This window comes from Impatiens glandulifera, chromosome 4 (assembly GCF_907164915.1).
Source record: "Impatiens glandulifera chromosome 4, dImpGla2.1, whole genome shotgun sequence".
In the NCBI taxonomy this organism is placed as follows: domain Eukaryota; kingdom Viridiplantae; phylum Streptophyta; class Magnoliopsida; order Ericales; family Balsaminaceae; genus Impatiens; species Impatiens glandulifera.
Window position 1 is genome coordinate 23,927,083 of NC_061865.1, and position 72,089 is coordinate 23,999,171.

Below are 72,089 nucleotides of genomic sequence, written 5' to 3' on the forward strand. Positions count from 1 at the left end.
GCAGGTAAAACTCAAGAAGCACTGACAGTAGTGAAGGAATTGTGTCCTTTAATTTAATGTGCAATGACTAAACTTGGATAGGACAAATTAACAGATATAATTTAATCCGATTATTTTATGAGTCGTAGTGCTTTGCTAGAAGCCAACTACGATTAATGGGGTTAAACCTATAACTATTATAATCGGGTCCTATGAGGTCACACACTTAGAGTTGACCGACTAGATAAACGAGAAAGATAGTTAATTATTAATACATATTAGATATTATTAATAATAAGAAATATTATTTATTTGTGAAATAAAATAATATATAATTAATACATATTAGATATTATTAATAATAAGAAATATTATTTATTTGTGAAATAAAATAATATATAATTAATGGTTAATTATGGAGTTAAGATTGTGAAATAAAATAATATATAATTAATGGTTAATTATGGAGTTAAGATTGTGAAATAAAATAATATATAATTAATACATATTAGATATTATTAATAATAAAAAATATTATTTATTTGTGAAATAAAATAATATATAATTAATGATTAATTATGGAATTTTATTTAATACAAAAGGATTCACTTATTTGCAAAAAAACAGAAGTGAATAGAGAGAGAATTGTTCCTCTTTTAAAAACGGATTTTGCTATATTACAGTGAGAACACCAAGAGGAAGAAATCATCTTTTAATCTAGCAATTGGATTGCTTCCCCTTTGTCTTTTTCGTCCTAGCAGTCGAAAGTAAAAAGATCTAGTCGGGCTCGTGTGGACCAAGTAGAGGAGCAACACGTGGGGCTCTCGACTATTCATTACTACCAGATCTGATCCGGTTCACGCATCAAAGGTATATTTCTATAAACTATATATCATGATTCTATTAATTATGCATGATCATATGATTAGATGTTTATATTAGTTCTATAAATTATTCCGTTGCGAATATCTAATTAACCAACAGTGGTATCAGAGCGCAAGGTTGCATATATTGAAAGGATCAATAAATTAACTGTTAATTTTGATGCGGATATATATCGATGATATAATTTTACATAGATTAAGATGTAAAACTATCTTTAAGAAAATAAAAGAAATATTTATTTTAATTTGATTATATAAATATTTGGATCAAATAAATATGATATATTTGTTTTCTAAAAGTTAGGAAATCCCACTTATTAAAGATTAATATTTTTCTAGTATGGCCCAGAAATACGATCTGAGCATCGTTATGTTTTCTTATAACACGATCTACGTATCGTTATGTATTTTGTAATTTATTTTGATAATTAGATTATTATAAATAATTATGTAATACAAATAAGAACCATGAAGTTCAAGGATGGAGATCCATGAAGGGTGCAAGCATGGAGACCAAAGAAGTTTAGTTCTTTATATATATTTTTTTGCATCTTAGGGGCCATACTAGGATCACAATTTTCATTACATTGTTTTTATTTATAATAATTTTCACTAATAAATAAAAGAAAATCAAAACTTAAGTTTCTAAAGAAAATTGGGGCAATGCCTTTCCGTGTCATGACCCATGAAGTTTATGGTTTTGGTTGAATAGGTTTCGCAAAAGCGAGGGTGTCTTTCCTCAACCTTAGACTCCTGAGAATGAATCTATACGGGGATTCATAAACCTTGATACGGTTGTACCCAACAAGAGACCAAAAGGCAAAGTTTTGAATCTTGAGGTATGGGGATGAATCCTACATTGGATGTGGATCATCAACCAAGAATTATAAGAAGTTATAATTAGTAATTGTTACTTACCTTGAACACACAAGACCTAAGGCAGTGCAAAAGTACGTTGGGGATTGTCTGTAATGGGATCTTGGAATCATTTTATTCATAAGGGACTATAAAAACTTGAATAAAATGTGCATTCACTTATTTTAAATTGTTCAATTATAAGTACTTTGCAAATTTCAAAACATAAACTGATTTGTATGTCATTTATATTCTATAGAATATGTCGAACGATAATTTGAAATTCTCTCTACGCTCAATTGTTGAGAAAAAAAGCTCAATAAAACGAACTTCCTTGATTGGGAAATGAATCTGAGAATTATTCTCAGGTCTGAGGGACGTGAGGACGTCCTAACTACCCCTATCCCTACTGTGACTGGAACCTCATCAGATGAGGAGAAGGCAACATCAACTCGGATGAAAACTAAAGCATTACCTATTACTTGCCTCATGCTAGCTGCAATGGAGCCTGAATTGCAAAAGAGGTTTTTGCATTCTAATGCTTATACTATCATAACTGAACTGAAAACGCTGTTTCAGGATCAAGCAAGGATAGAGCGATATGAGACTCACAAGGCTATACTTGATAGCAAGCTTGTAAAGGGAAAACCAGTGAGTCCTCATGTGATTAGCCTGACTGGGCTTTTCAAGAGGATGGAAAATCTGGGGACCCCATATGACCAAGAGTTGGCCATTGATATTGTTCTTAGATCCTTACATGATGGTTTTGCACCATTTAGAATGCAATACCATATGAATGGTCTAAAGCATGATCTGAATGAGCTCCATAACATGCTTAAAAATGCTGAAGGCAATATTATTGATGACAAGAAGAATGAAGTTCTAAATGTCAACAATGGGAAGGGGTTTAAGAAGGTGACTAAGAAAAAGAACAATAACCAAGGGAAAGGCAATCAAGTTGCCAAACCCAAGGGTGGTGAGAAGCCAAAGATGGCTACTGATCATGATTGTTTTTACTGTAAGGCCAAGGGACACTGGAAAAGAAATTGTCCCATGTACCTAGAAGACAAGAAGAACGGGACTGTGAGTTCCACTTCAGGTATTTATGTTATTGAGATTATGACAACCGATGTTCTCACATTAAATAACGGTCCTACTTGGGTATTAGATACTGCATGTGGTGCTCACATTATTTTATATGTGCAGGGACTTAGAAATAAAAGACAAGTGAAGAAAGGAGAGATAGACCTGCGCGTTGGAAATGGAGCAAGTGTTGTTACACTTACCGTAGGAGATTTAAGTCTATCTTTACCTTCTGGTTTAATATTAGAACTGAATAATTGTTATTATGTTCCTTGCATTACTAAGAACCTTGTTTCGGTTGCTGTATTACATTCTGAAGGTTTTGAATTTAGCATTAAAAATGGAAATATTTCTGTTTTTAAGAATGATATTTTCTATGTGACTGCTCCAATGAGTAATGGACTCTTTGTATTGGATCTCAAATCAGAATTGTATAACATAAATAACAAAAGACAAAAATTAAATAGTTTGAGTGAGGCCTACCTATGGCATTGTCGATTGGGTCACATTAGTGCGAATCGCATGAAGAAGATCCACAAAGATGGGCTTCTAAAAGACATGGATTTTGAATCCATTGATACATGTGAATCATGTCTGATGGGCAAGATGATAAGGTCACCTTTCAAAGGAATGTTTGAAAGGGCTATTGAACTACTGGGCGTAATACATACTGATGTATGTGGTCCAATGAGCACTGAAGCTAGAGGTGGCTATAGATACTTCATCACATTTACTGATGACATGAGTAGATATGGGTATATTTACCTTATGTCACATAAATCAGAGTCCTTTGAAAAGTTCAAGGAATTTCAAAACGAAGCAGAGACTGAAAGTGGCAAGAAAATAAAAGCACTTCGATCTGATCGTGGTGGTGAGTACTTGAGCCACGAATTTGATCATCATTTGAAAAACTGTGCGATAGTCACACAATTGTCTACCCCAGGAACACCTCAGCTAAATGGTGTGTCTGAAAGGAGAAACAGGACTTTGTTAGACATGGTCCGATCAATGATGAGTTTTGTTAATCTTCCAGTATCCTTTTAGGGATATGCCCTCACTACCGCTGTACTTACACTAAATAGGACTCCGTCAAGAACTGTAAACAAAACTCCATATGAGATATGGACTGGAAAGGTTCCAAAGTTGTCTTTTCTGAAAATATGGGGGTGTGAAGCTTATGTAAAGCGTTTACAAACAGAGAAGCTTGCCCCAAAATCAGATAAATTCTTTTTTATAGGGTATCCAAAAGGAAGTTTTGGATATTACTTCTATAATCCAACTCAATAAAAGGTGTTTGTTGCAAGGGATAATGTCTTTTTGGAAAAAGAGTTCCTTTCCAACAAGTCAAGTGAGAGAAATATTCATCTTGAAACAGTTCAAGATGATGAAGAGCAACAAACTCAACAACAAAATGACATGGATGATGTCGATGCAGAGATGATTACTTTTGAAGGCTTAGGGCCTCAGAACATCCAAGAACCAGAACAAGAGGATCTACAAACAGTTGTAGATCATGTTCCGGATTTAGTTGTTGAACAAGTTGAACCCACTCGTAGATCGGAAAGGCCAAGGGTACAACCAAGATGTTATGATGATTTCATCTTAAATGTAAGCCTTGATGTTCTTATGCTAGAACATAGTGAGCCTTCGACCTATAAACAAGCAGTGACGGGTCCAGACTCCAATAAATGGCTTGACGCTATGAGGTCTGAAATGAATTCGATGTTTGAAAATCAAGTATGGGACTTGATAGATTTGCCAGATGGGGTAAAACCCATAGGAAGCAAATGGATTTTCAAACTCAAAAATGACAAGGATGGAAATGTATTTGTTTACAATGCAAGACTAGTTGCCAAAGGTTTTAGACAAATTCATGGTATAGACTATGACAAGACATTTTCACCAGTTGTCATGATTAGATCCATTAGGATAATCCTATCTATTGCTGCATATTATGACTACGAGATATGGCAAATGGATGTCAAAACCGCTTTTCTAAATGATTTTTTGGAAGAGGATGTGTACATGACACAACCTGAAGGTTTTGAAGATCCAAATCATGCTGGGAAGGTATGCAAGCTTAAGAAGTCCATTTATGGACTTAAGCAAGCATCCAAGAGTTGGAACTTTCGATTTGATGAAAAGATCAAAGAGTTTGAATTCATTAGACGCGAAGAGGATCCTTGTGTTTACAAGAAGTTTAGTGGGAGTAAGGCAGCCTTCTTAGTCTTGTATGTGGATGACATACTACTTTTTGAGAATGACATTCCGATGCTAGAGTCCGTAAAAGAATGGCTGAAGAAATGTTTCTCAATGAAAGACTTAGGAAAGGTCGAGTACATACTTGGAATTAAGATCTATAGAGATAGATCTAAGAGGCTTCTTGGATTAAGTCAAAGAACTTATATTATATTGATAAGATTCTTAATAGATTCAAGATGCAAGATTCCAAGAAGGAATTTTTTACCCATTCAACAAGGTGTATATCTCAGCAAGACGTAGTGTCCTAAAACACCTACTGAGTTTGAGAAGATGAACAAGATCCCATATGCTTCTGCTATAGGATCTATCATGTATGCCATGGTATGTACACGTCCAGATGTTGCATATGCTTTGAGCATGTGTAGCAGATACCAATCAAGTCCTGGAGAAGCACACTGGAGTGCAGCTAAGAATATCCTGAAGTACTTAAGAAGAACAAAGGATGATTTCTTAGTATATAGGGGAGATGAAAAATTGATCGTACAAGGCTATACTGATACAAGCTTTCAGACTGACCGAGATGACTTTGAGTCTCAATCGGGTTATGTCTTTATCCTTAACGAAGGAGCTGTGAGCTGGAAGAGCTCCAAGCAAGGTACTATAGCAGATTCTACAACAGAGGCTGAGTACATTGCTGCTAGTGAAGCAGCAAAGGAGGCTGTTTGGATGAGGAAGTTCCTAGATGAACTCAGTGTTGTTCCTAGCATTTCAATGCCTATCGACATCTATTGTGACAACAATGGTGCCATAGCTCAGGCAAAGGAACCGAGTTCGAGCTCTAAATCCAGACACGTTATGAGAAAGTATCACCTTATTCGACACATCATCACTATGGGTGATATTAGGATGTGTAAGGTGCATTTTGATGACAACATTGCAGATCCATTAATTAAACCTATGCTTAGGCCCAAGCATGAGAGTCACACTAGGGCTAAGGGTCTCAAGCACATTGGAGAATGGCTTTGAGTTTGCTTTTGTATTACATTATGTATTTATGAGTGTTAGACACCAGTTTTATGTTTGACTTGATGATTTTATGATATATGATATTTCATCCTTATTTATATTGTTTTTATCGATATTGAATAATATGTCCAAATAATTCATTATTAACAAATGGGATCACCTTAAGTGTTCTGGTGAATGAAACCCCATTAAGTGAAATGGAGTTTTGAATTATTAAAAGTCTATAGTTTGAAATCATCAAATGGACATAGATGGTTTTATAAGTTACTATATTGTAAGCTGACTGATAGCGTCGGGTTTCATGGGCTATAAGGACATGGAGATGTCTAGTCAATTACATATATGTGTATGGATGATATATGTAAGACTGACTCACCTTAAGACTCTCCAAAAGAGATTGTAGAGTTTTAAGTTAAACCATGTTTAGTAGATTCCTCAGACATGAGTATGTTGTGGCCTCACTTGATGATTGGTATTTCTTTGACACTGTTAAACGCTTTCCGTAAAATGGAGTTATAAAGGCAGTAGTTGGGATTTCTAAAAATTGAGTGGGAGCCATAGTCATACAAGAATGGTGAAGTCCTCCTACTTCATGTATACTGTGATACATTGAACAGGAATGATGTCTCGGCCACTTGAAGAGCGAGAACTGAAAATGCATGGCCATGCTCAGATGGATTAATATGAATCATCCGTTTAATTGACAGTTCAAACTCAAAGTTCAAGAAACATATTTGATAGAAATGTATGAATGTTACCATATCATCAAATAAGACATTAAGAGACAAAGATATCTTATATTGCACACTTGTTTAAGGACAAGTGGGAGATTGAAGGAATTGTGTCCTTTAATTTAATGTGCAATGACTAAACTTGGATAGGACAAATTAACAGATATAATTTAATCCGATTATTTTAGGAGTCGTAGTGCTTTGCTAGAAGCCAACTACGATTAATGAGGTTAAACATATAACTATTATAATCGGGTCCTATGAGGTCACACACTTAGAGTTGACCGACTAGATAAACGAGAAAGATGGTTAATTATTAATACATATCAGATATTATTATTAATAAAAAATATTATTTATTTGTGAAATAAAATAATATATAATTAATACATATTAGATATTATTAATAATAAGAAATATTATTTATTTGTGAAATAAAATAATATATAATTAATGGTTAATTATGGAGTTAATATTGTAAAATAAAATAATATATAATTAATGGTTAATTATGGAGTTAAGATTGTGAAATAAAATAATATATAATTAATACATATTAGATATTATTAATAATAAGAAATATTATTTATTTGTGAAATAAAATAATATATAATTAATGGTTAATTATGTAATTTTATTTAATACAAAAGGATTCACTTATTTGCAAGAAAACGGAAGTGAATAGAGAGAGAATTGTTCCTTTTTAAAAACGTCTTTTGCTATATTACGGTGAGAACTCCAAGAGGAAGAAATCATCTTTTAATCTAGCAATTGGATTGCTTCCCCTTTGTCTTTTTCGTCCTAGCAGTCGAAAGTAAAGAGATCTAGTCGGGCTCGTGTGGACCAAGTAGAGGAGCAACACGTGGGGCTCTCGACTATTCATTACTATCAGATCTGATCCGGTTCACGCATCAAAGGTATATTTCTATAAACTATATATCATAATTCTATCAATTATGCATGATCATATGATTAGATGTTTAGATTAGATCTATAAATTATTCCGCTGCGAACATCTAATTAACCAACAGGTAGAGCTGAGGAAGCGTTGACAACAGACTTGCTTCAACAGCGGAGCTGAGGAAGCGCTGATAACAGACTTGCTTCAATAGCAGTGCTGAGAAGCGCTGATAGTAGAGCTAAGGAAGCACTGGCAGCAGACTTGCTTCAACAGCAGAATTGAGGAAGCGCTAACAACAGACTTGCTTCAACAGCAGAGTCGGGGAAGCGCTGGCAGTAGACTTGCTTCAACAACAGACCTGAGAAAGCGCTGATATCAGACTTGCTTCAACAGTAGACCTAAGGAATCGCTGGCAGTAGTCTTACTACAACAACATAGTTGAAGAAGCGCTGGCAGTAGTCTTGCTTCAGTAGAAGTCTGAAGAAGCGCTAACATCAGCCTTGCTTCAACAATAGTCTGAAGAGCATCGAACAACAACGTTCACTATCAGCAAACTCAAGTCATCTTAATATAACTGCCACGTTCAACCATTAGAAAGCTGACACGTATCCAAGAATCAGATTTGACCGTTGTTACATTTCAATATAAAAGGACATCAAAGTACAACGTCGAATCCCCGAATTTCTGAACGACCAATCCCTAGATTTCTGGAGGGCGGATCCCTGAATATCTGGATTCATGGTACAGAGAATCTTTCTGGTCAATTCACAATCTCTGAATATCTAGATTCACGGTACGGCGAATCCTTCCGGTCAATTCACGTATCCAAGTATCAGATTCGACCGTTGCTACGCTTCAATATAAAAGAGCTCTAGAGTACAACGACGAACAAGTTAGAAAACCAACTTCGAACACACGAGTCAGTGAATCAACAAGTTAACAGTTCGAACAAGCTTCGACTCTCAATCAATTTACTCTCTCTCTAGCTCATCTTCATAGGTACATTATATATTTCATTTACGCTAAGCTGGGAGATAAGTTACTGTAATATTTGAGAGTATATTCAGCATTGTAAGTTGAACAAAAAATTGTATGTTCAACAGAGTGATAACTAGGAGTTCAGAACAGACAAATGTTAAGTCCTGAGTTCTAACTGGGTTTGTGTAGACACTATACAAACCAAAGTCTTTTTGTGGAATCCTTCTGAAACAGAAGAAGGGGTAACGTAGGAATTTTATTTCCAAATATCCATAAAACTCTATGTTAATTACTTATTGCTTCTCACTATCCGTAATTTGTCACTACAAATCTAGCAAGCATTTCCGCACTTGCAACCGTTCAAGAGTTTGCGACGATTTTTCGAAGAATAGAAACAGATTTTAATCTCTAACAGGATTAAAATCGCATTGAAAGTGAAAATTATCTCTAACAGGATTAAAATCGCATTGAAAATGAAAATTATCTCTAACAAGATTAAAATCGCATTAAAAGTAAAAATTAGCTCAACAATATTCAACCCCTTTTATTGTTGAAGTCGATCTTAACCGCCTGTTTTAGTTTGTCTTTGGTCGTAACGTAAATCACTTTCTTGAGTTCTAAAAGATATAATTTCCTATTTCCCCTCAATTTGAAGGTAGAATGTTGCCTACAAGAGTCAATGAGTTGTGGAGGCACCTATAGAGAGAATTACAACTCGAAGAATTACTTTCTTAAAAGTCCAATCTTCCTCTAGTAATAAAAACCTCATATTCATCTATTCAAATAAATCATTTATAATAGAAACTATATTAATAATGTTTTAATTTCAGTTGTTAAATTTTTATTATATATATATATTAGTATTACGAGCTATAACACTACTATATTATAGAAATAATAATAATAATAATAATAATGTTTTAATATTGTGTTGGTTAGATTTGTAATATTATTATAAATTTATACACATATACAATTTATACTTTATATTTATGTTTGGTATAAAATTGAAACGAATCTTCGAGATATAACACTTTACTTATACCACTTAATTTTCAATTTCTTGTTATATCCATATAATATTAATGTAATATATTAAATATATTTTATTTTAATAATATTATTATTATATATAATAATTTTTGTATTATATTTTTTTTAAATATTCCAATATTATAATTTTATAATTAAAAAATATATTTTATTTTTATAATGATAATTCTATTAATTATTAGTGTTATAATTTTTTTATATTAATTAGAATATAAATAATAGTGTTTATTATATATATTATTTTTGTTTTATTACAATTATTAATAATATTTAAATTATATAAATATAATTTACAGTTTATGTTTTAATTAAAATTACAATATTTGAATAATAATAATTATATATTAATTATATAAAAAAATTTAAATTTATATTTTTACTTAATTAATTTAAAGGATAAAATTATCTTTTTATTCATATACTATATTATATACCCTATATCAAACACAAAATTAAAAAACCATATATAACTATATATCATTTTTTATAATTTAAACCAAACAATAATAACTTATATTTACATATACTACTTGTACCTCCTAATTTATACTTCAGTATAACTTTTATATATATATATATATATATATATATATATATATATATATATATATATTACCATATACTATTTATACTTATTTCTATATAACTTATATTCCTTACTATTTATACTTTTCCATCTTTAATTAATATTATACTAACTAATTAATATTGTTAGTTAATATATATATTATAGTGTAATTATTAATTTTTCTGTGTTTTTTTTTTTTTTGAGAATCTAGCTATTAAATTTGTTAATGACCATGTAGGTAGTTATAAAGTGAGTTAATTTTGTTTCAACGTTAACATATTTTATATATATATATATATATATATATATATATATATATATATATATATATATATATATATATATATATATATATATATATTAAAGTGTTAGAAATAATTAAAAAAAATAAAAATTGAGCAGGGCCAACGATGCCCATGCTAGCTTAGTCTGATTTGATGATGATCACATGCGTTTCAGAACTACTGTATAAATGGATGACCAATTGTCTAATATATTGAATAGTGGTAAAAAAGAGAGATATCTTTATCCTTCCCGGTTTGAACCGGTTATTTGGCTGAATGTATTTACTGATTAGGTGCAAAATTCATTGTTTTCAAGAAAAATAAGTGTGCCCTAAAGGTCCATCAAAATACAATGTTTACTATATACTATATGAGATACATTTCAACATATATCTTGATTCAAGATATGGAGAATCAAGTGTGTATAATGTTGGAAAAATATATTCCAATTCGTTAATAAATAATATACTATAGTTCAGAATTATAAGGTAAATGAATACAAGAAGATCGAAGGATATTAGGTCAACAATGGAGGAAATGGTCAACAATGGAGGAAATTGATGGCAACGGGTATCCTACCCGTCGGGTAGTGAAGTATTCATCTCCAAACTCAATTTTTATTTTATTACCAGACTCCGAACCCGTCGAATATCAGTGTTTATATTCTCATTCCCGACCCGTCGGGTACCCGATCTCCGACGGGTATCCAATACCCCAATTAAAGTGTGAATTTATATTTATTATTTTTTAAATATACTAAATATTAAATAAATATATATATATATTATTAATACATTTAAATTAAAATAACATAAAATTATTATAAATTAAAACTAATATGTTACTACAAAATATAAATGAGAAATACTAATAAATATTTTATCCTTAAACAAGAGACTAAGACAGCTAATCATCCATTCTACCTAATATAAATTCATTCATACTACTAAAATATAAATAAACTTTAAACTGACAGAACATAAAACAAAAGGTTTAAAAATATTCAAAACAGTTTTCTAAAAAAACATCATTATTAAAAAGTTAATAATTATAAGATTATAAAAGTTGAAGTAAAACTTAACTTTATTAAATAATAAATAACATTAAAATTAGTAATGTCAAAATTTTAAAAACATAAATTAAAAAACATTATTACTTTTATAGTTATAGTGTAGAGATTGAAAAAAAAAAAATTTTAAATTAGATAGAAGTCGAAAGAAATGAAAAATTAAAATTATGAGTCACGATAGGAAAGAAACACTTATTAGATGTTGATGGTTTTATGGTTTTGGGTAAAGAATAAATAAATAATATATTTATTGTAACAATGATTAAGATGATGCGGAATTTGAAAAATAATTTAAATTATAATTATACCGTAAAACTGATCAAATTAGAAGAAAAAAAGTTAATAATATTGACTAATCCGAATTGTAAAAAACTGTTAATATATATTAACTAATTGGGGTTGGCATTTATTCTTCAATTAGAAATTAGTAGGTATATTTCTAAGTCTGTCAATTGTATTATTTTATTGTTTATTTTGTTAAAACTATAGTTGATTTATTGGTTGTTGGTGATAGTTTGGTTCTTTTTTAACACTTATAAATTTTGTCTATTTGTTTGATTAAATATTGAAAAAATTGTGTAATGTTTAATTTTTTATTTTAATTTTTAACTGAGGGGATTAAACTCGATTATTCCGTGGTGATTTTTGATTTGAAACAACCAGCTATTTTTTTATTTGTATGTTTTAAATTCGAGTAATGTCAACCGATATGTGAATCGGTTAGTATTACTAATATTAACCGAAAACCAATATGTGAATCGGTGAGTATTGCTGGGTAACGACCAGATAGGTGTTGTCCATTTTACCAAAACTTACTCAAATTATACCAACCATTTTGTGCTCGTTACCAATTAAATATTTTGTTGGTTTAGACCTTATTTTTTATCCCACTAAATATTACAAATTTTATCAAACCAAAACCTAGCAAGTATCTTATACACTAACTCCACTTAATGATATACATAAAATAATAATAAGATCTGTATCTGAAGATTTAATTATCACAAAGTCAATTGGATAATAGTTGTGGATGGCTTAGATGTGTTAATTAACATGTTTTTATAGTTGAAATGTCACAATGTCAATATTTTCCTAAGATTGTAATGACCCTTTTATTTTTTATATTTAGAAACTAATTGTAATGGATTTTGTAGAATTGAGTTGTAAATGGAACTGATGTTTATGGTCCATCCAATTTTCAGTTTGTTAGTCAAACTGATAGAAATTCTGCAATTTGGTGATTAATTTAAATTATGTAATTCTGGTGGAAACTAGTTGTAATAGAGTTAGTGTAAAAATATAATAGTTTTAAAGTTTTAATTTGGAAACTAGTGGTTAAAACATAATAGGTTATAAGTGTTTTTGCTCAAAAACTTATAATTAACATAAATTATATTATTGACTAAATAACAAAAACATTTAGGCCTTGTTTGAATCTAGATTATTCAAATAATCGGGATTATTTAAAAAATAATTATTTGTGGTTATTTTGAAGAGATGTAAATTTTTTTTTTTGGTAAAAATATTTAAATGTATTAATATATAATGATAACATAACAATAATTTAAAATATAAGTTATTTTAATATTTTAGTTAATAAATTAAATGATTGATTAAAGAAAAAAAAAGAGTGAAATGATGTTTTTGGAATTGAGATATTTAAATAACACAAATCGAAATCAGACATAAGTATGATTCAATTTTTTAAAAAAAACATTTTAAATTGAATTAACGATTTATGTAACTAGTTTCCTAAATTTAAAAAAAAACATAAATTCATTATTATAGAAAATGTCACCAAATAATATAAGAAGTTGCCTTGAAAATAATTTATTGCTATAAATTACAATTCTCATTTTCAATTCTAGGAAAAATAGCACATCTACATTGGTAATTACCAAACAAATAAGCAATAAACAATGACCACATAAGGGAGACAATAATCAATTTATTACATAAGATTCCAAATTTTGAAACTTTCACTTTCATGGAGAATTGGAAACCCCTTAACAACTTGCCAAAGACAATAATTTAAATGTCTTCCACTTTATTATGAAATGCTAACTAAATGTATTGAAATACTCAATAATCTAAAAAGAAAGATATATAAATTGCTTATTAATTCTAAATAAATAAACAAAAAATATCATAGCAATGATTTCTGAGCAAAGATTGGTTTGTTCCTAATTTAATAATTTTTTGATATGGCTTTTGTGATGAAGAAATTTATATGAATAACATTGTCTTTGGGACATAGGTACATGTAAACATATGTTTGGTCGTCGCATTGGCGCACCACAGTTCAGTTAGGTTCATGGCACAAATGAATAGTGCAAGCTAAACCAACTTAATCTTATATTATAATATCTATAAATCAAGTGTTTTTCAAGTATGGAGGAAGTGATGTTGGCGCATGAAACAACAAATAACAATCTCGCTTAAATTAAGTATTTCAATAAATGTTTCGCGATACAAATAAATGTAAAAATAATATTGCTATCAATCATCTTGATACAATTGAAAATATATAGTGCCAAAACACATAAAATTTGTATGGTGTTTCAATGTATGTTCAAACCCACATCAAAAATGAATTTAATCAAATAAGTAAAATAATTATTTTAAATATTGTGTATTGGTTGAATACAAATGGCAAGACTTTTAATAGTTAAAAAATATGGAAACTTAGGCCAAAAATTGTGGAGATGTGTCTTTTTAAATTGGGCAATATTTGAGGTCTAAATCCTAACATGTTATATAACATGTTATATAAAGCTTGATGTTTAATTCCTAAAAATTTGAGATAAACAAACTTATTGTAAGGTAGGTAAGCAATTAAACACGGACTTAATTTTAATACTTAATCTCAATTATTTAATGTCAATTATTTAAGAGAAATGATTGGGGAGGGAATTTGAGAGAGATAATTGGGAACCATTTTCTGTCCTACCCACCTTTCAAACAATTTTTCCCAAACTACCCACCTTTTTATTCACATTCCCAAACTACCCACCTTTCTCTCTCTAAATCATTAATCAACCCATTAATTAACTCACTCTCTATCTTAACCCACTAATTAACTTCTCCTCTCTCTAAACTCATTAATTAACTCATCTCTCTTTTTCAACTATTAATTAATATCCTCACTTTTAAACTATTAATTAATTCAATTAAAATATATTATATAAATATTAAAATAAAATAACACATATATTTTATTTTTATTTAAATCTATAAATATAATATATATAGTTCAAATTAAATACACTAAATTAAATAATTTAAATAGCTATTATAAATTAAAATAAAATAGAATACCCACATATGTTTCGTTTATGTATTCTATTCTATTTTAATTTATAATATCTATTTAAATTATTTAATTTAGTGTATTTAATTTAAACTATATATATTATATTTATAAATTTAAATAAAAATAAAACATATGTGTTATTTTATTTTAATATTTATATAATATATTTCAATTGAATTAATTAATAATTTAAAAGTGAGGATATTAATTAATAGTTGAAAGAGAGATGAGTTAATTAATGAGTTTAGAGAGAGGGGAAGTTAATTAGTGAGTTAAGATAGAGAGTGAGTTAATTAATGGGTTGATTAATGATTTAGAGAGAGAAAGGTGGGTAGTTTGGGAATGTGAATGAAAAGGTGGGTAGTTTGGGAAAAATTGTTTGAAAGGTGGGTAGGACAGGAAATGGTTCGATAATTGGGGAGGGAATGATGTGGCGCAATTTGATTAGCCAAAAAAATAATAAAATTTCCCTCTCTTCTCTTTCCTCATTTTTCTAACGAATGAGTGATACAGTGACACATCATTCCCTCTCTCATTTCCTCCCTTAAATTCCCTCCCCCTATCACTCCTCATTATTTAATATCAATTATTTAATACTAAATATGAAATTCTAAATTTGGAGTAAAATTAAAATATTAAGTCCACCCAAGGAATTTGGGATTTTTTTTAAAGTAAAACTCTTGTTGGAAAATATTTATTATTTCAACAGGAATTCTTTTGACCAACAATTTAAGATAAGAATCTTTCACATTTTCATTTAATATTTTTAATTTGGTGGAAAATAAATAAAGTAAAAAAATTATTAATATGTATATATAATTTTTTATTTTATTTTTGAATAGAGAATATTAACTATCCCCATTAATTTAAGATGCTATAAATAAAAACTGAATCTTTGACTGCTTATAAAAAAATATTTCTTAGATATTATTTAAATTATAAAAATATTAGTAAGAAAAAAAATCTCAAAATAAAATGGGGGTGGAATTATGAGATCAATAATCTCTATGGTCAGTCTTAATCTCTAATTAATGTCGTATATGGCTTGAACTTCCAAAAATACTTGCCATAGGAAACATCTTCCATATATAAATAAATAATTTATGAAAATGTTGATTCAATATGTCATGTAATGATCACGTTTTATTTATATTTTCTAGTTTTTCTAGGGTATTGACAAAACTGGATTGTTTAATATTTGATTTTTTTTTTATTATGTTTTGTTTTAGTATTAGATAATAATAGTATATATTTAATAGTTTGCTTGAAAACATTCATATTTTGAGGTTGATGAATTAGTTAACAGATTTTTGAGCTGGATCTATGTTTGAGTTTGAATAAAAGAAAATTATAAATTTGTTTCTAAATATATATATATATTTTAAGTATTTTATTATAATATTAATCTAGATAAATTAATATTTTAAAATATATCTTAATTATATATCTTAATAAATATAATAAGTTTTTTTTAATTAAAACATAACTTCACTATAACTTGAAGTGTTCTTTTTCAAACAAAATATTTATGCTCAAATTAAACTTTAACTTGTATCAAACATGAGAAAATAAAACTTAAACAAAATAGATAGATATTTGTTTTGATATATATATTTTTTCATTGAGTTATAAACAGTTATTTGACAAATTATAATAATTAAAAAATAATATGAATAATAATTCAGAAAAAATATTAAATAAAGTTAAAAGTCACACTTAAAATAGATAACTAAGGATTTGGAAATAAATAATTTTTATATTAAACTAAACAAAGCAAAAATACAAATTAAAATATAATATTATTCATGATCTAATTTTTTTAATGAAATTAGGGCCGGTTTGGATTCAATTTTTTAAAATAATCTGGAGAGAAAAAAAGTAATGATGATTATAATTTTGAAAAAAATAATAATATTATTATTTTTTTTTTTATGTAAAAACACTTAAAAAATATTAATATTTAGTAATAATTTAAAATATATAATAATTTAATATTTTTTATTAATAAATTAATTGATTTAATGAATAAAATGAGTTAAAATAATTTTTAATTAATTTAAAGTAACACTAATTTTAAAAATAAATATCTAATACAAATATTCATTTTCTAAGAATCTTGTACTGTTCATTCGCAATTCACACGTCTATCTATGAAATATATATTAAATAAATAAATATATATACTTAGTTTGAGAAGAAAAATAAAATAATATGTTATGTTTTTTTAATTATTTATTATTTATTTTTTGATAAGAAAGAGGGAAATTGGGAGAAAAAAAAGAAAAGAAAGGATGATGTCATATTAATTAATAATTTATTTTTATTTTTAATTTTTTTTAACCAATTAAATTATTTATTTATTTATTTAATATATGGTCATCAGTCAATTTTTTTTAAAATTTAATATATGGTTATCCAGTCAAATAGTTCATTTAATTACCATTCATATTACCATAAAAAGCATGATATAATCAATACCTGTTTTCTCTCAACCTAATATTTTAATATAAATTTTTGCAAAATTCAAAAAAAAAAAAAAAAAAAGTATTAAAGTGTGAAAAGGACGGTTTTGTCACATTGATTATATGTCTGTAATATAGGTTACGTCACAAACCAAGAAGGGATACAATAGTCATTTCCAAAATGAAATGAAGTTTTATTTTTTTTCCTTATAAGAAGTTTGACTCCATTCAAATAGAATTTACCAATCAAAATTGATTCTGACGAGAATCCAAACAAGCCGTTATTATTATATAGGTAACATTTCTTCCTCTTTGGCGCGTAGCACCATAGTAAAACTTCCCAACCACGATTAAAAAAAAAAAAAAAAGTCCTTTGAAAACAAGAATAAGAGAGAGAAAGAAAAGGGCACGCAGAAAATACACTTTTCTTTTAGAGAGAGAAACGAAAACCCAGACCAGACTGATACAGAAGAAGAGTGAAAAGACGAAGAAGAAGGAAGAAAGAAGAAGAAGAAGTCATACTTACTTCTGCGTCGAAGACCATTCTCTCTCTCTCTATCATCATCGTCTTCATTTGATCCAAAACCCTATATCATTCATTCCATCTTTGGTTCATATCCGTCATCGTTATATGCATTCGTATATAGATACATAGTTCAGTATATATAAACCCATTCAATGAAACTGTACGGTCGGACAACGGGAATGGAAGGCGAACAATCCGATCCGGCGATGGAATGGAGTTCGCCGACTAGCGACACAGGGCTCGAAGGTAAAAACTAGCTTCGACTTATAATTCCATTTGTTGCATCCGATGGATAATGTATAACCTGTTTTGATCATTGATTGTGAAAAAATGTAGAGTCTTTTTGGCAATTAGGACTGACCGGTGGTGGAGAAGCATATCCTGAACGACCTGATGATCCAGATTGTATCTATTACTTGAGAACTGGATTCTGTGGATATGGAGAAAGGTGTCGGTTCAATCATCCACGAGACAGGGGTTTGGTAATATGCTTCCAAACTTTTCTTTAGGGTTTTCTTTATTATTATTATTATTATTAAATTGGGAATTGGGGGTTTCACTGTTTAGTAAATTGGGTTGATTCTTGTTAAACCTAAATTTACATTTGATGACGATTTTGTTTTGTCAGATGTAAATTTAATAATCTTGAAAGAATTTTTTTTTGCTTTTTTTGGTTTTTATTCAATAGGTGATGGGAGCCATGAGAGCTGCTGGAGGTGGTGAGTATCCAGAGAGAGTGGGCCAACCTGTTTGTCAGGTATTCTCTTTTGACTTTCTATCTTTCTTCTTGTTCTTGTTCTTGTTCATGGGATTTGAATAATTTGTCGGTGGATACAATTATGTGAAAGATTGTATGGGTTTTGGCTCATAATGGTGGACTGTAATACTTCTATAACTGCAGTATTATATGAGAACTGGAATGTGCAAATATGGAACATCCTGCAAATATCACCATCCAAGACAAGGAAGTGGAACTGTTGGTCCCGTTGCCTTAAACATTTCAGGATACCCTATTCGTCCGGTACTAGTTAGATTTTATTTATTTCTATTTTAATCCAGAATTTCTGTTTTTGTTGTTATCTCCTTTTATTGAAACTTTTTTTTGTCTCAGGGAGAAAAAGAGTGTTCATACTATGTGAAAACAGGGCAATGTAAATTTGGTGTAACCTGTAAATTTGATCATCCTCAACCATCTGGCATTCAAATGCCACAGCCACCACCACCAACAGCTGCTGGTCCATTGCCTTTGCAGACACAAACTATTTATCCAACAATGCAGGCTCCTCCTCCTCCCCATCATCCATCTTCTCAACAGTATGGAGTAGTTTCAGGAAATTGGCCAGTGGCTAGGCCAACTTTGATTCCAGGTTCATATATCCAAGGGGGTTACAGTTCTGTGCTATTTCCTTCAGGGATGGTTTCATTTCCCAGTTTCAATCCCTATCAGGTAGGCTGAGAATCCATTTCTTTAGCTCTTTTCTTCAAAGATAATTCTATGTTTTATTCTAAAGCCTGTGTCTTGTGTTTGGTAACACAGATTAATTGTTTAAATTCAGTTCAAGTTGAACTAAAAAACTTGGCTTAACACCTTTAACTCTAAAAATTAATCATGTGAGAAGATTGCATATAGTTTTGTTCAAACATTCTTTTTTTTATTTGACCATTGTTTGCATGCTTGGAAACTAAATGTGTTTCGGATTGCCTTACAAAAAGAGTTAAAGGACTTTTCCCACATTATTCACACAATTTCAATCATTGATTTCTTAGACTTAACTCATTCAACACTTCAAATTCAGTAGTTTTATGAAACGAACCCTGAGTCTTATAACACATGGAACAGGCACCTGTGAGTCCAGTAGCCTCTGGAAGCAATCAATCCTCTATTGGAGCAGCTCCTCTATATGGTGTAACTCAATTATCTCATTCGACGCCTGCTTATACTGGGCCATATTTATCATTGCCTTCTATTGTGGGTCCCTCAAGCAGTAGCCAGAAGGAACAGCAGTTTCCAGAGAGACCTGGCCAACAGGAATGCCAATATTACATGAAGACAGGAGATTGTAAATTTGGATCATCGTGTAGATACCATCATCCACCAGAATGGAGCATAATGAAAACAAATGTTGTCCTTAGCTCTACGGGACTTCCTCTTCGACCGGTAAGCACATCAAATTGGTGTTAGTTGCTTGCTTACGGGTTCAATTGTTACTTGGACTTATCAATTGATGTTATTATTCCCTGTACTTTCTTGTAATCATAGATACTGTGCTTATGTTTGTGCCGTTTTCGCCTTTTGCTTGCTACATTACCTTTGCCATTATTTAAAAAACACAACTCTTTTCCTTTTGTCTTACTCATTTTCTGAAGTAAATGCTGTCACCATTGTATAGTTTCTTGTGCCGTTTCAGTTATTTTAGTAATGTCATATATTTTGTTAAACCTATCAAAATATTCACTACTAGAGAAAATTGCCAACATAACAGAAAACATTAGGCTGTTTTGTTATCAATTTTTGTTATCGCGGATCATGATCTGAAAAATCTACTTTTGTTTATGTTTTTGATTAATCATTATGATCTAAAAATAACACTTTAACCGTGAAAATAATATCTACCAAAGCAAGCAAAAAAATAACACTTTAATTTGGTTCATGTCTAAACCAGATGAAGTAACAAAATGATGATTTAAAAATTAATCTGATAATGATCAAGATTTATTTTAACCAAACAAAAATATGAGTTTCCAAATTGGCTCATCACTCACCAGAATTCTTGGTAGCTTATATAGACAAACATCATGAGGAGGTTGTCTGGCAATAGGTCATCATAGGTTAAATTGTTATTCTATCAATAACATTAGCATATCTACAGAGATACTTTCCTAGTTAGAGTCTTAGTCCAGATGGAGATGCTTTATGACCATGATGCTAGTGAATGAGATGATTGATTAGTTTCCTGACAAAAGAATATAGCTATTGAGTTTGCTGGATGGATAGTATAAAATATGTGCAATTTTCTTAAGTTACTAGCATATAGCTTTACAAGTTTCTTCATGATAGTTATTATTTCGTCAACGTCTTCAAGGACTATGTTTATGCCTAAGAAAACCTAAGATTATGTCTATAGCATGAAATGTATGCTTATGTTTCTATATTCTTAATCAAAGCCTATTTTTTTCATCCTAGATTGGCTATACCTTTTGGAGCTTGAGGAAGTAAGAGTTGGTTTGGTGTTAGGAATGCAACATGTAGTTTCTTATATAGATATTAGTAACCTGGTTGCTTCATTTAGATGAATGAGCAAAAATAATTTAATAACTCAAGTCTTGGAGAAGGATCTTGTATATCATAGAAGCATTCTTTATTTTGAGTTGGTTTGAGTTTCTTGTTTAGTTATTTAGCCTTTTTAGGAAGCAACACATGCTAGTTTTGGATGTTTATACATGCGAGAGTTTTATGCAGATCAGAAATAGATGCAGTGCTGGGTGCAGTTTCCAAATAGACCTAACTTCTCATTTTACCTAGAATTATTTCATGAGAGATAGGTCCCTTTGAATAACTGGATTTCTTATTTTTTGTTGATTCTAAGGAACTTAAACATTAGCATTTGGTCCCTAACACCCATCTCATATGGAATCTTTGAAATCATAGAGCTGAAATAGAGTGGTGTTGATTATATAGAGTTCATAGTCTTTTCCATTTTTTTGTCTAGTCTATGACTTTTTTCCTTGGAGGAAGCTAGTACAGACCCCACCGCCATGACCTCCCACTTTATCAAGGTGATTTTTAGTGGAATCAAACTTGAGAGCTCATTCTTTCTTGAATGTTATTTGAACTTTTGATGCAATATACTCAATTCATTGATACTAAGAAGTTTGATTCAAATGGACAGAAAAGGAAAATAGTGTCTTATTTGGCTATCAAGAATAATAGTGAAAATGAGTTGATAGGCTGAAATCTTTATAATTGTTTCACTAGTCTAATTTGTTTCCTTTTTATTCTCTACAAGGTTTTATTTTCAGTGTCTTCAAAAATCTTCCAATTTGTTTTTACTCTCTAAGAAGTTCAAGTTTTTGTTTTATTTCCTGCAAAGCTTTATGCAGTTCTATTTCAATAAGACAGTGATTTTGTATTCATATTAAGTAACTTTTTTTGTCATAGAAGTTTGTCAACTTGTTCATTTTTCTCTTCATTTAGTTTTAGTGAAAATTAATCTTGAATCAGTACAATTATCAAATATACAGTGCAACAATATTACTAAAATACTATAGGTGTGTAGATAATGAAGGATAATATAAAATATATTTTTAATAAATGCTTCTACAGAGATAGAATTATTAAGTCTAACATGCACCGATGTAACCTAGAGGTAAATCAAACCCATACATGACAGATGGGTGTGGATTTAGCCGATACAAAAGATCCTATTTGGAAACACTAGTATTCTGTCACAATCACGTTCATAATGAAAAATCACTCCAAAAAATATTTAAGTAATTTCTTTTCGTTTGGTATGAGAAATGTGATTTAGGCAAATTTTTTGGTTCTTATTAAGTTGAATAAAACCTATACTGCAAATATTAAGCTTCCATTTCTCCAGTTTTAGTTAAAATTTTTCAAGACTCGAGATAATTTGCTAATCTCTGTCACCTTTCATGAAGGAATCATATCATATATAACCAAACATGATACAATATGTGCAATTCCTTTTCGAATCCAATATATATGCATTATAGTTCTGTTTTGTTTTGTTGCTTTCATTCTGTTCAGTTAAGGAAGAATTTATGTTTGATTTTGGCTTACCAGAACTGTCTGTACTGTTGTGCTCTTTTTTTCCTCTGATTTTGTGTTTCTGGTCATTGTTATCAGGGTGCACAACTTTGCAATCACTATGCTCAAAATGGGGTATGCAAATTCGGACAATCATGCAAATTCGATCACTCAACCGAAACACTGAGTTACAATACATCTGCATCTTCTCTTGCCGATATGCCTGTTGCACCTTATCCTGTTGGATCATCAGTTGCCACTCTAGCACCATCATCGTCATCATCATCAGAATTGAAGGCAGAAATTGTTTCTGGTTCAAACGAGGCTTTATCAACCCGAATCTCTTCTTCTAAGGGAAATTCAAGTGTTTCTATTGGTTCAATCTCCTCTGCACAAATTTCTAGTTCTGCTCCTTCAAAATCAAGCGAAACCGATGAACCTATTAAATCTGTCTCTTCTTGATCTTCATCAAGATTCACGAATGATGCCTATAATTTTAATTTTTTTTTATCACTTGGGCAAATCTTCTTCTATCTAATTCATGGTCCCCGACGGTTCAGATTAGGAAACCATAGCTTCAACCATCATATCCTTCCTTGTTCATATAATCTTATATATGTCAAACATCATCTTTTCTTCTTGAATAAGCCTTCTTAGATAAAAACATCAAAGTTCATCCATCTGAATAACCCACAAAGGAGAAAAGAAAGAAAGAAAAACTTCATTCTGTGGGTAAACTTTACCTCCTTCGGCTAGGAGCTTGTTGTGTTAAATTCTATACTACTGTACTTTTTTTTCGGATCAGATGGACAGATCTTCGCCAATTACGATTGTGGCGACACAATCTCTATACCACCCTTGTTTTTTTGCAGGGCTTGTATTATAAAGAGCAGCAGAGCTTGGGAAAGGAAGATGATATAATGATATTGAACACTCTCTGCTCTCAGAACTGAATTGGTTGATAAATTTGATTTGGGAGCAAATATTCACAAACATTGAACTCTGTAATGCTGCCCTTTATACAATTATATATATTTATGAAGAACAATTTATGGAAACACAAATTGGTCATTATCCAAGTTACTGCTTATGCATTTATTATTGCTGGATTTTTTCTGTGAAGTTATAATCTCACTAATGCATGTGCCTGATATATCCAAGAAATGTTGGGATATAAGTTAGTGAAGTCTTTTTGAGTAATTAAATTAATGTATCTACTACACTGATTGAGTTGGTTTTTGTTGAATGATTGGTTCAGTTTGTTTGGATGTAGGACAAATTTGACAATTAGAAACTCTTTCTTTAGGGAACCTTGTAAGAGTGACCTAATACCTAAGGGGTAGGTATAAACTTTTTTTTTTTTTTTATCTAATTATGCTTGAAAAAATTTAATAATTGAGTTACTAACTCATTTAAGTTCTTAAATAATGAGTGTTGAAATTGAATAAATCAAACCAATCAAATAAAGTTTATTAAGTATATGAGCACAAATCCATTATATCATTTTTATTCAAATTAAAAATAATTTATTTATTTCACAATTTTTTAAATAAATATTTAAATATATTTTATTATATTATGAGATTAAAATAATATCTTATAATATAACATTAATATATATAATTAAAAAAATATTAATTTGATTGATCTTTTTAATTTATTATATTTATGTACATTAATATGTCTAATAAATTGAAAAATAGCCATCTTCTCTAATATGATACATTTGTCTTCTATTTTCCTTATTTTGGCTCTGTCGGTGACTGTCATAGTCAACGATGAAAAACATTTTGTTATTTACTTATTTTTTGTATTTAATAATTGTACTTTAAATTATAAAAGGTAAGCCTTAAAATATGATCATAACAATAAATTACATATTAATCAAGATAAATATTTTCTCTTTTTATGAAAGAAAAAAAAATATTCTATTATTTTAAACTTTTTAAACGTGAAAACTAACTATGTAAAAGAGAGGTTAAAAGCAACCAAACTAGCTTATATATATATTTTTAATTTTACCTATTTTAGTTGGATGGAGCTAAATTATGCCTATTTTTAAAAATTGTAACTATCTTAATCAGTTTCTTTACCTCCATAATATAAATGAACAAGACATTTATTCAATACCAAATATAGAAAGTTACAAGAATAAACAAAATATTGTAGGATATCAACAAAAATCAAAATATCCGAAAAAAAAAACTTAGATAATTGAGACAATTAGAGGTCAGTAGATAATGGGTTAACCTGAATTCCAATCATAATTCAATCTGGAATTCTTAATTTGGGCTGAACAATTGGGTTTGAGTTAAATTTGGGTATGTGTGGATTTAGATTGGATAAAGGTTTAATTTGTTTTACCCAAACAAACCAAATAGAAACTTTTGTTAGCTCACTTGATTGTAATGTAAAAGGAAAACTTCGTACGGTAAAAATCGAGATTTTACATAAAATTGATAAACGAGGATAAATTCGGAAAATAAATTTAATCGCAAACTCGTAAGAGTTTAATTAAAAAAAGGAGCTAAGTATAAAATTATAATTATTATTTATATATAATTTAAATATTTACTTATAAAAAAAATAATATCAATACTATTTAATATAATAATAAAATTATAAATTAGATTAAATTATTTTTACATATATTTATTGGATCTTAACTCTTCTATATTCATTCTTTTTATTTTTTTTTTATTTCTTTAAAAGTTTGAATAACTTACCATAGTTTATTAAACCGAAGAATGTGAAAAAAAATATAAATACCTGTTTAATAGATCGAAAAACAGAGAATAAGATAAAATTAATCGAATATTATTAATTTTAGCGAGTTTGACAAGTTTATTAAGTTAACTTACGGTTTTCTTTTTATCCGAGTTCTTCAACTCGTGACTCGATCTTGATAAGTTAAATTGCAAACTCGAACGAGTTCACGAGTTGACTCACGATTTTGATTAATTTGATTTAAATATCATTACATTATTATTTTTTAGATGAATTGAAATTAATTTAGTGATATTAAAAATATAATGAATCACGATGAAATAAAAGACAAATGAAATTTGTTATACTTGTAAAAATAAATAAATATGAAAACCTATTTTATATATAGTAATAATTTTACTAAATGTAAATGTTTAAAATTTTATTTTAACGATTGTTGTAGAAGAATGTTGTTTTTCTTTTTTTTTTTTTATAATTTTTAAAATAAACAATACTTTTTAGTTTTTTTTTAACATATTTTCATTTAAATCTAAGTAAATAAATGATTATAAAAATGCGTTATTAAATAAATTTATATTAAATTAATTAATAATATATTAAATTAAATTAAGAGATAATTTTTTTTTATCAAACATTGCCTTGATAAGTTAAACAATAAACCTATCAAAAGCACAATCATTAAGTTAAAAAATTATTATAATTTGTTTTTATATCTATCAAATTTTAGAAGTTACAAATGTTATAATTTGATTTTATTTATATAAACTTTCATTTATAATATATATATATATATATATATATATATATATATATATTAAATATGTGATTTATTCTATAGATAAAGCTATTGTAATTTTATTACTCACTTTTGTTAGTCGCATTTACAGTGATAAATGAATAAAAGACATTTCCTTTATTAAACAAAAAAATTCTTTAATTTGAGCTATAGTACCATTATTTATTTTGTTTTTCAATTTTAAGAACGTAAGATGAGTCGTTATATTTACGACGACATCAATGAAAATTCAAGACTCATTTAACTTAAACGGCCTACTTGATTATTGTAATAAGTTGATTTTTAATTATATATAATACAAATTAGAACTATGCTTTTATACATGGGAATAAATCTCATTAAGACGTTTATACTTGTGTAACTAAAACGTATTAATTATTAAGAGTTTATCTACACATATGTAGCTATTTAAAATTAGTACATTTAGCTTCTCAATTATTAAGTTATTAAAAATATTATAATTTTTTCTTTTATCTTAAATAAATACCATTTTCTTCAAATAAATAACCAAAATTTCATGAATTAAAGTCGGTTCTTTAACGAATATCGATGATATACCACGAAAGCTCTTTTCCTGAATATTATCAAAAATCGAACTTAGAAGAATATTTTATCAAATATATAAATATACAATTTTTTTTTTATCAAATATACGTTTATGTATGCATACAAATATTTTTATTAATTTTAAATTAAAAATTAATCGACAACTCTTCGTTCAAATGAATAATTCTTTAAAATTAATTATTTCTAATTAATTTAAAATAAAGATGGTCTTTAATCACATTGCAGTTTGATTATTTTTAAATTTAAAATTATTAAAATTAGATTAATAATTAATTATTATTATAAATAATTTTAAAAATAAAAATTACTATTTTTATAAAAAATATTTTGTTAAAGATTTTTAAACGCAGAAATCGATGTTAAAATTTTCTAAACTCAACTTTTCCAGGTTAAAAGATTTACTGCTGCTTAGGAAGTGTGAGCTGAGATGGGTTTAAAAAACTATAATATATATATATATATATATATATATATATATATATTAAAAAACTTTGGGATGGCCATGGTCTCATGAGGATTAAGTAAGTATGTGATAGAGAGAGAAGAAATAGATAGAAAAAGACACCCTAACTTTGTATTGCTAATTAATTATCATGTACACATCTATCTCATGTCAAAATATAATTTTTTATTTTTTATTTTACACTTGCTCTAATTTTTTACTTATTTTTTCTAAATATATATTAAGTTTTTTTTAAATTTTAATTTATATATAATTTTTTTAATGAAGTTAAAGTATATCCCAATTGAAAACTTGAAAGTTTATTTAAATAAAATATAAAGTAACTGAATTTTTTTTTTAATTGGTTAAGATGATATTTATGAATAAATAGTGTAAATACTTTTTATTTTTATATAAATGATGTTTTAGGTGGTAATGAAAAGGTAAATATTTTTATTTTGTAAAAATTTTATATATTTGAGAGAAAAAAATTAATTAACTATTACCGTTATAAAATATTTAGCCTACTTATTTATAAATTGAAAAGTGTTAAGTGTTTATTTTATTCTATTATTATCATCTTTTTTTTTTGCAATAATTTATGAGTTAGTTTTATGCCAACTTTATTTATGTGAGGGATACTTTTAAGTATTATCAAAATTTTAGTTGCACAACACTATTTGTGTATCAAATAATTTGATTAAGAAATATGGAATATTAAATTTCACAATTTGCAAAACGTAATAATATTTTGATCGAAACATATCATAGTTGTTGTCATTCAATCGATGCATATTACTTATCACGTATATTTGATGATTTTGATTGATTTAATCTTTATTGTTAAAAATTATTAATTTAGACATTATTATTTGGTGGGTAGAGAACTAAATTTTGGATGGTGTATATAATTTATGAATTTATCTAAAGTTGTTAATTTAATCAAAATGTTGTTTAAATGAGATTTTGTGTATAATTTTTTTTTTTAAGAATAATTCTATCACATTATTTTAATATATATGCTATAGATGAGTAAGTTTTTTTAACACTCATACTCATGAAAAAATGAAAGAGGTCCCTTTGGTTAATTGTTTGACACTTTATATCGAATTGGATTTAATTAAAAAATTTAAATTATTTAAACTTTATAATAATATATATATATATATATATATATATATATATATCATTTTTAGTCCACCCTAAATTTATTTTAGGGATGGATTCGTTCTACAAGTCCCTACAAGTTATGTAGTAGCACCCAACAAGATTCAATCTAAGTCACTGTGTTAATAAAGCTTCTAAAAAAATCTAAACTATATTATTTTTGTTAAAAATTATATAAATTTATTATATTTATTTAATAGAACATAAAATAAAACTACTAAATTAAAAGAATAATTTTTTTTTTGCTTAGGCACCTAATCCTGATTTTATAAGTTTTTTAATTTTAATAAAATAATTAATATTTAAGATAAATTCAATAGAAAATTATCATTTAAGTTATCTTTTATACTTGATTACTAATATGATCCTACATTCATAACTCTTATAAGATTTTTTTTTTTTTGTTAATTGAGTTGCTAAGTTATAGCAAAATAAACTGTCGAATTGTGAGTGCAACAAAAATATTTTAATGCAAGTTTGTAAGAATTATAATCCACATTATAATAATAATAAAAAAAACATTTCAATTCTTCCAACTATATTTTCATCTAAAATATATTTTTACGAAAAATATAATCGAAAAAATATATATTATAAAACATATCACTAGAAATAGAAAAATGTAATATTTTTTAATCTAAATTTATACAAATATATTGTTTCAACTAATCTAGTAACATAAAAGCCAAAGAATGATACTGGTAATATCACTAAGATATATTGACGCCAATGTTTACAAATTCTTTTGTAACAAAATATATCCAAAATTCAATATTGTAACACATATTATATAAACTAGTTATAACTCATAACTAGAGCCAATAACTATAGAAATTGGGTTAACTTTTAAAAATTAACAAGAAAAAAAAAATAGCTACTAATAATCAAATAACAAATCAAACTAAATATATATAATATTTAATACAAAAATTATTTTAAATAATATAAATGATTGATATTAAAATATTAAGTAAATCTATATTTTTTTTTATAGTTTACATGTGAATGTCAAATCTCAATTAGATAGATAACTCACATCTATAGACTATATTAGTATGCATGTATTTATTAATGTTTTAAAATTCAACTAATCAATTTCACAGTTTAATAAAATCTTTTATTTTCTAAGAGGACCTCCTACAATTATGGGATATAAGATTTGAAGTAATGATGTAATTTTGAGATCATGTAATTAACTTCTTCTTTATTATTCATGGTAAATGATTAGATTTGTAGTATCTAATTAATCATACTTGTTTTTTTTTTTTTTTTTTTTAATGAATGTTCTCTTTTCATTAAAAATGTTAAGAGAAGAAAGAAGTTCCCTCCCAAATAATTAATTCTCCTATTTAAAAAGAAAAATAATAAAAAGAATGATAATAAAATCAAAAGATTAGACAAAAAAATAAGAAAGAGATAGAATAAAATGTAACCAAAAACCCTTCATTTAATTCTCGTAAATAAAGAATGAGAGCTAGATTATAAAGTTAAATTACATGATTTATTTGTCGGAAACAATTGATTATTAGGTTCACGCCTTTTGTCGTATATACGTGGTTCTACTAAAAAACAATTTAAAATATTAATACATATTTTAAATTAATTAATGAAGTATATTACCGTTTTTATTATAAAGGCAGTGGGTAATAGATAAATTAAGTGACAAGATAAAATATAATTATAAAGATTAAAATAATCTAACTTAGATAAAACTAGGGTACACAATACTTGTTGATTTAATCTCCAGCACTCTTTATTCATATATATATAAGATGGCATTGGCAAAGATGAGTATAAGTTAAGTGTGTAATAGATAACGGTGAAAACAAAGTTAAGGATTAAAAATGAATAAAGATGGGTTTGAAGGATATATTTGGACAAATTAAAAGAAGTAATTTTTTTTTTCTTGTATACTAGGTTTGGTTTCTATTTTAGGTACAGTATATATAGCTAGATAGATTTACCCTAGTTTTTAGGAGACAACTTTTATCGGCCACGCCACTGCCACTGCGCGAAGAGAGTGAAAGAAAGAGAGAGAGAGAGAGCTAGACTGTGTAATTGTGTTTGCTCAACAGCTAGCAATGGTGAAGGTATATTAATATTTTATAATCTTTTATGTGTATTAATCGGACTAGCTAGCTAGCTAGATCAGTGTTAGCTAGATCTGTATATACATTTGATTGTCTAAATTCGATCTCTTAAGTAATTGTTTTGCTGGATTCTACATGCAGACAGGTTTGTCGAGGATGGACGCTGCCATTGAAGCAATGGGAAGTTTCGGGTTTCCAAAGACTCTCGTCCGTAATAGGGTTAACCGTCTTCTCAATGTGAGTAGTATACTTCTCTTTCACTAGTAGGCTTGGTTGGGATTTAGGGTTTAGGGGTAGGGATCAGGAGTTAAATTTTCAATTATATGCTCTTGATTCAAAATAAAATTACTATCTCTCTCTCCTCTCTTTAGTACTAATTCCTTAAGCTAAACTCTAATCAATTAGCTATCTTAGATAGGGAGTGGAGAATTCTATTTATATATGAAATATCCTCTTCTATATATACAGTTTGATGTTAAGATTGTCATCGATTTGTTGAGTTAATCATGTCTAATCTACCAAATTGTAAATTAATTGGTCCAATTGATCAATCATGAATATTAAATAACTATCATATTGGAATGCTTTTGTACTTCCTACAAACTGTCCTTCATTGTAAGACCTTGAGTAGTACTTTCATGTGATTGAATTAATGTCCAAGCAATAGAGTTAATTCTTTCCACAGAGAAATTTGTCTTTTCACTTGCTGGTGAAATGTAGGCAAAAGGAACTTCATGAAGATAGCCATAGTATAGAACTTGAATAAACTGAATCATACTTTTTAAAGTAAAATGGAAAATAGAGGACATCTTTAAGTAAAAATACTTTTGATAAAACACTAAGGATGTGAATTGTGGGATTGATTCACCCTCGTGGACAATTTGCATAATGAAATAAAGAAAATGAAAGTTTTATAATTCAAGAGTTTGAAAAATTGTTCAAAAACAATTGAAGAAGATGGTGAAATCAAAGGTGGCTATTGTTTTTAAAAAAAGAGAGAATTCTTTTGTTAAGTAAAAAAGAGAGTTAGATTCCTAATACGAGTTTAAGTGAGAAAAAAATACGATATGTTTGGAAACTCTTTTGATTTTTTTTTCATATTTTGACTGGATATACCGTGTGATACTTTTTTACTTGATATTGTTGTGATGATTTATCTTTTGATTAGTCTATTTTTTTTTTCTTTGAGCCTAATTTATTTGAGAATTGTCTTGTTTCTACAATGCATCATTTATATTTCAAAAGCTACATGTGATGCAATTATAAAGAATTACCTAAGTTTTAAATACATAGTTGTATATATAAGATATAACATAAGAAAAGTCAATGACAATCTTAACATGAATTTGTATATTAACTCTTTTTATTTAATTTAATGATAACAATGACATCATTTACAGATTTATGGCGGAAATGAGTATTGGAGGTTCATTGAAGAAGATTACTATAAGGTTCTTCTTGAGAACCTTCTTGATGAACAAGAAGATGCAACTACCAGCAATGAAGATCAGCAGGTAATTAGGAGACCACTCCTTAAATTTCTCAATGCTTCTGTATAAATTAACTTTTTAATATGTATAGTAAGATGTTAATTAGGCAATATATATAGTCATTTGATATTATTTTTGGAAATGTACGTAGTTCTTAAATATTGTCAATTAGCTGCTATTTATATGTTAGTTGATAAATTATTTAGATAGGGTATGGTTGAGATTGAAAAGTATTATAAATCTTTTTTTTATTGTAAGAAATGGTTGTTTGAGGACCCAATTCAAAGCAAACAAGGTCTAAGAGCATGGATTGTGTTTAATTCTAAGAATACTTACTCTTTTTTTAGTCTCAATTAATACAATACATCTTTTTATTTACAATTCCTAATGTTTTTAAATTATTAGCCTATTCTTGCAAATTTAGCAAATTCTTGATTTGATTCTTTATTTCATTTATATTGTGATTCACATACATTTTACTTTATTTTATTTATTTATGGGATCATATAATTGTTTATTTACTTTTTATTTAGATTGTTTCATATATTTTATTGTTTAAAATGTATTATACAAGTTGTAATTATTTCTAAAGTAAATGTAACTTCGAAGTTTGTTGTAGTTAAGTAATTATGATCATGTTCAATGTTACATAAAAAAAAATATGAAATTGTTACTAGAAAAGTTTTAAACTGCATGATTTATTATTTTGTAATGGTTCATTAATCTTACGTAGGATGTCTCGTCTGACGAGGAAGAAAGGGAAGATTTTGATGTAAACCTTGTTGTCCCTATAGAAAACCGTTCAACTTATGGGCAGATACGATGCGAGAGAGATAAAGAAGACGATAGTAATGACGACGAGTACTTGTATTATGCTCGGACTATCCCAAAGTCCAGCATAATAATTCCTAAGGAAGAACCCGCAGAGGAAAATAACATTATTCAAAAGGGGGAAAATAGCGAAGGAGGAAGTAATAGAGGGAAGAGGCTGCGTCACGGGAATGTTACGACTAGTCGCGGCGGTGGTCCAATACTAGAAGGAAATGGAAGCAATAACCAAGGAGCTGAAAACTCAGAAGGTGAAGGTGAAGGTGAAGGTGAAGGTGAAGGTGAAGGTGAAGGTGAAGGTGAAGGTGAAGGTGAAGGTGAAAGGGAAGGAGGAAGGAGAAGACCCAAAAGAAAAGTGACAACATCCCGTCATTTAAGACACCCGTACATTTCTTATTAATAAATATTTAAGAATCAAACTAATCACATTCCATCAATTTTAATACTTGGACTATATTTTGGATGTGTTTTATTTACTTTTAAAGAAACTCAATTATGATATACATTGTTTTTTTTAATTTAACTACTTTTACAGAAAAATATGTATTAAGAGTTTCCCTATCAATTGATTTGACAAATCCAATCTTGCTAGTTTCGAATTAAAAGTGATAGTCTTTTGGTATTACATTCAAGTTTTGATGTCTAATTTTGAATATTGTATTATGATTGAAATTGCTAGTTTTTTTTTGTTCTTTAGATAAAATATACATTAAATATTTTAGATTACATACTTTATCTTCCTACTAACATGTGATTAATTATTTGTTTAGAGTGTTAATAACTATCTTACTTTACTTGCGGTTGAGTGTCTATTCTCATTTATTCTAATAATAGTAGTATTTATTATAATAAAAATAATTTTAGGTTGACATGGCAAAGATGAGTAAAAGAAAATTTAGGATTAGAAAAATATAAAGAATAGTTTGAGGATATATAATACATTGGACATATTTAAGGATCTATTTATTTGTTTTGCCCTAATTTTTAGGAGAGAGAGAGAAAAAGAGACTGTGTGTTTCTCAACAATGGTGGCAAGGAATTACAATATATAACTAATCCTTGATGATATAATTATTTATTTTTCTACTCTAGTTATTATATTTTCTTATCTTCAATTTTTATAATAAGATATATTCATCTGTGTTTTTCTTAATGGTTCTTCTATAGAATAGTGCTCTCTTTGAAAGGTTAATTATCTGTTTAAGTGTTGGAGATTAAGTGTTGGTTGAAATTATATTATGAGGATGAAAGTTGGGGGCTCCGTGTTGGCTATACACAAAAAAAAAATTCAGAAATAAAAGGCAATTTACGTAAAATCGGTAGTTTAATTTAAAAAATATTATATATATATATATATATATATATAATTAATTATTTTATACCTAATTAATTTTAAAATTTTATATATTTAAATATAAATTTAATAAAAAAATAATAATAAGTAAATAATACTAAAAATATTATATTTTTAAAATTAATTATATATAATTTATTTAAATAAATAATACTTTTTTTTAATTTATAAATATAAATTATTTATTTAAATGTAAAATCTTAAAATTAAAATTAATTACAAACACGTAAAATCGTAAAATTTTATTATCGTAAATTTAAAATTGTAATAGTTTACTTATTTAACAGTTTACAAATCAAACTCGTTAACCTTATCTAAAATCGTAAAATTTTATGACTGAACTCGAGATTTTAACCGGATTGATTTGAACAAATTGAGTTTAGATCTCCACCTTTAATTTATTATATATTATTTCAAACTTAATTTGCCATTTTCTAAAGACTAAAATATAAACAAAATAATTAACAAATATTTTTTTTATTGTCAAAGCTTCCTATCACACGACCATCCATTTTTTAGGTCTCGAAGTCATTTGTGAAAATCCTTTAGAATGCGCGCACACACACTTCTAGATGGAATCGAACTTATGACTTTTTGGTCTCTTAAGTCATATTTTTCTCGAGGATTTACAAGTTTAACAACTTACCTACTACCATTTTTCATTTTATTTTCATATCACGGTTTATATGAAAAGTACCTAATGTCAAAGAGGTGACGAGGAAAGGAAGCACTCTTCAATTCCAAAGAATTGAATCTTAAAAACTTTTTTTTTTATTTCAACTCCAAGTCTAAAACTATTTCTGTAAGGAGGCGAGACGTGAGATTCACCTCGTTGAGAGAGAGGTTTAGAGAAGTAAAAAAATTAAACCTGCGTCTAACGATTGAATCTTACCTATGATATTGTAATCATCGTTTTCAACGTCTAAGTGTTGAGGCTCGCAACATTTGTTCCTATAATCATTGTCTTTAACATTTAGGCGGTCTAAGCTAACTATGAAGTTAATATAGAAAAAATATATGTAGGAGTTATGACTAAAAGAAATATAGAATTCTTATGAGACTAAATTCAAAATTTTAAAAATGTAAAATGTAAAATGTAAAATTTAATATAATTCATATATTTAAATCACTTAGAAATATATATATATATATAATAAATGAAAGCTAGTATAACACTCCACAGCCATAACCCTCCGCTTAAACTCACATTTAAGCTCACATCGCTCCAGATCAGGAGTCATGTTCTAGGATGTTACTTTATCATTTGCTATATAATAATAAAATATGGTTGATGATGCTTGGTGATTTTTGTTTAAGGAGGGAGGTATAAGATTGTAGGATTAAAACAAGCCTACGCAGAAATATTGTTTTCATAATAGGGAAAATGGGCTTTCTATCTAAAAATAATATTAACTTAATTTATAATAATAAAGCAATCTAAATGGTCCATAACTAAGAATTATATAATTATTATATAATAATAAAGTAATCCAAATGGCCCATAACAAAGAATTATATACTATTATATAATAATAAAACAGTCAGTTGTCCCTTAAATAATTAATTTTTAATTAATAAATATTCACACTCCAACCATAACATTAATAAATTAATAAATAGCCCTAATTTAAAATTTACATTTAGCTTCTCAATTATTAAGTTATTAAAAATATTATTATTTTTTCTTTTATCTTAAATAAATACCATTTTCTTCAAATAAATAACCAAAATTGTATGAATTAAAGACGACGATCCTATACCACGAAAGCTCATTTCCTGAATGTTAGATAAAATTAGACCGGTTCACATAAACCTAACTTAAATAAATCTTCCATGCAGGAAAAAGGAACCGGACCGGACAAACAAAAGAACCGGCTAAAAAAAACTAGCCGGTCAAGTCATTAAACCGACCAGGAACACTTAGAACATGACCGCACAAAGAAAGGATCGACCAAAGCTTAAAACCGGAAACATCAGACAGCCGACCAGCCACAAGGCAAATGAATAACCAGAAGAAGTCCGGTTACATCACTCGTACCGGAAGCCATCCGGTTAAGTCGAATGACCGACCAGTACAAGAAGACAATTCGGGTATCTGTTGAGAATGATACCAAAGGAACAGACTGAACACTTCCATATCCATACAAGTCCGAGGAAAGTCTGCAGGCTGCAAAAGACAATCCTACAAGATCTTTCCACTTCGGGATAAGTCAGAAAGAAGATCTTCCAAGTACAGACAACTGTCTAACAGACAGTGTCTACATTGAGTAAAAGACAAACCTAGCAGGCTTGTCTTACACACCGGAAGAACAGACCGCCAGGTCTGAGGTTGACCGTCAGGTCTTAAAAGATGACCGCAGGCTCTGAATCACTGAATCACTGAACCTCTGCACCTCTGCTCAGCCAATCAGATTCAAGGAAGTGAAATATGACCGTTGGCATATTTCACCTATAAAAGGGGCAGTTGAAGAAGAGTAAATGCGGGACAAGCAACATACAGTGAGACAAGTGAGAAATTCTAAGAGTATTTATTCTACAAGTGATAAGACTGTGCTGTTCTAGAAAGCCTAAGTGCTAAAGTTAAAGTGTGAGTTTTACAATTTCGGTGTAAATTGCAAGGGTGTCATCGAGCAGGAAATAAGTCTCGATCGGATTGTACTTGTATTCCTTAGTGAATATCCTTCTCGCGGCTTCGAGAGGAAGGGGTGACGTAGGAGTTTTATCTCCGAACATCCATAAAATATGTTTTGTCATTTACTTTCTGCCGGTTCCATTATCTAACCGACCCGTACCGCTATAACCGACTTAACTCTATTCAAGCCGATTCACCAGGTTACCGAAACCGACCAATCAATTCTCAAATCTTCATCATCCGAAACCGGCTCTGTCTATTATACAAGTGTGCCGCTTCAATCTGAAAGCAAACCTCTTCCGCGCTTGAACCTAGTTCAAGGGTTTGTGACAGGTTGTGTAATATTGAAACCCCGGTGTTAATCTCTAACCGGATTAACCACCACCCTTCGAGTGAGAACCGCTAACCGATCCAACCCCCGGTCCTCCAGCGGCTACCTAGATCCTAACAATTGGTTTCAATACTCAAGCAAGCATGTTTCAGGATAGGCCTCCAATGCTAGAAGGTGATGACTTTGCCAACTGGAAGGCACGCATGCACCTACACCTAATCACTTTGGATGATGAGATGGAGTCCATTCTGGCCGAAGGACCGATAATTATTAATAAGGACAGAAAGGAATGGACAGCTGAAGATAGAAGAAGAAACAACCTGGATAATCATGCTAGAAACCGGATCTCCAACAGTGTGGACAGAAACACATACTGCAAGATCAGAGATTGCAAAACCGCAAAGGAGACATGGGACACGGTTATCCAGATATTTGAGGGAAATGAAAGAACAAAGGAGAACAAGATAATGGTGGCCACTCAGAAGTTTGAAAGCATCAAAATGAAACCGGGAGAAACAATGAAGGAATACAGTGACCGGTTCACTGGTGTGCTAGATGAGCTAGCAACTCTTGGAAAGAGGTATGACAACAAGGAGGTCATCATGAAAGCACTAAGATCTCTTCCAAGTGCGTGGGACATAAAGACAATGGTAATGAGGGAATCAAACTGCCTAAACAAGATGAAGCTACACGATGTATTCGAAGATCTTAAGGCATATGAGTTTGAAATGAGATATAGAACTGAAGAAGAGGTTTCGGCCTCAACCTCAACCAGAGCATTGATCACACCCATAGAACCGGTTGCTCCTGCACCAGCACCGATCAGAACCGCCGAACAGTTCACCGAGGATGCCATGGAAATGCTTGCACAGAAGTTTGGGAGGTTCATGAACAGGAGCCAACCAACAAACTACAACTATGGCGATAAATCCAATGTAAGATGTTATAATTGTAATTGTTTGGGTCATTTTAAGTGGGAATGCAGGAAACCGAGGAGGGATACCCAGAAACCGGATAACCAAGATAACCGAAACAATTATCAACAAACCGGTGAAGGAAGTGAGATACCGAAAGCACTGATAGCCGATGATGGAGGAAGTCTATGGGCTCACAGTGACAGTGATGATGAACTTACATGCCTCATGGCAAATGAGGAACAGGTATTTGACTCTCCTTGTGATGAATTTACTAAAGATGAACTATACAATGCATTGAATGACATGGTAGAAGAATATAGGAACCTACTAGCCATGTTTCCTAAGCACCTAAACATTAGAACCGATCCTATAATACCCATTCCGACAGAACCAGAGGTACCCATTATAACCGAACCGGAGGTCGTAAAACCTGATGATACCCATATTTTAGAAACCGAGTTAGATCCTAAGACCGAACAATCCAGTGAACCGGCTAGAGAACTAACCGAGGAAGAAAATGCCCGACTCCAATATAAGATGGCTGCATATAAGAGATCTAGTGATATAGTAAAGAAAATGTGTAGTCACATCCCCGTTGCAAGTTCGGCCTAGGATACACAGAAGATAGCTCCAAAGACCAAAAATCCGTAGAGAAAGTAAGGTTTACAAGAAGTAACCCCCCATTATAAAAATCCTTAAAAGCTCCTGGACCCCTGAAGAAGAGTTGACCGCATACTACAGGGAAGAAAAGCTAAAATACGACTATGTTGGTCCAACCGACTCTGAAAAGTGGCTTGATCCCGTAAAAAGAAAAGCCGAAATCCTCAAATATATGAAAGCGTATCCCGAACCGCATAAGTCAAACCAAAGACCACCAAAGCGAGAATCATACCGAAGATCATCACCATTTAAGACCTTTGTAGAAAAACCGAGATACACGAGACCGAGTGCCAAAAGGACGGTTAAAACCCTAGCAAAGAAGACTGTCCGGTTTGTCAAGGTTTGGATACCCAAGGGACTAATCGAATGTGGACCCAAGTAAATGTGGGTACCAAATAGTTATAAATATGTACATTTTGCAGGATCCAAAGAAACGGCTAGGAAACTCTGAATGGTTCTTGGATAGCGGTTGCTCCAGGCACATGACCGGAAACAACAACCTACTAACCGATATCAGAATAGTAACCGGTGCTCTAATCACCTTCGGTGACAACTCAAAAGGTAGAACTGTGGGCAAGGGTAAGATTGTCCATGGTAACCTAACTATTGATAATGTACTCTTAGTTGAAAACTTACGTTTTAACCTGCTTAGCATCAGTCAGATGTGTGATGCTGGATACACGGTAGAATTTCTTAAACATGCATGCTTAGTTAAGAACTCTCAAGGCACTGTACTGTTAACCGGAAATAGGATAGGTAATATCTACAAGGTAGACTAGAAAACTAGAGTAGAATATCCTATATGCATGATAGCTAAGACTGATCAAACCTAGTTATGGCATAAAAGACTAAACCACCTAAACATGAAAACCTTAAACTACATTCGCGGTAAAAAGCTAGTAGAAGGTATTCCTGACATAGTATTTAACAAGGATAATGTGTGTTCAGCATGTCAAATGGGTAAACAAACTAAGTCAACCTTTAAGAGTAAAAGAAATATCCAATCTAGCCGATGCTTAGATCTCTTACACATGGATCTATTTGGACCAATTCAGGTCGTTAGCCTAGGAGGTATGCTGTACACCATGGTAGTTATTGATGATTATTCTAGATTTACATGGGTAATATTTCTACCATCTAAACGTGAAACTGCATCAAACCTGATCACACTTCTTAAACGCTTGCAAAATGAAAAATCAACTCGCATTAATAGCATTCGTAGTGATCGAGGTACCGAATTTACCAATAGTACATTAACCGCATATCTTGATGAATCCGGCATTAGACACGAGTTGTCTAGTGCTAGGACTCCTCAACAAAATGGCCTGGCCGAGAGATGAAACCGGACTCTCAAGGAAGCCGCACGGTCCATGATAGCCGATTCCGGCATTGCTCAGAAATTTTGGGCTGAGGCTATCAATACTGAATGTTATACACAAAACCGGTCTCTAATAAACAAGTTTCACAACAAAACACCATATGAGGTTTATTTTAACAGAGTTCCCAAACTTAAGTACCTCAGGATTTTTGGTTGTAAATGCTACATTCATATAAATGGTAAAACATATCTTTCTGCTTTTGATGCAAAAATCGATACTGGGATCATGCTAGGTTACTCAGCAGTGAGTAAAGCATATAGAGTGTATAATAATAGAACTGCAACCATGGAGGAAACACTTCACGTTGTTTTCGATGAATCGGTTGAAAGTAATACTGCATCATGCTTTGATCTACACAACAGATTGGAAAATAACAATATTCATTCTGATAGTGAAGATGAGACTCCGGTCTTCAGGCGGTTTGTCCATGACCAAATAGGTAACATTGAAACCCAGCCGGATCAAGCTGTCCCACAACAGGAAGCTGACACTTCGGTCCAATCCGAGGAAGTCGGTCGGTCTGACAATCCTGTTCAGTCTACCGACATGTCTAGCCTTGATCAAGTAAACGGTAATTTGGTAGGCATCCCTGAACTGAACCTCAGAAGAAACACTAAACATCCTCCTGAGCAAATTATAGGTGACCCCTCAACACCTGTTCGAACTAGGCGTCAACTTTTGGAGGAATACTTTAATTCCGCATTTATATCCCAGATTGAGCCGAAAAGAATAGATGAAGCATTGTCAGATCCGGACTGGATCTTGGGAATGCAAGAAGAGCTAAACCAGTTCGAGAGTAGTAAAGTCTGGTACCTAGTCCCTAGACCGAAAGATCAATCGGTCATAGGAACAAGATGGGTATTTAGAAACAAACTCAATGAGGACGGTTTGGTCACGAGGAATAGAGCCAGATTAGTGGCTCAAGGTTATAAACAGGAAGAAGGCATTGATTTTGAAGAATCATTTTCTCTTGTGCCCAAGATTGAAGCCATTAGGATTTTTCTAGCCTTTGTTGCTTTCAAAAACTTTAAGGTTTTTCAGATGGATGTTAAAAGTGCATTTTTAAATGGTGAATTACGTGAAGAAGTGTATGTTGAACAACCACCCGGTTTCAAAAGCGCTGCATTTCCAAACCATGTATACCGGTTAAATAAAGCTTTATACGGTCTAAAACAAGCACCTAGAGCCTGGTATGATACACTAACCGTATTTCTGTTACAACATGATTTCACCATCGGTTCGGTGGATAAAACGTTGTTTAAATTTGAAAAGAAAGAACATATCCTACTTGTTCAAATCTATGTAGATGATATCATTTTCGGTTCCACCGATCCTAAGCTATGTGATAAATTCTCAAAAATGATGACTGACAAGTTTGAAATGAGTATGATGGGAGAATTAAGTTTCTTCTTAGGTCTTCAGGTTAAACAACTCAAAGAAGGAACTTTCATAAGCCAACCTAAGTACACCAAGGAGCTTCTAAAGAAGTTTGGAATGGACACATGCTCTTCAGCGGCTACTCCAATGAGCTCATCGATTAAATTGGACAGGGATGATGAGGGCCAATCGGTAGACCAGATCGCATACCGGGGCATCATCGGTTCTCTCCTATACTTGACAGCGAGTAGACCGGAAATTCTGTTTGCAGTCGGTGTGTGTGGGAGATTCCAAGCAAATCCAAAACAATCCCACTACACAGCCGCAAAAAGGATACTGAAGTATCTAAAGGGCACATCTGATGTCGGTCTGTGGTATCCAAAGGACTCGTCCTTTAATCTAACGAGCTATTCGGATGCAGACAATGCAGACTGTAAGATCGACAGAAAAAGCACCAGCAGAACATGTCAGTTCCTAGGTGACCGGCTTGTTTCCTAGCATAGCAAGAAACAAACATCGGTGGCCACATCGACCGCAGAAGCTGAATACCTGGCGGCCGGAAGTTGTTGTTCACAATTACTTTGGATCCATCAACAGCTGAAGGACTTCGGTGTCATAGCCGAAGAGTCCCCGATCTTCTGTGACAACACGAGTGCCATAGCAATAACTTACAATCCGGTTCTCCACTCTAGGACCAAGCATATTGACATACGACACCACTTCATCTGGGAACATGTCACGCTGAAGCATATCCTACTGGAATACGTACCGACTGATCAACAAGTAGCCGATATCTTCACGAAGCCTCTACAGGAAACTAAGTTTTCTCAATTTAGGCTTACTCTAGGTTTAACTGACATTAGTCAGATCCTTCCTAAAGATGCTTAAAGGGTGACCGGTTCGGACAGATAAAACCGGTAGTTCCTCCTAAACTGTTAAACTTCAAATTCTCAAGGTACCTATGGAAGAACCGCCCGGCTTATCAGATAGAGTAAACCGACCGGCTACTTGGTGCATGCACCAAACAACCGCATCGGGATGAACAACTAATAGCAGACCGGTTCGGAAGCAGGCTATCTTAGATTATTTGAATTTCAAACAGAAGTGGAATAATTATCAGTGTTTAAAGACATCTGTTCTGAAACATTGCCCTTTCAAAGTAAACTGGTCGCACCTAAAAAGACGTGAAGATCTTATGATATCTTTCACAGTCCAGGTCTATGGCCAACACCTTAGACTGCAAACATGCCTATTTCATGCAATACCTTTTATCCTGCAGTAAATAGATATCATCTCATTTAATACCTGGACAATAGGATACTCCCCAATCTAGTATTTAAGTGAAGCAAACATTCACCAAAACACTCACAAGGCAAAAGATCACTCTCTCACTAAGGCAAAAATGTCTCAGTTTCCCAACATTCTTCAGGTTGATTTTCAATCATGCTCTAGCACCGAGCATTACGACATATATAGAATGATCAAATCTTTGGAAGATACTGGTCTTCAGTAATTCATGGACGATAAACATACCGTATACCCTGAGTCAATCCTGGAGTTCTTCTACAATGCCAGGGTGTTCAGGGGTACCCCTCACTTTGAAACTCACATCCAATCTAAAGTGGGAGGTATCATCTTTGATTTCACCGAAAGAGACTTTGCGCGGTGCTTTAGCCTGCCAAAGCAAGGGTTGACAGATCTCGATGTTCCGGCCAACATAAAGGCCGATGTCTCACTCACCCTTGCACGGTCTGACGAACCGGTTGAGGATCACGGTACAAAATCACACTTGAAAGTTGAATATCAGCTCCTCAACGATGTGATCGGTAGGAGCATCTTCGGGAGAGATGTCACAAATACCTACTGTACCTCGACCTTCAACATGATGGCAGCTATAGTCACCGGTACACTAGTGAACTGGTCCAGGGTGCTGTTTGACGTCCTCATCTGGATGGTTGGCATCCGATCAGTCGGCCTCATCCCCCAACTAAGCTGCCTTCTTGTGGAGCTTGGTGTTTTGACCTGTCCCGGCGAAGGTCTGAACCATGCCCAGGTGCTAACCAAAGAGATAACCGACTCATTCTATGATCGGTTTGAGAGGGCTTGGAGGAGAAGGAACCGCCGTAACAACCCTACCGGTGTCGTCAACTCCCACGCACACTAAGTCACTCCTTTCTACACCCGGTCGTTTTGCTTCATGTACCGGGTGTATCTTTATCCAACATCATTATGATCACTTCGGCTTTTCTTATGTTTGTCATCGGTTTTATCTGTGATTCCCTCAGTCTCTTCTGATTACTCCTCATTATGTTAGTGCATTAATGAAAATGGGATCTTCAATTAATTAATGAGGTAACACCCAACTAACACAAGTAATCAATACCCAACTAACTTGGTTACTTCTCAACTAATACCTACCTCGAGAACCGAAAATAGTCAAAAAGCACACTCTTCCCAATGACCTTGGAAATATAAAGATTCTCTTCTCAAAAGAGACAAAACTGTCATTCAATGCAAATATTTTCCCTCTAAAACCGGTTCTATAAAAGGAGAGCTTTCCTCATGAAATCAACACACCTCGAATCATAAACTCTCTCTCTACTATCAAAGTTTAGAAACATGCCGAGCAGAACCCTAGGAAACTTTTTGAGCGTCGATTTCAACTCATGTATGGAAGAATGGTACGGAAATCATGCAAAGAAAACCATGTTTGAATCCCTTATTGATACCGGCCTTCGAACCTTCCTCGAAGAATCCGGTCCCATATTGATTGAGGATGTCAAGGCATTCTTCAGAAGTGTCTGCATCAGGGGCAACTACATTGTCTCTACGGTAAGGGACCACACCTTCTGGCTAGATGAAGCCGAATTTGCCTCCCTTCTCAACCTGCCCACAGAAGGGTTTTCGGACTTTCCAACTCTAGAGGGAAGTGCGGAATTTTATTACGCACTACTCCTCTCTGGAACCATTGATCCAGTGGAAAATTACGGGTTGAAAACCCGCCTCGGTCGTCACGCTCAACTCCTTCTTGAGATTGTGACTCGGTCTATTCTCTGTCAGTCTCCAAATCAGCGGTACTCAAAGAACACCTACAACATGATGACCCATATCTATAGCTACACGGCCATAAACTGGTCATCGGTCCTTTTTAAAAATCTGAAGAACATGGTGCTGACCAAGAAAGGTCTCGGTTATGCACCTCACATCAGTAAGCTGATTCTTAAATACCGGCCAGAATTTGGACCGGGCACACCGGCCTCCTCCTCAAACATTCTTGACAAAGATGCGGTGGAAGACAAGATCTCCAAAATGGTTTTTACATAAGTTGTATTTTTCATCTTATGTATGTTTGATTTCACACCGATTTATCTTTCACTTTCCTTCTTGCAATGTTTCTTGAATGCAATTTCATTTCAAGTCTAAATGACCGGGTTATCTAACCACTTTGAATATCTATATAAATAACCGGTTAACATCTTCAAAATAACCGCGTTCTTATCCGGTCACAAAGAAAATCGCTTAAAATCAAAAGATTGCAAAAATCTGCTTACTCAAAAATAACCGGTTAACTTTAGAAAACCGGTGCATCAAGCGGTCTCCAAAGAAGATTGCGTCATCAATGGCGAAAGCAAAAGTTTTGGAGGGAAATTTCCCGCCCAAAACTCCCGCCCCCTGATTTACCGCCCACGGATTGGCGCCTTTTCATTCCCGTCCATGGTTTACCGCCCTTTCACCTTGGAGGGAAAAGTCCCGCCAAATTTTGATGGGACGGTTGGGTTTCCAAACCGCATCTATAAAAGGGTCTCTCGGCCATTTTATTTCATTCTCACGCGAAATTACTTTCTCTCTCTAAGCTCTCAAATTCTCTCAAAGCGGTTATCTGCTCTCACACTTTTCAAACTCTCGCAACTCTCTAAGATGGGGTGCGACTCGGTCTTGTTTAAACACTTGACTCAAGTGGATTTCGAGGAAATCCGATAGAAAGGCACGCCTGCGGCAAAAGAGGTTATTGACCGGGTAGCCGAAGCCGGTCTGGAGTACTTTCTCGGCGGTCCCCATGTTCTATATAAAGATGCGGTTAAGGAATTTTTCAACACCGCAACTATCTCTAACGATAAGATCACCGCAACTGTATGCGGTACTGAAATAGAGCTCACCGAGGAATCGGTGGCGGAAAGCCTACGCCTTCCAACTGCCGGCCAAGATGCAACGGCGGACATAGAGATCAAAACATTTGAGGCAGCTTGCCAGATACTCTCGACGACTAAGGAGCCGATAAAAGTATCAGGTAGCAAATCGACGTTGAAACCGGAATATATACCGATTTGTGATATCTTCGCAAAGGCGATTCAAGCAAGGGGAGGAAACTACAGCAGCCTAACCAAAGACAAAATTAGGATGCTGGTCGGCCTGATAGAAGGGACAAAGGTTAACTGGGCAAAGGCAGTGTTCCACAATTTGATGGATATGGTGAAGCCGGATTCGGTCCGGTCATGGGGATATGCTGTTCCTCTCGGTAAGATCTTCCTTCACCATAACCTTAAAATCGGACCCGGCGTCATCATCCAATCTAGAAGCCTCATCAGAGCCAAACAATTCCTAGAGAAAAAAGACAGCCGGCAAGAAAGAGGCCCCAACAAAAGAAAAGGCCGAGAGCAAAGGAAAAGAGAAAATAATCTTTTCGGAACCGCCACAGCCAACGGAGGAGGAAGTGTCGGCCTCCACATCTGAACGAACCGGATCTGAAAAGACCGATGATGAAGAGCAGTCGGGCCAAAGTCCCGACAACGTCAGTACGAGTGCAAATCCTGAAACCACCGAAGGCGGTGAAGAAGGAGGTGAAGAAGGAGGTGAAGAAGGCGGTGCAGAAGGCAGTAAAGAAATCGGTAACGAAGAGGAGGAGGAGGACGAAGAAGCAGAGGCCGATAGAATAGCGTTCAAACTCCTAAAGGGCACTGAACAGCGAGCCGAGAAAATTGGGGAGATATACCTGGAATGGCACGAGCACCGGTTCGGCAAACGGGATAGGGACATCCTACCGGGTTACACAGACGAGGAATGCCTCCAAAGACTGAAGGAAGTGGAGGACGTGGTCATGGATCTCACAAAATCCGATACCATTGAAGAGGTCCTACACCGAACCTATCTCTTAAGACCGCGAGCACAGCTGCGGAAGCTAACCATAAGGATCCGGAAGATTACGGCAAGGTTCGAAGAGGTAGCATCGGAGGACACCTTAACACCGTTAGTGTTGGAAAGGCTTGAAAAAGCGAGAAAAGAACTCATCCAAGAAATTGACCGGCTGGAGGCAAGGTACGGACAAAGGGAAATACCGCAATATACATCTCCACGGATCAATACGAGTCCAGCTCATTGTCCGACACCTCCAAGGGCGAATTCGGCAACAGAGGAATCCGATGAAAGGACGGACCCTCCTCTCACCGGGCAATCTCCACTTAAACAACCGGAAGTCTCCGAACCGGGTGTCACAAAAGAATGGGTTGAGAGCCGTCTTCAAGAGTTTGAAGACTCCGCGGTTCACCCATTGAGGGAGAAATTCCAGAGAACCGTTAGCTCGGCACTCCGGTTCGCCAACACTACAAGGCAACTTCTAATAAGAACAGAGGACCGGTTCTCAGAAATCGATGATGATCAACAGGAAGAAGCGGTTCTGCGCAGCAAACACCTTAGGCGAACCGTAATTTTAGAGGATACGACCTCCGAGATAAAAGAGAACTTTGCCCGGCTTGAAAGAGAGACCGATCAACGATTGACGGAGGTTGCTGGGGACCTGGTCGGCACAACACTCGGACGGGTCTACGAACTTGAGAAGAAAAATGAGGGTCTCGAGGTCGAACTCAAAGCGCTCTCCGCACAAGTTGCCGAACTGCTCAATGCTAAGATAAATGCGGATGTCGCGGCTATAGAGGCTAATGCCCGAGCGGCTAAGAAGGTCCAGGATGCGCTGGACGACGAAGCAAGAAAAGAGAAGGAGCCACCGCAACATACCGAAGAGGAGGAAGCCGAGTGAATTAGAAGGGCAGAGGCTAAGTTTCCAGGATTTGCAAAGAAGGCAGCCGCTCAAGCTGCGAAGGATGCTGCGCGGTTAGAAAGGGAAAGTCAGATGCTAGAAAGCTTTGCAGCCGATAACAAAAAGAAAAAGGCGGCCTCTTCCGTTTCAGTTCCGACAAAGCGAAAGAGGGAACCTTCAAAGAAAGTTCAAATAGCCGACCTACTGAATGAGGTCACTGAGACGGTCATTGAGAGTATACCGCAGCAGGCTACTCAAGTCGAAGATGAAGTTGAAGAGCACCTGCAGCTCCGGTCTACAAGACCGCGAGTCTCCGAATCGGCCAGTCGACCGCAACCAGCGAAGAAAAAGCGGAACATATATGACTTCTCGGATTCAGAATAGGGGCTCCCTTTTCTCTTACCTATGCTTGTCTTAGTATTTCTATATGTTATTATCTAATTTCGGTTATCCATCGTATATATAAAGTTATTTTTGAAACCGGCCATCTTTTGCATCTCTACTTGGTTTTGATAATTTTAAATAAAATAATCAAAAAGGGAGAAATTGATAAGATAAAAGATAAGACTTTTCCAAAAATTTTCTCAAAATTTTTCGAAAAATTCTCCTAAGTCAGTTTCAAAAATCCGGACAAACAAAACAATCGGCCTACGTTTGCAAACTTACATGGTTTTGATAATTTTAAATAAAATAATCAAAAAGGGAGAAATTGATAAGATAAAAGATAAGACTTTTCCAAAATTTTTCTCAAAATTTTTCGAAAAATTCTCCTAAGTCAGTTTCAAAAATCCGGACAAACAAAACAACCGGCCTACGTTTGCAAACTTACATGGTTTTGATAATTTTAAATAAAATGATCAAAAAGGGAGAAATTGTTAGATAAAATTAGACCGGTTCACATAAACCTAACTTAAATAAATCTTCCATGTAGGAACAAGGAACCGGACCGGACAAACAAAAGAACCGGCTAAAGAAAACTAGCCGGTCAAGTCATTAAACCGACCAGGAACACTTGGAACATGACCGCACAAAGAAAGGATCGGCCAAAGCTTAAAACCGGAAACATCAGACAGCCGACCAGCCACAAGGCAAAGGAATAACCGGAAGAAGTCCGGTTACATCACTCGTACTGGAAGCCATCTGGTTAAGTCGAATGACCGACCAGTACAAGAAGACAATTCGGGTATCTGTTGAGAATGATACCAAAGGAACAGACTGAACACTTCCATATCCATACAAGTCTGAGGAAAGTCTGCAGGCTGCAGAAGACAGTCCTACAGGATCTTTCCACTTCGGGATAAGTCAGAAAGGAGATCTTCCATGTACAGACAACTGTCTAACAGATAGTGTCTACATTGAGTAAAAGACAAACCTAGCAGGCTTATCTTACACACCGGAAGAACAGACCGCCAGGTCTGAGGTTGACCGTCAGGTCTGAAAAGATGACCGCAGGCTCTGAATCACTGAACCTCTGCACCTCTGCTCAACCAATCAGATTCAAGTAAGTGAAATATGACCGTTGGCATATTTCACCTATAAAAGGGGCAGTTGAAGAAGAGTAAATGCGGGACAAGCAACATACAGTGAGACAAGTGAGAAATTCTAAGAGCATTTATTCTACAAGTGATAAGACTATGCTGTTCTAGAAAGCCTAAGTGCTAAAGTTAAAGTGTGAGTTTTACAATTTCGGTGTAAATTGTAAGGGTGTCATCGAGCAGGAAATAAGTCTCGATCGGATTGTACTTATATTCCTTAGTGAATATCCTTCTCGCGGCTTCGAGAGGAAGGGGTGACGTAGGAGTTTTATCTCCGAACATTCATAAATTATGTTTTGTCATTTACTTTCTGCCGGTTCCATTATCTAACCGACCCGTACCGCTATAACCGACTTAACTCTATTCAAGCCGATTCACCAGGTTACCGAAACCGACCCATCAATTCTCAAATCTTCATCATCCGAAACCGGCTCTGTCTATTATACAAGTGTGCCGCTTCAATCTGAAAGCAAACCTCTTCCGCGCTTGAACCTAGTTCAAGGGTTTGTGACAGGTTGTGTAGTATTGAAACCCCGGTGTTAATCTCTAACCGGATTAACCACCACCCTTCGAGTGAGAACCGCTAACCGGTCCAACCCCCGGTCCTCCAGCGGCTACCTAGATCCTAACACTGAATATTATCAAAAATCGAACTTAGAAAAATATTTTATCAAATATATAAATATACAAATATATATTTTTTTATCAAATAAACATTTTTGTATGTATACAAATATTTTTATTAATTTTAAATTAAAAATTAATCGACAACTCTTCATTCAAATAAATTTAATTATTTTTAATTAATTTAAAATAAAGATGTTCTTTAATTACATTGCAGTTTGATTATTTTTAAATTTAAAATTATTAAAATTGGATTAATAATTAATTATTATTATAAATAAATTTAAAAATCAAAAATACTATTTTTATAAAAAATATTTTGTTAAAGTTTTTTTAAAGTATAAATGGATGTGAAATTTTTTGAAACTCAACCTTTTCCAGGTTAAAAGATTTACGGTTGCTTAGGAACGAACAAATTCATTTGTGTGAGCTGAGATGGGTTTAAAAAACTATAATATGTATTATTAATTAAAAAGCTTTGGGATGGCCATGGTCTCACGAGGATTAAGTAAGTATGTGATAGAGAGAAGAAATCGATAGAAAAAGACAACCTAACTTTGTATTGCTAATTAGTTATCATGTACACATCTATCTCATGTCAAAATATAATTTTTTATTTTTTATTTTACACTTGCTCTAATTTTTTACTTATTTTCTCTAAATATATATTAAGTTTCTTAAATTTTAATTTATATATAAATATTTTAATAAAGTTAAAGTATATCTCAATTGAAAACTTGAAAGTTTATTTAAATAAAATATAAAGTAATTGATTTTTTTTTTTAAATTGGTTAAGATGATATTTATGGATAAATAGTGTGAATACTTTTTATTTTTACATAAATGATGATTTAGGTGGTAATGAAAAGGTAAATATTTTTATTTTGTAAAAACTTTATATATTTGAGATAAAAAAATTATTTATTACCGTTATAAAATATTTAGCCTACTTATTTATAAATTGAAAAGTGTTAAGTGTTTATTTTATTCTATTATTATCATCTTTTTTTTTGTCATAATTTATGAGTTAGTTTTATGTCAAGTTTATTTATGTGAGGGGGTACTTTTAATATTATCAAAACTTTGGTTGCACAACACTATTTGTGTATCAAATAATTAGATTAAGAAATGTCGAATATTAAATTTCACAATTTGCAAAACGTAACAATATTTTGATCGAAATATATCATAGTTGTTGTCGTTCAATCGATGCACATTATTTATCACGTATGTTTGATGATTTTGATTGATTTAATCTTTATTGTTAAAAAATATTAATTTGGACGTTATTATTAGGTGGGTAGAGAACTAAATTTGAGATGGTGTATATAGTTTAAGAATTTATCTAAAATTGTTAATTTAATCAAAATGTTAAAATGTTGTTTAAAGGAGTTTTTGTGTATAATTTACTTTTTTTTAAGAATAATTCTATCACATTATTTTAATATATATGCTATAGATAAGTTTTTTTAACACTCACGCTGATGAGACGAATTGTTTGACACTTTATATCGAATTGGATTTAATTAATTTTTTTTTAATTATTTGAACTTTATAATATAATATTTCGTTTATATATATATATATATATATATATATATATATATATATATATATATATATATATATATATATATATATATATATATATATATATATATATATATATATATATATATATATATATATATATATATATATATATATATATATATATATATATATATATATATATATATATATATATATATATATATATATATATATATATATATATATATATATATATATATATATATATATATATATATATATATCATTTTAAGTCCACCTCAAATCTAATTTTCTGGATGGATCTGTTCCTACAAGTGATGTGGTAGCACCCAACAGGATTTAATCAAAGTCAGTGTGTTAACAAAGCTTCTAAAAAAAAAAATCTAAACTATGTTATTTTAGTTTATTATATTTATTTAATAAAACATAAAATAAAACTACTAAATTAAAAGAATAATTTTCTTTTTTGCTTAGGCACCTAATCCTGATTTTATAAGTTTTTAATTTTAATAAAATAATTGATATTTAAGATAAATTCAATAGAAAATTGTCATTTAAATTATCTTTTATACTTGATTACTAATATGATCTTACATTCATAACTCTTATAAGATTATTTTTTTGTTAATTGAGTTGCTAAGTTATACTAAAATAAACTGTCGAATTGTGAGTGCAACAAAAAAAATTTAATGCAAGTTTGTAAGAATTATAATCCACATTATAATAAAACAAAAAAACCAAATATTTCAATTCTTCCAACTATATTTTCATCTAAAATGTATTTTTACGAAAAATATAATCGGAAAAATATATATTATAAAACATATCACTAGAAATAGAAAAATGTAATATTTTTTAATTTAAATTTATACAAATACATTGTTTCAACTAATCTAGTAACACAAAAGCCAAAGAATGATACTGGTAATATCACTAAGATATATTGACGTCAATGTTTACAAATTCTTTTGTAACAAAATATATCCAAAATTCACTATTGTATCACATATTATATAAACTAGTTATAACTCATAACTAGGACCAATAACTATAGAAATTGGGTTAACTTTTTAAAATTAACAAGAAAAAAAATAGCTACCAGTAATCGAATAACAAATCAAACTAAATATATATAATATTTAATACAAAAATTATTTTAAATAATATAAATGATTGATATTAAAATATTAAGTAAATCTATATTTTTTTTATAGTTTACATGTGAATGTCAAATCTCATTTAGATAGATAACTCACATCTATAGACTATATTAGTATACATGTATTTATTAATGTTTTAAAATTCAACTAATCAATTTCACAATTTCACAGTTTAATAAAATCTTTTAATTTCTAAGAGGACCTCTTACAATTATGGGATATAAGATTTGAAGTAATGATGTAATTTTGAGATCATGTAATTAACTTCTTCTTTATTATTCATGGTAAATGATTAGATTTGTAGTATCTAAATCATACTTGTTTTTTTTCTAATGAATGTTCTCTTTTCATTAAAAATGTTAAGAGAAGAAAAAAGTTCCTCCCAAATAATTAATTCTCTCATTTAAAAAGAAAAATAATAAAAAGAATGATAATAAAATCAAAAGATTAGACGAAGAATAAGAAAGAGATAGAATAAAATGTAACCGAAAACCCTTCATTGAATTCTCGTAAATAAAGAATGAGAGCTAGATTATAAAGTTAAATTACACAATTTGTTTGTCGGAAACAATTGATTATTAGGTTCACACCTTTTGTCGTATATACTTGGTTCTACTAAAAAACAATTTAAAATATTAATACATATTTTAAATTAATTAATGAAGTATATTACCGTTTTTATTATAAAGGGCAGTGGGTAATAGATAAATTAAGTGACAAAATAAAATATAATCATAAAGATTAAAATAATCTACTATTTGAATCCAACTTAGATAAAACTAGGGTATACAATACTTGTTAATTTAATCTCTAGCACTCTTTATTCATATATATATATATATAAGATGGTATTGACAAAAATGAGTATAAGTTAAGTGTGTAATAGATAATGGTGAAAACAAAGTTAAGGATTAAAAATGAATAAAGATGAGTTTGAAGGATATATTTGGACAAATTAAAAGAAGTATATTTTTTTTTCTTGTATACTAGGTTTGGTTTCTATTTTAGGTACAGTATATATAGCTAGATAGATTTACCCTAGTTTTTAGGAGACAACTTTTATCGGCCACGCCACTGCCACTGCGCGAAGAGAGTGAAAGAGAGAGAGAGAGCTAGACTGTGTAATTGTGTTTGCTCAACAGCTAGCAATGGTGAAGGTATTTATAATCTTTTATGTGTATTAATCGGACTAGCTAGCTAGCTAGCTAGATCTGTACATTTGATTGTCTAAATTCGATCTCTTAAGTAATTGTTTTGCTGGATTCTACATGCAGACAGGTTTGTCAAGGATGGAAGCTGCCATTGAAGCAATGGGAAGTTTCGGGTTTCCAAAGACTCTTGTCCGTAAAAGGGTTAACCGTCTTCTCAATGTGAGTAGTATACTTCTCTCTCACCAGTAGACTTGTTTGGGATTTAGGGTTTATGATTTAAGGTTTAAGGGAGTTAAATTTTCAATTATATGTTCTTGATTCAAAATAAAATTACTATCTCTCTCCTCTCTTTAGTACTAATTCCTTAAACTAAACTCTAATCAATTAGCTAGATAGGGAGTGGAGAATTCTATTTATATATGAAATATCCTCTTCTATATATACAGTTTGATGTTAAGATTGTCATCATCAATTTGTTGAGTTAATCATGTCTAATCTACCAAATTGTAAATTAATTGGTCCAATTGATCAATCATGAATATTAAATAACTATCATATTGAATGCGTTTGTACTTCCTACAAACTGTCATTCATTGTAAGACCTTGAGTAGAACTTTCATGTGATTGAATTAATGTCCAAGCAATAGAGTTAATTCTTTCCACAGAGAAATTTGTCTTTTCACTTGCTGGTGAAATGTAGGCAAAAGGATCTACTTCATGAAGATAGCCATAGTATAGAACTTGAATAAACTGAATCATAATTTTTTTAAAGTAAAATGGAAAATAGAGGACATCTTTTAAGTAAAAATACTTTTGATAAAACACCAAGGATGTGAATTGTGGGATTCACCCCCATGGCCAATTTGCATAATGAAATAAAGAAAATGAAAGTTTTATAATTCAAGAGTTTGAAAAATTGTTCAAAAACAATTGAAGAAGATGGTGAAATCAAAGGTGGCTATTGTTTTTAAAGAAAGAGAGAGTTCTTTGTTAAATAAAAAAGAGAGTTAGATTCCTAATACGTGTTTAAGTGAGAAAAATATACGATATGTTTGGAAACTCTTTTGATTTTTTTTCCATATTTTGGCTGGATATACCGTGTGATACTTTTGTACTTGATATTGTTGTGATGATTTATCTTCTGATTAGTCTAATTTTTTTTCTTTGAGCCTAATTTATTTGAGAATTGTCTTGTGGCTACAATGCATCATTTATATTTCAAAAGCTACATGTGTTGCAATTATAATGAATTACCTAAATTTTAAATATTTGTATAAGATATACATAAGAAAAGTCAATGACAATCTTAACATGAATTTGTATATTAACTCTTTTTATTTAATTTAATGATAACAATGACATCATTTACAGATTTATGGCGGAGATGAGTATTGGAGGTTCATTGAAGAAAATTACTATAAGGTTCTTCTTGAGAACCTTCTTGATGAACAAGAAGATGCAACTACCAGCAATGAAGATCAGCAGGTAATTAGGAGACCACTCCTTTAACTTCTCAATGATTCTGTATAAATTAACTTTTTAATATGTATAGTAAGATGTTAATTAGGCATATATATAGGCATTTGATATTATTTTTGGAAATGTATCGTAGTTCTTAAATATTGTCAATTAGCTGCTATTTATATGTTAATTGATAAATTATTTAGATAGGGTATGGTTGAGATTGAAAAGTATTATAAATCTTTTTTCTTTATTGTAAGAAATGGTTGTTTGAGGACAAAATTCAAAACAAACAAGGTCTAAGAGCATGGATTGTGTTTAATTCTAAGAATACTTATTCTTTTTTTAGTCTCAATTAATACAATACATATATTTTTATTTACAATTCCTAATGTTTTTAAGCTATTAACCTATTCTTGCAAATTTAGCAAATTTTTGATTTGATTTCTTTATTTCATTTATATTGTGATTCACATTTTACTTTATTTTATTTATTTATGGGATCATATAATTGTTTATTTACTTTTTATTTAGACAGTTTCATATATTTTATTGTTTAAAATGTAATATACGAGATGTAATTATTTCTAAAGTAAATGTAACTTCGAAGTTTGTTGTAGTTAAGTAATTATGATCATGATCAATGTTACATAAAAAAATATGAAATTGTTACTAGAAAAGTTTTAAACTGCATGATTTATATTTTGTAATGGTTCATTAATCTTATGTAGGATGTCTCGTCTAACAACGAAGAAAGGGAAGATTTTAATGTAAACCTTGCTGTCCCTATAGAAAACCGTTCAACTTATGGGCAAATACGACGCGAGAGAGATAAAAAAGACGATAGTAATGACGACGAGTACTTGTATTATGCTCGGACTATCCCAGAGTCCAGCATAATAATTCCTAAAGAAGAGCTCGCGGAGGAAAATAACATCATTCAAAAGGGGGAAAATAGCGAAGGAGGAAGTAATAAAGGGAAGAGGCTGTGTCACGGGAATGTTACGACTGGTCACGGCGGTGGCTCAATACTAGAAGGAAATGGAAGCAATAACCAAGGAGCTGAAAACTCGGAAGGGGAAGGGGAAGGGGAAGGGGAAGGGGAAGGGGAAGGGGAAGGGGAAGGGGAAGGAGGAATAAGAAGACGTAAAAGAAAAGTGACACCATCCCGTCATTTAAGACATCCGTATGTTTCTTATTAATAAATATTTAAGAATCAAACTAGCTAATCAAATTCCATCATTTTTCATACTTAGATTATATTTTGGATGTGTTTTATTTACTTTTAAAGAAACTCAATTATGATATACATTGTTTTTTTTTAATTTAATTACTTTTACAGAAAAATATGTATTAAGAGTTTCCCTATCAATGGATTTGACAAATCCAATCTTGCTAGTTTTTTTGGTATTACATTCAAGTTTTGATGTCTAATTTTGAATATTGTATTATGATTGAAATCACTAGATTTCTTTTGTTCTTTAGATAAAATATACATTAAATATTTTAGATTACATACTCTATCTTCTTACTCAACATATGATTAATTATTTGTTTAGAGTGTTAATAACTATCTTACTTTACTTGTTGCATAGTTGAGTGTCTATTCTCATTTATTCTAATAATAGTAGTATTTATTATAATAAAAATAATTTTAGGTTGACATGGCAAAGATGAGTAAAAGAAAATTTAGGATTAGAAAAACATAAAGAATAGTTTGAGATATATAATACATTGGACATATTTAAGGATCTATTTCTTTGTTTTGCCCTAATTTTAAGGAGAGAGAGAGAGAAAAAGAGACTGTGTGTTTCTCAACAATGGTGGCAAGGAATTACAATATATAACTAATCCTTGATGATATAATTATTTAATTATTTTTCTACTCTAGTTATTATATTTTCTTATCTTCAATTTTTATAATAAGATATATTCATCTGTGTTTTTCTTAATGGTTCTTCTATAGAATAGTGCTCTCTTTGAAAGGTTAATTATCTGTTTAAGTGTTGGTTCAATAAATATATATATATATATATGGACCAAAGTGACTGATTATGTATAATTAGTGGTTTAAAATCATGTATATATTACTGTTCTGGACTTTAAATATATTTTAGTTTAAAAAAAGTTCAGCAATTTGTTTGTTTAATTGAATCATATTAGGCTTTAAATGTGCTAGGAAATTATATTTAAAAAAATAGGTTGAGATTAATTTCAAAACACCTAATTAAGTATATATTCATTTTTGTTGAAAACATAATGTCAACGGAATCCAATATAATTATAAGTTGAAGGGAATTTGTAAATATTTATGATAAACTATTAGTTAAAAGAAAGAGAAATTTTTAGTTTTATGGTAGATGTCCAGTTAGAAAAAACTATCAAAAGCACGTTCATTAAGTTATAAAATTATTAAAATTTGTTTTTATTTCTATCAAATTTTAGAAGTTAACAAATGTTATAATTTGATTTTATTTATATAAACTTTCAATTGTAATATATATATATATATATATATATATTAAATATGTGATTTATTCTATAAATAAAGCTATTGTAATTTTATTACTCCGGACTTGGGAATGAAAAAGACAGAGTTGCCACAGGAAACGAAAAGGCTGAATACTATAGTTGGAATGGTCATATCCTAAGCCCTCTTTGCTAACCTGACTATCCTAATAATTTAAGAAAAGAACTCAACTTGATAGAGTGAAGTAACTCGCCTTACACTGGATAGGCTTAAGACTTAGAGGCTTCTAGAGACCTTTAAACCTCTATTTTATACCTATTAGGTATCAGGTAAAGACTTTCAAACCCAAAGAAAGTGGCAATACGGAGAAAGCTGCCTAGCTTCTTTCTTCACAGACAGCGTAGTGATAAGAAAATGCCGGCTTCGTTTAATTCCTTCCCCATAGAAAAAAGGGATCTCTCGGGACCCTTCTCCTCATCCTCATGTCTTTTTCCACCAGCCATAAAAAAGATAGAAGCACAAGTTCACCCTGAAAAGAGTTAGGATTCAGACCGAGTACAATTCAATGAAGTTTGTCGACTAGATAAAGTAAGGAAGAATAAGCCAGTTAGGGAAGCTAAGCTCACTTCGGCACCGAGCATCGCATAGCTATTTCATCCAACCCCGTAACTTAATGAAGTGGACTGGACGAACCACACTGAAAATAAATGCAAGCAGGGATGGCTGCGAAGCCTGTATTGGGAAGGAGGTGAAGCAGGAAACAAGAGATATGCCATACCTTTCAAGCTAGCATAGATAGCAGTGGGAGACCAAACAAATGTTAATAGTGATAAATGAATAAAAGACATTTCCTTTATTAAACAAAATTTTTCTTTAATTTGATCTATAGTATCATTATTTATTTTGTTTTTCAATTTTAAGAAAGTAAGATGAGTCGCTATATTTACGACGACATCAATGAGAATTCAAGACTCATTTAACTTAAACTGCCTACTTGATTATTGTAATAAGTTTATTTTTAATTATATATAAAACAAATTAGAACTATACTTTTATACATGAGAATAAATCTCATTAAGACGTTTATACTTGTGTAACTAACCAGTTTAAAACGTATTAATTATTAAGAGTTTATCTAAACATATGTAGGCTATTTAAAATTAGTACATTTAGCTTCTCAATTATTAAGTTATTAAAAATATTATTTTTTTTTATCTTAAATAAATACCATTTTCTTCAAATAAATAACCAAAATTGTATGAATTAAAATCGGTTCTTTAATGAATATCGATGATATACCACGAAAGCTCTTCTCCTGAATATTATCAAAAATCGAACTTAGAAGAATATTTTATCATATATATATATATATATATTTATCAAATATACGTTTATGTATGTATACAAATATTTTTATTAATTTTAAATTAAAAATTAATCGACAACTCTTCATTCAAATAAATAATTCTTTAAAATTAATTATTTCTAATTAATTTAAAAAAAATGGTCTTTAATCACATTGCAGTTTGATTATTTTTAAATTTAAAATTATTAAAATTGAATTAATAATTAATTATTATTATAAATAACTTTAAAAATCAAAAATACTATTTTTATAAAAAATATTTTGTTAAAGTTTTTTCAACGCATAAATCGATGCAAAAATTTTCGAAACTCAACCTTCTCCGGGTTAAAAGATTTACGGTTGCTTAGGAACGGACAAATTCATTTGTGTGAGCTGAGATGGGTTTAAAAATCTATAATATATATATATATATATATATATATATATATATATATATATATATATATATATATATATATATATATATATATATATATATATATATATATATATATATATATATATATATATATATATATATATATATATATGATAGATAGAAGAAATTGATAGAAAAAGACACCCTAACTTTGTATTGCTAATTAGTTAGCATGTACACATCTATCTTTGACATATATATATATATATATATATATATATATATATATATATATATATATATATATATATATATATATATATATATATATATATATATATATATATATATATATATATATATATATATATATATATATATATATATATATATATATATGATAGATAGAAGAAATTGATAGAAAAAGACACCCTAACTTTGTATTGCTAATTAGTTATCATGTACACATCTATCTCATGTCAAAATATAATTCTTTACTTTTTATTTTACACTTGCTCTAATTTTTTACTTATTTTCTCTAAATATATATTAAGTTTCTTAATTTTTAATTTATATATAAATATTTTAATAAAGTTAAAGTATATCTCAATTGAAAACTTGAAAGTTTATTTAAATAAAATATATAGTAATTGATTTTTTTTTTTTTAAATTGGTTAAGATGATATTTATGAATAAATAGTGTGAATACTTTTTATTTTTATATAAATGATGTTTTATGTGGTAATGAAAAGGTAAATATTATTATTTTGTAAAAACTTTATATATTTGAGAGAAAAAAAAAATTATTTATAACCGTTATAAAATATTTAGCCTACTTATTTATAAATTGAAAAGTGTTAAGTGTTTATTTTATTCTATTATTATCAATTCTTTTTCCATAATTTATGAGTTAGTTTTATGCCAACTTTATTTATGTGAGGGGTATTTTAAGTATTATCAAAACTTTGGTTGCACAACACTATTTGTGTATCAAATAATTTGATTAAGAAATGTCGAATATTAAATTTCACAATTTGCAAAACGTAACAATATTTTGATCGAAACATGTCATAGTTGTTGTCGATGCACATTACTTATCACGTATGTTTAATGATTTTGATTGATTTAATTTTTATTTTTAAAAAATATTAATTTGGACGTTATTATTAGGTGGGTAGAGAACTAAATTTTGGATGGTGTATAAAGTTTAAGAATTTATCTAAAATTGCTAATTTAATCAAAATGTTGTTTAAAGGAATTTTCTGTATAATTTACTTTTTTTTTTTTAGAATAATTCTATCACATTATTTTAATATATATGCTATAGATGAGTAAGTTTTTTTTAACACTCATACTCATGAAAAAATGAAAGAGGTCTCTCGTTAATTGTTTGACACTTTATATCGAATTGGATTTAATTAAAAAAATTAAATTATTTAAAATTTATAACATAATATTTCGTTTATATATATATATATATATATATATATATATAATTTTAAGTCCACCCCAAATTTAATTTTCTGGATGGATCCGTCCCTACAAGTGATATAGTAGCACCCAACAAGATTCACTACAAAAATTTGGGTGAGATGCAACACCTTGACTTGCCATTATTTTTTCATCAAATTGAATATTTTACAATTTGTTTAGCGATAAACAACATTCTACCTTTATTATTTGCGACCTTGCAATAATAAAACGATTTTCACGCGTGGCTAAATTTTCAATTACTTATGCGATTTGTTTAGAATGATTTTTTGTGACTCGAGTTTTAGAAATTGTTTCTCCGACTTTTTCTTCAAAGTATTGTTCTGTATATGTGACCATTAATTTTGCTACTAATTATTTTTTAACATACTGACCTAATAAAATGTTTTGTTAGCTATAGCCATTTCTTTAGCTATAGTTTCATTAATTAATTTTCTATTGAAGTTAAATTGCCATTAGTTTACTTATAATTTTAATATTTCATTTTGTCATTACTTTAGTTAAAATTTTCATATTTTATGTTTTAAACGAAGATAAATAACTATTATTTTAGCTATATGTTTAATGTTTATTTTAGCCATGGTAAGAAAGTAGTCACTACTTTAGTTAAAGGTTTATTATTTCTTTTTGCTATTCAAGATAGTTAGCCACTAATGTAGTTACAAATTTATTATTTTATTTTGCTATTGAAGAACGATAGACATTAATTTAGTTATATGCTCACATTTCCTTTTGCTAAAAAAGAAAAGTAGCCATTGCTTTAGTTAATAGTTTAGTATTTTATTTTGTCATAAAATATAAGTAGCTATTACTTTAGTTAAAAATTTAATATTTCCCTTCAAAAATAAAGATAATTAGCTATTAATTTAGTTACACGTTTAATAATTATTTTTGTCACTCAAGATAAGTAGCCATTACTTTAGTTAAACTTTTAGAAATTTCTGTTTCATTCAGTAAATTATGTATTCCTTTAATTTTTCCGTTTAAATTTGAAATAGTGCGACAGATATTGGAATATCGTTGAATAGCCACTCATTTTACGACTTTCTTTATTTTGTTTAAAAATTATTTTTTTGGTTATATATTCTTATTTTAATCGCAATATGTATATTAATTCGCAAGAAAAAATATGAAATTGTCTTCCCTGCTTTTCAAAACCATTTAACAAAAACAATTATAATAACTAAATTCAATTAAATATGAACACAACAAAATCATTCGTGTACATATTTTAAATTCCAAAACCAAAATATGTTTTAACATGAAAGACATATATAGAAACACATGAAAGTGTATTAATCCTAAAAGATAGATTACCCTACTAATCCAAAACGCATCTCTCCTTATATTTGAAGAAGGTTCCTTACTTGGTTGTTTCAACTGTGTTGTTTTTTATGGCACCGGGGTATCCACATCCTTATTTGTACCCGGGGGCTGCCTTCTAACAGCTCTGTACTTTAAAATTGGATCAGTGTCCTTTGGTGTTATAGTTTTTTTATGTGCCTGTCGAATCTCCAAGTTAGATTCAGTTCCTGTTGATTCTGATATGGAAACTGATGCATTAGAATCATCTTCTTCTGCTTCCTCTTCTGCAATCAAATGTCTTTTTTTGTTTGATAACTGTTTTATATCGCTTGCACAGGAACACACTGCATTTAAAGCATAATAACATAATCATATAAGACAATGAAACATTAATTCAACTTATTCTCTTATCAATGCTCAGTTTTCAGAAACTAACTTATATATGACAAGAACACTCTGCATTGAGGCGCATTTTTAATTTACATAATATTTGTTTGAGCATTGAGGGAGCTCATTTAATAAAATACATAGTTTAGAAGTCAATTTTCATCCCATCATACTCCAGGCATAACATATAAGTAAAATGTAAAATGTTCAGTTTAGTATATCATTGATAAATGTATATATAAAATGCTAAGTTTTCAGGTACTAACTCATATATAATATCCCTAAACACTAATAATTTAAATAGGATAATCAAATTATATCCTTCACTCAAATATTTGTCTAAATTATTTTTGGATCGACCCTCATCCTGGTTCATAAATCCTTTTTTATAAGCCTGATTATTTTCATTTTAGTAAAATATACAGTTAGCCAAGTTAGCCAAGTAGTAGTAATACCTGGGATGTGATGAGAAGAAAAAAATAGCAACAGCTCTGAACCAAAGTTGTGAAGTCTTTACCTGCAAGAATAACTTCCTTTCTATCGACCATTTTTTTATGTAAGTTTCAGGCAATGAACAATTTGAGAGAAGTGAAGAAAAGGATAGAAAATCATAACATTAGGCAAAAGTAGTCACTACTTTAGTTAAAGGTTTATTATTTCTTTTTGCTATTCAAGATAGTTAGCCACTAATGTAGTTACAAATTTATTATTTTATTTTGCTATTGAAGAACGATAGACATTAATTTAGTTATATGCTCACATTTGCTTTTGCTAAAAAAGAAAAGTAGCCATTGCTTTAGTTAATAGTTTAGTATTTTATTTTGTCATATAATATAAGTAGCTATTACTTTAGTTAAAAATTTAATATTTCCCTTCAAAAATAAAGATAATTAGCTATTAATTTAGTTACACGTTTAATAATTATTTTTGTCACTCAAGATAAGTAGCCATTACTTTAGTTAAACTTTTAGAAATTTCTTTTCCATTCAGTAAATTATGTATTCCTTTAATTTTTCCGTTTAAATTTGAAATAGTGCGACGGATATTGGAATATCGTTGAATAGCCACTCATTTTACGACTTTCTTTATTTTGTTTAAAAATTATTTTTTTGGTTATATATTCTTATTTTAATCGCAATATGTATATTAATTCGCAAGAAAAAATATGAAATTGTCTTCCCTGCTTTTCAAAACCATTTAACAAAAACAATTATAATAACTAAATTCAATTAAATATGAACACAACAAAATCATTCGTGTACATATTTTAAATTCTAAAACCAAAATATGTTTTAACATGAAAGACATATATAGAAACACATGAAAGTGTATTAATCCTAAAAGATAGATTACCCTACTAATCCAAAACGCATCTCTCCTTATATTTGAAGAAGGGTCCTTACTTGGTTATTTCAACTGTGTTGTTTTTTATGGCACCGGGGTATCCACATCCTTATTTGTACCCGGGGGCTGCCTTCTAACAGCTCTGTACTTTAAAATTGGATCAGTGTCCTTTGGTGTTATAGTTTTTTTATGTGCCTGTCGAATCTCCAAGTTAGATTCAGTTCCTGTTGATTCTGATATGGAAACTGATGCATTAGAATCATCTTCTTCTGCTTCCTCTTCTGCAATCAAATGTCTTTTTTTGTTTGATAACTGTTTTATATCGCTTGCACAGGAACACACTGCATTTAAAGCATAATAACATAATCATATAAGACAATGAAACATTAATTCAACTTATTCTCTTATCAATGCTCAGTTTTCAGAAACTAACTTATATATGACAAGAACACTCTGCATTGAGGCGCATTTTTAATTTACACAATATTTGTTTGAGCATTGAGGGAGCTCATTTAATAAAATACATAGTTTAGAAGTCAATTTTCATCCCATCATACTCCAGGCATAACATATAAGTAAAATGTAAAATGTTCAGTTTAGTATATCATTGATAAATGTATATATAAAATGCTATGTTTTCAGGTACTAACTCATATATAATATCCCTAAACACTAATAATTTAAATAGGATAATCAAATTATATCCTTCACTCAAATATTTGTCTAAATTATTTTTGGATCGACCCTCATCCTGGTTCATAAATCCTTTTTTATAAGCCTGATTATTTTCATTTTAGTAAAATATACAGTTAGCCAAGTTAGCCAAGTAGTAGTAATACCTGGGATGGGATGAGAAGAAAAAAATAGCAACAGCTCTGAACCAAAGTTGTGAAGTCTTTACCTGCAAGAATAACTTCCTTTCTATCGACCATTTTTTATGTAAGTTTCAGGCAATGAACAATTTGAGAGAAGTGAAGAAAAGGATAGAAAATCATAACATTAGGCAAAAGGGATTGTCCATATTAGAATTAAAATGAAAATAAAATGTCTTAATGTGTACTTTTTTGAGAGGAGGATTGATGTAGTATCTGAGTAATTAAATTAACCAATTCAGACCCATTAATAGGGTATAACAATAAAATGAACTTATAGTCAGGAACAATATAAGCATAACTAAGAGTTTATATTAATATTTGAGCGCCATTTACACTATTTAGAGTATAGTAGTAAAGTTTACTATATAGAAGAGGAAAAACCACCCAAACCTCGGGGCACTTTCATTCCTGTGGATAATAAGATATGATACTAAAAATCGAGAACATAACTCATTTCTATTTAAAAATTATCATTAAAGAAATATTACTTTCTATGAACCAACTATAAAGTTTAACAACATTAGCTTTTTAATTACCTAAAAGCCTTGTAGAGTGATCGATACCACATAACATATGCTAATGGAACTCCTGATATGAAGTATATAATAGCAACAAACCAGATCCTTACATCTACATCTGCATCAATACAAACGAACAAAAATTAAAAATTCAGCCAAACAAAGGAGTTGAGAATATAAAGAAAAGACATGGTATAAAGGAAAATTTATTTAAATTTACAAGTACTTAAATTACCATGATGCTATTTTCACTAACCTTCAACCTTTTTAATCCAGGCCACACTCACAACTATTACATTCCAGAAGAGACATAAAACAAGTCATGTATAGTTAATAATGAACCATTTCCTATTCTACCCACCTTTCAAACAATTTTTCCCAAACTACCCACCTTTTCATTCACATTCCCAAACTACCCACTTTTCTCTCTCTAAATCATTAATCAACCTTTTAATTACACATCTTTCACATTAAATTCACTAATTACTTTATTTTATAAATACAAATATATATAATTAAAATTAATAATATATATTAAATAAAATATATTACATAAATATTAAAATAACACATATATTTTATTTTTACTTAATTTTATAATTATAATAAATATAATTAAAAAAAGCATTATAAATTAAATAATACAAATAAATATTATAAACTAAAACAAAAATCATCACCTAACCCTTTAATATTATATATTAAAATAAAATATATTATATTATATAAATATTAAAATAATACATATACTACATTAAATATTAAAACAACACATATATTTTATTCTACTTAATTTTATAAATATAATATATATAATTAAAACTAAACATACTAAATTAAATATCAAAATAAATATTATAAACTAAAATTAAATAAATAACATAAACCTTAAATAAAATAAAATAAAATAAACTAAATCTTAAAATATTTATAAAAATATTAATTTAAAAAAACTTAAAATAAAATAAATTACAATAAACTTTAAAATATACGTGTCATTTTAATATTTATGTAATATAATTATTATTTTAATATTTATATAATATATATTTTATTTTATTTTAATAAATAATATAATATTTTATTTTAATTTATAATATTTATTAGAATTATATTTATAATGTTTAATTTTAATTATATATATTAAAAAATATATATATTTTTGTATTTATAAAATAAAGTAATTAGTGAATTTAATGTAAAAGATGTGTAATTAAAAGGTTGATTAATGATTTAGAGAGAGAAAGATGGGTAGTTTAGGAATGTGAATGAAAAAGTGGGTAGTTTGGGGAAAATTGTTTGAAAGGTGGGTAGAACAGGAAATGGTTTGTTAATAATAGTATGAACCATTATTAATTAGGGAATCATTAATAACTTTCAAATATTCCAAATAAAAATCAATACATTTAGTGAAGAACAGAGAATAATAATTCAAGGGAAAAAGTCTATCCCATTTTTAACACTCTGATTCTGCTCCAAGGTGGCCATTCCTAAGGTTTTTTCCAATTTATTTTTCTTTCTTTTTTCAGAAAAGAGACAAATCACCTTCTTTTGGTTACGATGATATAAATAAAGTATCCAAAACAGCAAAACCACAACTGTCTTATGGTGTCATATAAGGCAAGAACACCAAGCCTTTCAAACGAAAAATCACAAAACTTGGGGTGAAATAGAATTACAATTAGCCAAAAACTATCTAAGACAAGCCATTGTGGATAAAACAAATTAATCACTTTTCTTATCAAGATTAACCCGCAACAAGTTTGGACCATCCAGTTTGCAAGCTATCAAAACATTTCAGAGTGGATAAAACAAAATTAACCCAACAACCGTTCAAGTGAGCTTTAACATACAAGAGCGCCATGAGAATTTATTTCTGAAAACAGAAAGGGAAAAACAATAGGATTAAAATAAGAAGAGAGAGTCTATAAATAAAATAGGGGATGAAAATTCCTGACTCAAGGCCGAGGTTGTTCAAAAGATTAATTAAACTAGAACAATGGAACTCATTTCCATTCCTGTAGTTTTATAAAAGTTCCAAACATCAATCTATTTCAATATCAACTATACGAGGCATCTAGGTTTTTCCTAAAGTGGGAAATAGATATCATTCTAGAGTATTTATACAGATGAGTATGCTTGATGGGGAAATATGCAGACGACGAGAAGAAATTACCTAAGTGAATGACGATCGTATCAGGCAACTTGAACTAGTGTTGAGTCGAGTACTTTCCGCCTTGGTTCGTCGTCGCTTCCAACTACACAGAAGATGGCTGTAGAAATTTCTAGGTTTTGGAGGATGATCGGCGAAGGTAGTGTTGGAGGGAGATTTTCTAGGTTACTTTTAGAGCAGGCGTATTTTAGATTTTGGCAGCGTAAACCTTATATAATAAAAATATGGAATAAGTTGTGCGATAAATAAAATAGGCATCTAATTTCGTTGGGATAAAAATAACAAATATATTGGGTGGAAGCCGAAAGGAATTGCAAGTTTTTTAACTACTATATATATATACATTTTTTATTATAACATAAATGCATTAAAATTTATATTGAATTTATGGGTCGGAAATGAATTAAATGTCACAAGAAACATATCTTCTTAAATCTCTTTCATTTAATGACCGTACTAATACATAATTACAAAACTTAAACACATATTTATGTCATCAACAAATGAAATGGATAACCATACTTTCCTCTTTCGTCTATGTTCTTCAATAGGTAATGAAATGGATAACCATACTTCTTCCCACTACCAAAGGTAATTTGGATGTATTTTAGAAATTCATACGAACTTCTACATTATATTGACAAGCTAGAATAATATAGGCTAATATAATTCGAGCTTATGTAATACTGACAAACTCCTACTCTCAGTCGGCTAACATTCAAGATTATATAATTCTTAAATTTATGTTAAATAAGATTTTATAATATTATGAACCTTGAACATTAAAATTAGCCACACAGAAGTCATATGCGATACTTCTTCCCACTCCCAAAGGTAATTTGGATGTATTTTAGGAATTTATACGAACTTTTACATAATTTGACAAGCTGGAATCATATTGGGTGGTATAATTCGATCTTATGTAATTTTAACGAACTCCTACACCTAATCAGATAACATTCAAGATTAGATAATTCTTAAATTTCTGTTAAATCAGATTTTTTATAATACTAGGAAAGTTGAACATTAAAATTAGCCACACACAAGTCATATGCGATACTTCTTCCCACTCCCAAAAGTAATTTGAATGTATTATAGGAATTCATGCAAACTTTTACATAATTTGACAAGTTGGAATAATATTGGGTGATATAATTTGAGCTTATGTAATTCTGACGAACTCTTACTATCAATTGGCTAACATTCAAGATTATATAATTCTTAAATTTCTATTAAATAAGATTTTATAATATTATGAAACTTTGAACAATAAAATTATCTACACACAGGTCATATGCGATACTTCTTTCCACTCCTAAAGGTAATTTGGATGTATTTTAGGAGTTCATACGAACTTTTACATAATTTGACAAACTAAAATAATATTGGGTGATATAATTCGAGCTTATTTAATCTGACGAACTCCTACTATCAATCGACTAACATTTAAGATTAGAATATTCTTAAATTTCTATTAAATAATATTTTATAATATTATGAAACTTGAACATTAAAATTAGCCACACACAAGCCATATGCGATACTTCTTCCCACTCCCAAATATAATTTGGATGTATTTTAGGAGTTCATACGAACTTTTACATAATTTGACAAGCTAGAATAATATTGGGTGATATAATTCGAGCTTATATAATTTTAACGAACTCCTACACCTAATCGGCTAAGAATCAAGATTAGATAATTCTTAAATTTCTGTTAAATAAGATTTTATAATATTAGGAAAGTTGAACATTAAAATTAGCCACACACAAGCCATATGCAATACTTCTTCCCACTACCAAAGGTAATTTGGGTGTATTTTATAAATTCATACGAACTTCTACATTATATTGACAAGCTAGAATAAGATAGGCTAATATAATTCGAGATTATGTAATTCTGACGAACTCCTACTCTCAATCAGCTAACATTCAAGATTATATAATTGTTAAATTTCTGTTAAATAAGATTTTATAATATTATGAAACTTGAACATTAAAATTAGTCACACACAAGTTATATGCGATACTTCTTCCCACTCCCAAAAGTAATTTGGATGTATTTTAGGATTTTATACGAACTTTTATATAATTTGACAAGCTGGAATCATATTGGGTGATATAATTCGATCATATGTAATTTTAACGAAATCCTACACCTAATCAGATAACATTCAAGATTAGATAATTCTTAAATTTCTGTTAAATAAGATTTTTTATAATATTAGGAAAGTTGAACATTAAAATTTGCCACACAGAAGCCATATGCGATACTTTTTCACACTCCCTAAGGTAATTTGGATGTATTTTAGGAATTAATGCAAACTTTTACATAATTTGACAAGTTGGAATAATATTGGGTGATATAATTCGAGTTTATGTAATTCTGACGAACTCCTACTATCAATCGGCTAACATTCAAGATTATACAATTCTTAAATTTCTATTAAATAAGATTTTATAATATTATGAAACTTGAACAATAAAATTATCTACACACAAGTCATATGCGATACTTCTTCCCACACCCAAAGGTAATTTGGATGTATTTTAGGAGTTCATACGAACTTTTACATAATTTGACAAACTGAAATAATATTGGGTGATATAATTCGAGCTTATTTAATCTGACGAACTCCTACTATCAATCGACTAACATTTAAGATTAGATAATTCTTAAATTTCTATTAAATAATATTTTATAATATTATGAAACTTGAACATTAAAATTAGCCACACACAAGCCATATGCGACACTTCTTCCCACTCCCAAATATAATTTGGATGTATTTTAGGAGTTCATACGAACTTATACATAATTTGACAAGCTAGAATAATATTGGGTGATATAATTCGAGCTTATATAATTTTAACGAACTCCTACACCTAATCGGTTAAGAATCAAGATTAGATAATTCTTAAATTTCTATTAAATAAGATTTTATAATATTAGGAAAGTTGAACATTAAAATTAGTCACAAACAAGCCATATTCAATACTTCTTCCCACTACTAAAGGTAATTTGGATGTATTTTAGGAATTCATGCAAACTTTTACATAATTTGACAAGTTGGAATAATATTGGGTGATATAATTCGAGTTTATGTAATTCTGACGAACTCCTACTATCAATCGGCTAACATTCAAGATTATACAATTCTTAAATTTCTATTAAATAAGATTTTATAATATTATGAAACTTGAACAATAAAATTATCTACACACAAGCCATATGCGATACTTCTTCCCACACCCAAAGGTAATTTGGATGTATTTTAGGAGTTCATACGAACTTTTACATAATTTGACAAACTGAAATAATATTGGGTGATATAATTTGAGCTTATGTAATTCTGACGAACTCCTACTATCAATCGTCTAACATTTAAGATTAGATAATTCTTAAATTTCTATTAAATAAGATTTTATAATATTATGAAACTTGAACATTAAAATTAGCCACACACAAGCCATATGCGATACTTCTTCCAACTCCCAAATGTAATTTGGATGTATTTTAGGAGTTCATACAAACTTTTACATAATTTGACAAGCTAGAATAATATTGGGTGATATAATTCGAGCTTATGTAATTTTAACGAAATCCTACACCTAATCGGCTAACAATCAAGATTAAATAATTCTTCAATTTCGGTTAAATAAGATTTATAATATTATGAAACTTGAACATTAAAATTAGCTACACACAAGTCATATGCGATACTTCTTCCCACGCCTAAATGTAATGTGGATGTATTTTAGGAATTTATACGAACTTTTAGATTATTTGATAAGCTAGAATAATATAGGGTGATATAATTTCAGCTTATATAATTCTGACGAACTCTTACTCTCAATCGGCTAACATTCAAGAATAGGTAATTCTTAAATTTCTATTAAATAAGATTTTATAATATTAGGAAAGTTGAACATTAAAATTAGCCACACACAAGTCATATGCGATACTTCTTCCCACTCCCAAGGGTAATTTGGATGTATTTTAGAAATTTATACGAACTTCTATATTATTTGACAAGCTAGAATAATATAGGCCGTTATAATTCGAGCTTATTTAATTCTGACGAACTCCTACTCTCAATTGGCTAACATTCAAGATTAGATAATTCTTAAATTTCTGTTAAATAAGATTTTATAATATTAGGAAAGTTGAACATTAAAATTAGCCACACACAAGCCATATGCAATACTTCTTCCCACTACCAAAGGTAATTTGGGTGTATTTTATAAATTCATACGAACTTCTACATTATTTGACAAACTAGAATAATATAGGCTGATATAATTCGAGCTTATGTAATTCTGACGAATTTCTAATCTCAATCGGCTAACATTTAAGATTAAATAATTCTTAAATTTATGTTAAATAAGATTTTATAATATTATTAAACTTAAACATTATAATTAGCCCCACACAAGAACTATAATATTATGTTCAGCCACATCATTCATCTCTGCAATTGTTAATGCATCTTAAACTAAAATATCACCAAAAATATATTGTTAATGTATTACTAGATTAATCACTATGTACTCATAAGTCATTCAACTAAAATTATTTTATGACATGAATTAAACAGTCGCATAATCATCAAACAAATATAATCTCAATGTCACTAATCATATAGCATTCAAAAGTAAGTGAAAATTTGAAAAGTTACGATTGAATAGGTAATGTTATAAACATCATTTGTCGCTGTATTCATAGAAGATTTACTATTAAAATAAATTAATAAAAAATGGGGATAAAAATTATAAGTTTAATTTAATAACGTCTTTAACAACATTTTATATTTCTTTCAGTGTAATCAATTTGAAACCGAAAATCTA

General features: G+C 30.1%; 1 protein-coding gene across 1 annotated transcript; it reads left to right on the forward strand.

The window, feature by feature from the left end:
* The first annotated feature begins 17,784 nt into the window (after positions 1-17,784).
* On the forward strand, positions 17,785-23,751 carry LOC124935804 (zinc finger CCCH domain-containing protein 34-like). Its single transcript, XM_047476231.1, has 7 exons — positions 17,785-18,160; positions 18,251-18,396; positions 18,603-18,671; positions 18,816-18,935; positions 19,026-19,361; positions 19,755-20,072; positions 22,782-23,751. The coding sequence occupies exons 1-7, from the start codon at positions 18,067-18,069 to the stop codon at positions 23,142-23,144; spliced, it is 1,446 nt and encodes a 481-aa protein (XP_047332187.1). The 5' UTR covers positions 17,785-18,066; the 3' UTR covers positions 23,145-23,751.
* The last annotated feature ends 48,338 nt before the right edge of the window (positions 23,752-72,089 follow it).

Bases quoted from the DNA above. Each gene is read 5' to 3' on its own strand.
- LOC124935804 (XM_047476231.1), top strand. From the start codon at position 18,067: ATGAAACTGTACGGTCGGACAACGGGAATGGAAGGCGAACAATCCGAT. The intron at 18,397-18,602 runs GTAATATGCTTC...TTTATTCAATAG, and splicing joins ATCCACGAGACAGGGGTTTG to GTGATGGGAGCCATGAGAGC. The intron at 20,073-22,781 runs GTAAGCACATCA...CATTGTTATCAG, and splicing joins CGGGACTTCCTCTTCGACCG to GGTGCACAACTTTGCAATCA.